At 35.3% G+C, this 71832-nt stretch overlaps 8 protein-coding genes and 1 long non-coding RNA gene across 10 annotated transcripts in view; 3 read left to right on the forward strand and 6 right to left on the reverse strand.

Annotated features, from left to right (window-relative positions):
* Positions 1-1985: 1985 nt before the first annotated feature.
* LOC121259304 lies at positions 1986-3359 on the reverse strand. The gene is made up of 4 exons (XR_005939557.1): positions 3211-3359; positions 2941-3089; positions 2697-2765; positions 1986-2508 (listed from the first exon to the last, which is right to left on the reverse strand). It is a non-coding gene; the product is annotated as an uncharacterized LOC121259304 (long non-coding RNA).
* A 1623-nt stretch (positions 3360-4982) lies between these two features.
* On the reverse strand, positions 4983-9552 carry LOC121259302 (zinc finger CCCH domain-containing protein 32). Its single transcript, XM_041160839.1, has 7 exons — positions 9226-9552; positions 8920-9062; positions 8129-8191; positions 7837-7956; positions 7437-7727; positions 7039-7350; positions 4983-5629 (listed from the first exon to the last, which is right to left on the reverse strand). Exons 1-7 carry the CDS (start codon positions 9308-9310, stop codon positions 5231-5233), a joined length of 1413 nt encoding a protein of 470 aa, XP_041016773.1. The 5' UTR covers positions 9311-9552; the 3' UTR covers positions 4983-5230.
* Positions 9553-16333: 6781 nt separating this feature from the next.
* Positions 16334-23627, forward strand: LOC121259303 (peptide chain release factor APG3, chloroplastic). The gene is made up of 15 exons (XM_041160840.1): positions 16334-16645; positions 16813-16869; positions 18204-18284; positions 18393-18450; positions 18546-18649; positions 19111-19162; positions 19702-19751; positions 20133-20198; positions 20306-20473; positions 20967-21039; positions 21167-21299; positions 21723-21780; positions 22672-22719; positions 23040-23123; positions 23260-23627. The coding sequence occupies exons 1-15, from the start codon at positions 16493-16495 to the stop codon at positions 23329-23331; spliced, it is 1257 nt and encodes a 418-aa protein (XP_041016774.1). The 5' UTR covers positions 16334-16492; the 3' UTR covers positions 23332-23627.
* Positions 23628-24571: 944 nt separating this feature from the next.
* LOC121259300 (spermatogenesis-associated protein 20) lies at positions 24572-34037 on the forward strand. The gene is given in 16 exon segments (XM_041160838.1): positions 24572-24980; positions 25316-25388; positions 25515-25536; positions 25637-25715; positions 25894-25926; positions 26255-26403; positions 26605-26761; positions 27657-27828; positions 27831-27896; positions 28132-28373; positions 31428-31691; positions 31807-31917; positions 32698-32922; positions 33027-33230; positions 33320-33496; positions 33595-34037. Coding segments are annotated over 16 exon segments (2523 nt in total). The 5' UTR covers positions 24572-24653; the 3' UTR covers positions 33817-34037.
* A 662-nt stretch (positions 34038-34699) lies between these two features.
* LOC121259305 (transcription termination factor MTERF15, mitochondrial-like) lies at positions 34700-35931 on the reverse strand. The gene has a single exon (XM_041160843.1). The coding sequence runs from the start codon at positions 35888-35890 to the stop codon at positions 34715-34717; it is 1176 nt and encodes a 391-aa protein (XP_041016777.1). The 5' UTR covers positions 35891-35931; the 3' UTR covers positions 34700-34714.
* Positions 35932-40241: 4310 nt separating this feature from the next.
* On the reverse strand, positions 40242-41113 carry LOC121260218. The gene is made up of 2 exons (XM_041162055.1): positions 40332-41113; positions 40242-40245 (listed from the first exon to the last, which is right to left on the reverse strand). Exons 1-2 carry the CDS (start codon positions 41111-41113, stop codon positions 40242-40244), a joined length of 786 nt encoding a protein of 261 aa, XP_041017989.1.
* A 3205-nt stretch (positions 41114-44318) lies between these two features.
* On the reverse strand, positions 44319-45991 carry LOC121259306 (transcription termination factor MTERF15, mitochondrial-like). The gene has a single exon (XM_041160844.1). The coding sequence runs from the start codon at positions 45836-45838 to the stop codon at positions 44663-44665; it is 1176 nt and encodes a 391-aa protein (XP_041016778.1). The 5' UTR covers positions 45839-45991; the 3' UTR covers positions 44319-44662.
* A 9348-nt stretch (positions 45992-55339) lies between these two features.
* Positions 55340-56515, reverse strand: LOC121260219 (transcription termination factor MTERF15, mitochondrial-like). The gene has a single exon (XM_041162056.1). It carries the CDS (start codon positions 56513-56515, stop codon positions 55340-55342), a length of 1176 nt encoding a protein of 391 aa, XP_041017990.1.
* A 12350-nt stretch (positions 56516-68865) lies between these two features.
* LOC121259307 (cysteine-tryptophan domain-containing zinc finger protein 7-like) overlaps positions 68866-71832 on the forward strand; it is a 9688-nt gene continuing 6721 nt past the window's right edge. The window contains exons 1-5 of one of the 2 annotated variants that reach the window (XM_041160846.1): positions 68866-69517; positions 70280-70352; positions 70445-70575; positions 70895-71278; positions 71375-71832. The exon at positions 71375-71832 is cut by the window's right edge and continues 894 nt beyond it. In XM_041160846.1, the coding sequence (XP_041016780.1) occupies positions 69416-69517; positions 70280-70352; positions 70445-70575; positions 70895-71278; positions 71375-71832 (1148 nt within the window). In that variant the 5' untranslated portion in view covers positions 68866-69415. The remainder of the gene's footprint in view (positions 69518-70279; positions 70353-70444; positions 70576-70894; positions 71279-71374) is intronic. The other variant, XM_041160845.1, reaches the window with a different exon arrangement.

A 71832-nucleotide genomic window follows, 5' to 3' on the forward strand; every position in this document is an offset into this window, starting at 1 on the left:
CCATGTCCAATGATGGCAGGGAGGGAGGGCATATTGCAGGCTTCTTAGAACACAATTTGAAAATTCATTTCAAAGTTAAAGCTGCTTTTGAACAAGGTAAAAGTTTTAAACCCCACTTTTTTCCCCGACTTTTACGTTAAGATCAATGTTAAAGTGGAAGCAAGATTTTGGTTTTGGTTTTTTCCGACCTCAAGGATCGACCTGGTGGTCACGTGTGTCGAACCAAGGCCCCATGCAGCTCTGTAAAATACTATAACTGTTGGCTAATTTGCAATGGGAGATTTGTCTTTAAAAAACAAATATTATGCGACAAGCAATTCTATATACAATCGTGAAGTATATAAACGTCGCGTAATCACTTTAAAAAAACATAACATTTAATATTAAAAAATTAATTTTTTGCATATAAATCCTATGTTTTATTTACTTTTTTTTTAAATAATTATGCAATAATTACATAATTCATAATTATAAATATATTTTCTCTTATGCGACTACGTACTATATATGGACATCCCACATAACTTAGTGGCGTGGAGGAGCCAGGGCGCTGACGGCAACACATGTGGCCCACTCGGTGAGAAATACTCCAAGAGACTCCCGGTGGAGTGCGTGCGTATTTGGCGGTGGTCGGTAATTAGGCGTGCATGCATCTAAGGGTCGAAGTCTAACATGTTAAAAAAAAAACATGACATGATTGCAGGAAAGCTAAACGATAGCGAATGTAAAATAGGTAAGACTTTTTGAATAAGCAGTACTAATTAAATATTTTACTAGAGTCTTGTCCACGTACACTCATGCCCGATTTATATTCGCAATTCATTTCAACTCATTTTATTACTATTTATTATTATTCATCAACTTTAACTCGCAAATCTCACTACTATTCATAACTCATCTCACTACTATTCACAATTTATCTTAACTCATCTCAACTCATTTTTGAATCCAAACGACACCTCAGTTTAAAATTTTAAAACAAATAAAAATTTAAGTTGAGTTCGAATTAGTCTAGTGGTGCATTAGAGAAAGAGGAAAGATAGGGAGGGGGTTTGAGGTTTGCGGGGGAAGGGGGTTAGGGAAGAGCAGTACTAGTAAGGTAGGCTGGCGATACCTTAATATCCTTAAAAATTTATTTTATAAAACTACAACTTATAATTCATATTAATCTTTCCCACTTGAACATTTGAGGGCTAGCTAGTCACATTTGTGTTATAATTTTGAAATACATGTTTAATTGACGGGAAATCTACAAGAAGGTGTGGGAAAATTCGATCTGAAATTCTGGCAATTCTAGATTTATTTCTTTTCCCTAAACCTGATATATAGTGGCAGTTTATCTAGCTAGTTTAATTTAAAGATAATGCTACGTACGTTAACTCAAGAGGGTGACCGAAGCATGCATGTATTTAACTGTTTCATGCATCGGCCACTCAAGCATTTTCCTTAATTTAATTCATGTTACAAGGAGTATATGATAACCAGAAGAAGCCTCCACGTGGACCTCTCATTGATTTTACAGCCCTTTTAGCCTTTTGTCTCCCGGCCTTTTTGGTATCATGCATGCATCTAGCTGATGGGGCGACATTGGCCTTCTTAGGAAGACATTTTTCGACGTTAGAGAGATGTTGTGTAATGCATTTTGAATAAGGAGTGGTTTGATTCAAAAATGAATTGAGATGGTTTGTAAATAGTAGAATAAAAGTTGAATTGTTTATTATTTTTTGTGTGAAAATTTGATAAAGTTGTTTGGAGATTTGAAAAAATTGAATTGTTTATTATATTTTATATGAGAATTTGATAAAGTTGTAATGATGAGATGAGATAAGTTAAGATGAGTTAAAGTAGATTTTGAATTCAAACGAGGCAGAGTGACAAATACAGTACCGCCTTAAGAGAATATATATATATATATATAGAAATTACAGCTTTTGATGAATCTGGAACACAAAATTGCGGTACTCCAATTGGTGTTCAGGACAGTGTTGTATTGCAATATTTCAGACTGAATTTATTAATTTAAACATAGGTATAACTACATTCCACTGCTAGGACATAGAGATGAGAAGCCATTGGAATTCAAAGAAACACATGACCACATGCATATATAATTAACAGGAGAAAGAGTACAATATCCTTGGAGGTACGTACGTAGCTATAACATATATAATATCTATCCTTAATTAATAACTAGTGATCACACAATCAAAACAGCAGGAGTAGACGCAGGGGTAGGTGATCAAACGCTTCATTCATTGACAAATTTATTCATAATAAGAAAACAGTAGTACTCCAAATATATATATATATATATAGAGAGAGAGAGAGAGAGAGAGAGAGAGAGTACAGGGTCGACCAAGAGTAGAGCAGTACGCAGCAGCAGCTAGCGGATGATGATCACTTGATTCCTCCAAGTACGTACTTTTCATCCCCAAATAGTTGTTTCACTTCTAAGTACTGATCTTCAGACTGACCATAATTGTTCCTTTGTCACAACCAAATACAACCCTGAAGGGAGTAGGGATCATGATATTAGCAAGGAAGTATATATAGTACTAAGATTATTCATATATTCTCTCAAAAAAGAAGAGATATGTTCATATGTTTGGATGTAACAGTGACTTAAAGTACATCTTCCTACGACTGATCATCAGAAGCTACAGCGCACACAAAAAGCTAGAAGGATAGAATCTTACCGATCTGATCCTTTTTTGTATCCAACTACCCAAACTCTTCCGAGATCATAGTTCAATGTGTTCTCGAGCCTGTAAATTATTGATCATGAGCATTACTTTAAAACTTCCAAAACCAAAATATATAGCAGAACCAATTAAAGTCTGACGACAGTAGTTCTAATGCGCGCATGTATTTCAATTTTCAATTGGTCTCCTCATGCATGGTTTCAGAATATGGAAAATTTGAATCATGAAGAGTAGTTACCTATAGGTGGTGGCATCCCATATGCGAATAGTTCCGGCCTCTGAACCAGTAATAATTATGGGAAGCTCTGGATGAGCACATATCAATGTAACATTGTGTTGGTGGCCTTCTAGGGTTTGCAGGCAACTTTTGCTTTGATAATCCCACACCTGTTCTCATAAAATTATAGCTAGTCTCAATGAGTAGATTCAAATTAATGATAACCACAAGTGCATATGAAAAATCTGATCTACACAGCCGAAGAAGAAGGAGATAGGGTTGCAAATTAACCTTAGCAGTAAAATCATCAGAACCGGTTAAAAGCTTTGTTTCATCGTTGCCAGTGAAGTAATCAACGCAGTTCACACCCTTCGAATGGCCATCCAACGTAAAGATTGGAGCAGGAGAGCTCAGACTCCATACCTAGAAGAGGAGCCATTAACAGACTTAAAAAGAAAATTATTGCAGTTTACAATTATGCCAGAAGTGAAAAGATAAGGCCTATATATAATTTGGGATTTTAACTAATATTTTTCAACTATTATTTGGGATTTTATGTATTTTGAGCTAAGTATCCGGTGCATAATTCAACCGACAGAAATGATATTTGTAGTCATAGAATGTAGTATCGTATATTTTTTTTTAAAAAAAATTAAATAAATATAAGATCTACATAAAAAAATTTAAATTTTTAATAATAGACCTCACTTTTTTCGACGCTTACAAAACTATCTAGCATTACTCTTTAAAAAATTGTTATGTGTGATTGTGTCCCTTGAGCATATGAGTTTTGCTATGTACAATCATTTTTTGTATATTTCTTGTGGATTTCATTAATGTAATTGGTTAAAACAGTTATTTTATATTAAAAAAAGTAACGCGGTCAATCACATTAATGGAGTACATAAAGAATATACAAAAGTAACTGTACATAAAATTTTTGATATATATATATACACACGCGCGCGCGTTGCTTGAAGGAAAGTTTCTCCAATTGAGGTTAGAAAAGAACTTTATCCCAATAACCCTACGACCGTATAATCTCCTTGTTGGCATAACATTGTGGCAGGATTGGGGCCATAAGGCCATTACGAATTAAGGCTATTAAGCCATGTAAAACAAGTGCATGTATATATTGCGGCAATATCTCACTCGTCGCTAGAGCTGTGTACAACCTTCCATAACTACTATTTTGGAAAAGAGTGTCAACTGTCAACACAGATATTTTGAGGCTTCAAACCCTTGTTAAATAGCCTTGACAACTAACAATACATTTTTTAGAGCAGAGATTTGAAGACTCTAATTTTTTAGGTAACAACTTCAGAAGCCACTATTGTTTTCTAGATTTAATATTTGAAAAAGAATTATTCTATTTGAAAACTTTTATACCAGGTATCATTGTCTGACATAATTTAAGTTTAAAAATAAATTTTAAATTTAAATCTTATAAATCAAATTATATTATATAAATAGTGTGTAGTGTTAGGGTACGTTTGGTTATTAAATTTAACTCAATTTATCATTATAATTTTTTTAAATTTTAATACAAAATATAATAAATAATTTAACTTTTTCAAATTTTAAAATAATAATAATATTAAAAGATAATATTTTAACAATATTTTATCATCCCAACTCAATTTAATATTTAAATACAGTATCTGTGTAAACAACTTCGAACTACTCTTTGGGAGAAAAAAAAAATCACAGCTACGATATATATCGTATTCTGAGTGGTTTGGGTACAAACTGTGTACTTTCTTCTGTTGTTACAAATCAGTGGCTGTCGATGTTGCTTTTTGGGGCTTTAAATGCTATGTGATGGGAGTACAAAAATTCTGCAGGCAGTGTCTACTGGTTAGCCATGTGGCCCATGTACTTTAGACGGCGTGAAGCGCCATAGAGGGCAGCAGTGCGGCATGTCTGAGGCCTGCATGGAAATTAAGCCGCAAGGTTCTTATCCGATCCTCATCCAAATAGCAACCCCTTACAAATCAACGTGCATGCATGTAAACAATATCATCATGAACCATATATAGACCTTTTTGACAACGTACAGCAAATGTAAAAACGCTTCCTTACTTTAATATTTTAAATGTATAAATATTACAACGTATAGATATTCATGACTGTACATAAATGGCATGAGAACCAGAGATGATGAGTCCAAGTGTGTGAGGTAAACCAAATTGGTTTATATGGTTGATAATCCACAGTGCAAAGTGGGGACTCTGCACAATTGACCACTAAACACTTGCTGAGCTCTAACCAAGTTCAGAAGACAATGAAGAATGGCTTCTAAGGTTTTGCATTAGCTTGAACGACGAATCTCACCCCCTTGTCTGGTGCTTCTGACGCCGCTTAAAGTGGAAGAAATCTGGCTTGAAAGCTGCACTTCAGAGAGTGAAACTGACCCAGGTTGAGAAAAAATTAAACCAACTGAATTACTGGTATTCCCTGAAGAAGGCATTCTGGATGAAAATGATTCCCTTTTGGATCCTGGTATCAGTTCAGGCCGAAGCTCTGAAGAAGTGGATGAAGGAGCCAGAGTAGCTAGTAAAGAGCCAACTGGGTATGGGGCAACTGGCATATCAATGAGAGATGATGCAGATGGACTGTATCTCATTGTCCCCATCGGATGATCAAATTTACATGTTGGCCCAAATTTGCAATGCCCATTTTGCAAGTAGAAAGCACACGGTTGCACCCCCTGTTTTTGGAAAATAAAAAAAACTCATAAAAATAGGTTCAAAAACTTTTTATTGATCTGCAAAGCCTCTGCATGCACTGTGAGAATATGTTCAAAAGCAAGTGATGTACTTACCGATCAAGACATCACTGTCAACATTGGAAAGGGGAAATAGTGCAGAAATAAAATACTGCAGATAATTGAAGGCGACATAAATTATTATGCTTCAACAATTGACATATCTGTTCATAGAAAATTTTAGATATAATAGATTACTAGATGGCAATATGATGCACAAAAGAGATGTAGAACTTGATAAGAGTTTAGTTCACTTTATCACCAAACAGATCAGAAGGGGGAGTGAGGTACGTGGTTAGCAGCAAGGTAAAATTATGACAAGGTTAGTAACTAAACTCTTCTACAATCTCTCTTCCCTATTGCAAGTAATGCCCGCAATGATAGAAAGAATGAACTACAATGCAAGTCAAGAACATTATAATCAGGACCAATACTTGGTAATCCTGTTCTATACTCACAAGTCACAAGGTGGAGGGCATCATTGGGGATTGATATTTACATCTTCATCAGAATATTAGAGACTTGACAAACAGTTCAAGGTCCTTAAAGTGCAAATTGATGTTTACTATTTATGATCTACCAAGAATAAGAAGAATGTTATGAAGCACTAACCCAATACTTAGTGAAAAGAAGCCTGTTCTCGAACTAGGAAAATCAATACAGCCATTGTACTGTGGAATACAGGTATGACAGGCACACAAATTGAACCAAGAGACATAACCAGACAGAAAGGACACATCCCTTGGGAATAATTGTTCATGGCTTTGATGCAACCACAGCTGTCAAACATTTTTCTGAACATATGATATTTGCCACCATATTTGAATTTTCTATGAAAAAGTAATAAGTTTTCAGACAAACGAAAAAAGTGTTAGAAAGTGTAATATGTTATAACAATTATAAACTTTCCATTTTCTACATACATTTATCATGTCAATAACCTAGTTATTCATATCATGCACTAATTATTTAATTACAAAATACCTCTAAGGCAGAGGATCAATTCTCTTAAGCAGACCAAAGTAAATCATCGAGCGTCACTATAGAAAACGGCTTAAATGGTAAATGGCCAAAATATAATTGCACGACTAAATTCACTAAAAAAGCATATAACACCAAATCTTAGGTTTAGAGTCACTGCTAATATCAATAAGGTTGGGAAAAAGGTTTTTTGTAAGTAATTAAAGATTTTATTAAAAATAAGATGTGCAGAACCCAATAACAAACTAAAACCTACTGCTCATAATACTAAGATCTAATAAAACCATTGTCTCAACATAAGAATAAAGATGAATTAAATAAGTTAAAGAGCAAAACCGTTTGATCTAATCCAGATAAGGACTATGCCATACCGGACGCAAGGGAAGACCGATATGACTGAGGACAGTCCCGGAAGAAACCCGATCGCGAGGATGATGATATCGACAAGATGACCCAAATTTACAGTCCCCTGTTCTAATATAGTACTGGCATTCAAGTTCACCAGGTCTCTCAGGAAAGGCTTGCTCCTTTTGGCTACTGCTTGAAGGGTTAGCAGAGGAGGGTAACGAGAGATAAGGTCTTGCAAGTGCAGGTGTCGATGAAGATAATGGTGTTACTCCATACAGAGAAGTTGCTCCAACAGCAGGTTGAGCACCAGGAGATAGCGCAGGGCTGACAGGAGCCTGCAGCAAGTAAGCCAACGATATTAAAAGAAATGCACGTACTTTCTGGCATATCTCAATCCTGAGGTGTGATGCTTATAGCATACCGAATAAGGACTCCAACCCGGAATAGAAACAACCCCTGGGGAAAGCAGAACAGGAGCATAAGTCCCTGGCATGTAAGAACCGGGTAATAGCGGATGCCTAGGCACACTCAAGCTGGTGGATGCACTGCCATACGGTTCAGGAGTAGGAAGCGAAGGAGACTGCACCGGTTGATAAAACTGAGGTGCAGATGCCGGCATTGAGGTGCCAACTGGTTGAGGATGATGGAATTTACAAGTTACACCAAATTTGCACTGCCCCGTTTTCAAATAATAGGAGCAATCTATCTCACCCTGTTAAAACAACAAGTGTGCATCAATTTTAGTGCACTCACGATTTCATGACTTACTGTTATTAGATTTGTGTGCATGCACGTGGGAATGAGAAGAAGGGAAGACAAACCGGTCGTAATGGGTATCCATAAATATTTAATGGAGCTTGGCTCAAGGATCCAACTCCATGTTTTGGATGGTGAAATTTGCAAGATGCACCAAATTTGCATGTCCCAGTTTTCAAATAATACTGCACATTGAGTTATGAACATAATAAATACAAAAGGAACAAAACCACTTCACATTATACAGGCCAGATTATGACAATTATAAGCAAATCTGCCAGGAAACCGCAATGTCAAGTCATCAACAATCAGAAGCCCATTTGAGGTGTTACAATCAATCACTACGCAACTGTGTACCTGACATAGAGGTTCCCCAACTCGCTCTGGGTACTCCCCTGTAGCCCTTACAGCTTCCACAACCTAAGCAGCATGAATCCAAATTAGCATTGAGAACACCCAATTCACGCTCTCTAATCTGGGCCACTAGACTATCCAGAGGAATGAAAAAGATCAATCTTTGAATCTCAAAATTTGGCTGTTTGCCACTGAATAAAACAAAAAACCATCACCCCAACGTTACAATTACACAAAAACATGCCCAAGCGCAGCCCAGGTGAATTATCATTATATCAAAACCACAATAATGAAAAAAAAAAACAGTGCAATCATAAAATTCCAATTTCTGTTTCCTTTCCTTATCCTCTGATTTCGCAACTAATAAACAAATACCAAGTTCATTCAAAAGTTCATAAAAGAGTTGGAGCACCACACTGCCAAAACACTTCAATTGTGCAAGTTAAACCAAATTACAAAACCCATTTCAACAATAGCACCAACTACTTCAAATTATGTTGATAAAACACACACAACATTGAAAACCTCACATCAAAACAACACAAAACCAATTGAAATGCATATAATTTTCGAAGACAAAGAGAGATCTGGGGCGGAGCTGAAAATGTTATTTTTTAGGACTCTTTGTACTTGGGCCATTGCTGTGAACTTTAATGGCATGGATTTTCATGACTTCTTAGTTTCTAATGCTCTACATAAATAGGGCATATTCTACTTTGTAATTGACAGTTGAATGGATGAATAATACTTATTTTACTTATCAAAAAAAAAAAATCGAAGATACAGTAGTTTACCGCCGCACGATCACGAGGATGATTGTAACGGCACCTGCCACCGTACGCACAGAAGCCGGTTCGCATGTAGTAAACGCAATTGGGCACGCCAGGTCGCTCCGGGTAGGATTCGCTGCCCCCCAGCCCCAATCGCCACATCGACTCTACCATTGACCGCCAATATCAAGACCAAGATCGTCAAAAGACCTTAACCAAAACCCCACATTGCAAGAACCCTAACCCCCCCCCCCCCCCAAAAAAAAAATTGAAACGCAAAAGATAGATACAGACGAGTCGAAATACGAATACAAAACAAATTGGCAGTACCTTCGAGCCCGGTATCTCCGCCTGAGGAGGTCCACTCCGGTTGGGACCCATTATTCCTCCCCTGGTTGCGACCATACAATTCCATGGGAAACGGGTTTCTATACTTCTGTGTTTTTTTTTGTTTGTTCTCTATTTAATTTTTGGTTCTGTACAGGAGGCAGGTTCCAGGAATGAAACAGAAACGTTTGTACAAGAACTATACCCAGCTCCTGGAAGGATCGGACAGCTCCATCCTCCGAGCGAGCAGCGAAGAAGCAGAGAGACCAAAAAGTTTTGGGTTTCAGTACGATAATGTCACTCCGTCTCTCTCCAAAATCTCTATTAAAACCGTACGCTCTTTTTATTTATTTTTTCCTACCTTGCGCATTCGGGTGCCTGACTTCTGTGTGTTTAATCAATTTTTTAGGAGGATGTTGAACATCCAATTTTTTTTTAATTTTTTATATAATTATATTTTAAATAAGGAATTTTTTTATAAAATAATTTATAAAAATAAAATATAATGAATTTTTTTATAAAATAATTTATAAAAATAATATTACTTTATATAAATACTCTTATTTTAAAATATGATTATATAAAAAATTATAAAAAGAAGTGTACATATATTTTTACTCATTCAATTTTTTTAAATGTATTTGTAACATCCCTTGGAACCTATTCTGCCGGCTTGTTAAGAGAGAATTTTAGAACATTTTTAAAATATATTATTAAAAGTATATAAAATAAAATTAAATAAAATTTATTGAGACTAATAAAAATGAATACATAGAGTTAAAAAGTTATAGACTATATTATATATTTTTTATAAATTTTTATTTTTTATTTTTATTTTTATAAAAAAAATTAGTTTTTTAGTTTTTGAATTTTACTGAAATTTAGATAAATGATGGGATGAAAAATCCTTTTTCATCGAAAATTTTTTAACTGATTTTATAAGCTAATTATTTTATTTTAAAAATATATATATATTAAAATAATTAAGTTAAAAAAATAAAAGTGATGAATTTAAGAGAGTACTAAAGTTGACGACCGAGGAATGGAGTAACCGACATATGGGAGAGCTCCCGCGAAACTACGCATATGTCCTTGGATTTAAAATTGAGCCTTCTCAGGTATTGCTGGTCCGACGCTGGGGACAAATGTGTCATTTGGTGTACTGGTAGTGGTGGTTTGCAAGTCTGCAAAGGCGAAGGCAAAATGCCGTTTGTCATTGGTCGGTCGGTCTGTCTGTGTTTGTTTCAGGCGGGTTCATGTTGAGGGTAGCCTGTAGCCATACAAGATTGGGCATGCATTGCATATAAATTTCGAGTGCGACTATACATCAATCGTACTTTTTGTATAACTCATATGATATATATATATATATTTTTTTTTAACTCAATATATGATGTATTGCGATTATAAACTGATATAAATAATTACACATAATTTTTATACATTTATAGTCGGTTACTCCAAGTCTCCGAGGCTACATAGCTTTAGCTTAAGCTTCGACCCTCTTTTAGTCTTTTTTTTCTTTGTTTTCCCTTTTTCTTTTTAAGGAAAAGTCTATTATGCCATCCAAATTTTACCATTCGGTTTTTTTTTTTTTACCGAATGATGAAGAAAGTAATTTTAAATATATTGATGTATTTTTTTATTTTTTAAAAATATTTAAAAATATTAAATAAATATAAATAGAAAAATTAAAAAAAAAACTAATTTTACAACTAACAATAATACCGAGTAACCCGAGTAGCACCATTCTTTTTTTTAATTTCTTGTGGTGGGGCCAGAACTTTGTGCACTAAATTGTGCTTTGTTTTGTCTGATGTTGGCTTCTTTCATTTGCATACATAGTGGTTTTAATAAAAAAAAAAATGTGTTCAAAGACAATGATAAAGTACATGATTTTAACATGTTTTAAAAAATAATTTCGAATAGACAAGACTCAAGACTCGTATAAATTTTTTTAAAAAAAAAAAATGAATTCTATTAATAAATAATGGCGTAACATGTTATTGTCACGTACATATGATATTATTAACGTCAAATGTTAATGACTGTCACATCAATCATAATAAAAAAAATATTATACCTGATTATTTGCTAAATAAGCATTGTTAGGTAAATATTACACTAAGTAATAGGTGTATAATTTCCTTTTTATTATATAGTCAGTATAGTGTTATTTTGTCTCTAACAAAAATAAAGGCTCCATTGCCCTGAACGGTCCAAAGGGTATCTGTTGCCAGTATTATACTCCTAAATAGGGGTGACGAATCGTGTTTTTAGATCGTATTCGTGTCGTGTCATGTCAAGTCATAAACATTTTACTATATAGGTTAATCTAACCCCGATCCGTTAAGCTAAACATGTTAAACTTTCAAACTCTAACTTAAGTCATTTAGATAACGGATCAAGTCGTGTTGTGTCACCATTTTTAACTCTTTTAATAATTAATTAGAAATAAATTAATACAACACGACCCATTTAAACACGTTTCATGTAAATTCAAATTTTAATATGTAATGAAACAAATATTACATGTCAAAACAGGTCAAAAACAAATATATAATAATAAAAAATATTAAAAAATATCAATATTACAATTTAAGAATAATAAAATTTTAATTTTAAAATAAATTCTAAACAGATCAAAACAGGTTAATTTTTTATTAAGCAAGTTGACCCGTTATTGACACGTTAATAAATCATATCTTAACATGTCAAATTTTATTAATCCGAACCCGTTAAAAACAAACTAAAATTTACTAATTTCTTTGGTGTTCGTATTAAATTCTCAAATCTTGTCACGTATTGTCCCATACCTAAATCAAGGATTACTGTGTGTCATGCATGACACCTTTTACACATTTTCCTAAAAAATACAATGCTTAGCTAAAGCAATGGCCCCTTTTTTTATATTTTGAGAATTTTGTGGAGCAATTTAAACTTAAAAGACTAATCGAACCAAATATTAAAAAAGTCATGGAAGCTGACGTGTAATCAAAGACTTTTTACACTTTTTTTTTTCTTTGTTCTTTTTTCCATATGTGGATAAAGTTGGGGGACAGCCAATAGGAAGGTACCATTTGGATAATCGTGAGTGGGCCCGGCTTCGGTAATTGGTCTGGGGGGGTTTCGGGGGGATGGTCTCTGTGCCATATACGGCGTCAATCACTTTCTTGGTGATATAATTTTGGCAACATGGACGGCTCTTATGCTTTGTCTAAGAACCTAATTTAATTTAAATTTAATATAAAATTATATGCTTTGATTAGATTACATTAAATAATCTTGATGAATAGTCAAACGCACCACCTTCAAAGCCACCAACCTCATACCTCCTCATGCTATTCCACTAATATGGTGTTTGAAAATAAGAAAACAACATAAAGTCTCAGTTTGAGTACTGATGCATTTTGAGAATAGTTTATTATTATTTATTATTTTATTATTATTTTTTACTATTATTTATTATTATTTACAAAATATATCAGAATATCTCACTATCCACTCAGCCTAAAACTAAACCGACTTAATTAGGAGATTACTAATCATAGAATAGTTCTCACTAGGCCATGCAAGTCGCAAAAACTATCAAATCAGGAGACCAATTCTCGATGGATCTGATTAATTTCAATTGATTTTCTCTTGTATCGATTCGGAATTTCATGATTTTAGGAATTTGGTTATTTAAAATTAAATCAACGGTGACAATTAATTAGTTATATTCGCTTCTTTCATATTCTTGTCACCCTATTTCTCATCATTATGTCTATGTGCCTTCTCTTCTCCTCTTTGATTCTTCATCTATTCCCTGAAAAGTTGTGTTCTATCTCCACTGATCTTCAACGTGCATGACTGTATTTGATGAGGTACCATACAATCTCTTTGTTAAAAATTCTTTACTTTTTCTTGTACAGAAAATTAAGAGGATTTGAAGGATTCACCAATATATTTGAAAAACAATTCCGTTGCGTCTTTTGAGAGTGGTTTGGATTCAAAGATAAGTTGAGATAGATTGAGATGATTTGTGAATAGTAGAATAAAAACTAAATTATTTATTATATTTTGTGTGAAAATTTGATAAAATTATTTTAGAATTTGAAAAAGTTGAATTGTTTATTATATTTTATGTGAAAATTTGAAAAAAATTATAATGATAAAATAAGATGAATTGAGATGAATTTTAAATGCAAACGAATGGTATTTCAAAAATATGTGTATTTAAAAACTTTTTACTTTGCGTTGGATTGAATTTTTAGGGGACTCGAAAGGTTTGATACCCCTATTCAAACTGCAGCATGGTGGCAACCATCATGCATGAAGCAGTACTTGCTGAAACCATCATTGAGTAGTTGCTGAATGTTATTGTAAAAATAATGTGTCGGCATGTTCTTAAGGCAAAACATAGTCTAATTGAGTTGTAAATATATTGGATAGACCTTAGGTTGCAATTGGAATAAAAAGTACAAAGATTGCAAATCCGCAAGCATGATTAGATTGACCTAATCAGAGTAAGTCAGATATAACTTTTGATCCCCACGTTGGATTGAGATGATATTGGTGGCTTTGGAAATTTAACTTGTTTATCTATAAATTAATGTTTCAAAATTTTCAAATTCCAACGTTTATAGGGTCAAGACATCTTAACAATGTTACAATCAGAAAACTGGATAAAAAGCTCACTCGACAGTTGGCTAAAGCGAAATTCTTGAGAAACATTTTTTTTTTTACTAGGGATTGTACTTTCTAATGGGTCTACTTAAACCCTAAGTATATAAAATAATATATACTAAGTTCTAGGGTGTGGAGAGAGGCTAGAACCATTGTATTCATTATATTATGGAGTGAAAACTCAAAAAAGACTCATCAAGCATTTATGATCGATTCTCTCCTGACAAACAGACCTTCATCATATTGTGCTTGTGTTCGAGTAATGTGGAGTCTATTGAAGAGATTAAGTTAGTGCTCGAAGTGAAACTATAAAAAACTATAAAAAGGCCAGTAATCCAAATCTAACAAGTTGCAAAGATCGAATGAGATATACGTAGTGTTGCAAGCTAGATTTAATTATTTGAAGAGTATAGTAAGTGTTTTTAAATTAGTCATTAAGAACTAAATTTCTATAGTGAGTCATAGATGGTTTACTTAGGCCCCATTTTTTTAGCCAGATCAGATACTCTGTATCTCATCTCAACTGTACGGATGAGATTATCTAACTAACCAAACGATCATAACGCAAAACTCATCTCATCTATGAGTTTTTAACTTTTCAACCAATGCCTCTGACCTATCAATAATAAATACTGAAAAGCATGAAAAGCACTGCCTTTTGGCGTCAACCATCGACCTCCTTCTTATTTCAATCCCATTTCGAATTTATCTCATTACTGCAGTCCGCCCCTTGAAACATATGTCGATCTCATCTGCTGAAACCAACTCCATCCCCACTGCAATAAAAAATTCTGAATTTCCTATATATAGAAAAATAAATAGGTAATAATTAGAATAATATTATAATTTATAATTAGAATAATAAATTCTGAATTTCCTATATATAGATAAATAAATAGGTCATAATTAGAATAATATTCTAATATATAATTAGAATAAAAGATTTTGAATTTCCTATATATATAGAAAAATAAATAGGTCATAATTAGAATAATATATTTTAAAAGAGAAATTTTATTTTTTGAGATTATAGAGTAAATTTGGCCAACAACTTCAAAATATATTTTGAGATTTAAATTTATTTATACGTGATTTTTTAATTAGTCATAAATATTATTTTTTATTAATATATTCATAATTATTACTCAATAATTATTAAATAATTTACAATCATTAATGGGACTCACTCTTTATCAAATATCAAAAAGTCAAGATTATCTCATCTCATCTCACTATCCAAATATACATTTTTTTTAAAAACTATATCATCTCACCTTAACTCAAAAATCTTATTATTATTTAAAATATTTCATCTCATCTGAACTGTATAACTAAACAAGACCTAAAGTCGTGGTATTATATTTTGAAGGCATTTGTCAAATGAGTTTCACTTTGTTACCAAAATTGATGTATTGATTATCTCTTATTATTTGATTAATTGATTGTTAATTTAAGTAGTCCAATAAAATTTGAAAAGCACCTCTTCACCACATCTAAATTTAAATGTATTTGGGATATGAACCATTGACTTTTAATGATTTTTTTTATTTTATTTTGGAGAATGGAATGAGAAGAGAATTTTTGGTTTTAGATGAAAGTTTAAAATATTATTTTAAAATATTATTATTGTTTTGTGATTTGAAAAAGTTAAATTGAGATTTAAAAAAAGTTAAATTGTTTATTATATTTTGTGTAAAAATTTGAGAAAGTTGTAATGATGAGATGAGAATTTTGTATCTCATCCCATGTCCCAAACATATAAATGTTTTTATGTTTAATTTTTTTTTCTTTTTTTCCTTTTAAATCATTTGCTAAATTGTACCTATCTTAGAGCATCCTCATTTGTTTGACCAAAATCCAATAATAGCTAAACTTTAGTTAATATGTGCCAAAAAACCATCAAATTAGATTAGACATTGTTATAAAATTTTAGACTTCAACGTCAGTGATTCTTCAAATTTATAGGTGAACTGTAGGTTAGCTAAATATTAAAACATTTAATTCTCACTTCTCTCATAAAATATGTAGGTATTTTTTGTAATTAAGAAAGTTGGTTCGATTTATTATTATTAAATATAAAATGTGATAAAAATAAATTAATTAGTTAATATTAATTAGAATATTAATTATTACGTTAATTATAATGATAAGTTAATTATATAATTATTATTAATATTAATATTTAATATTAATTTAATTAGATTATAATTATTATTAATATTTAATAAATGTGATAAATATTAAATTAATTTAATTAGAATATAATTATCATTAACTTAGAATTACAAAATATGATAATATAATTAGAATTTAAATAAAATAGATAATATAAATTTATGTAATATTAACTAAATTTTAAAAATATATTTGATCAAGCTAACGAGAATGCTCTAAATAACAAAGAGACTTTCGTGAGGTGAAAAAAATAGAAAGGGAAAACTTGCAAAGAAGAGTTAGCCGGACATTTTCCTTCCAAGGCAGCCGTAAACCTTATCCAACTGAGGGGTTTAGAATCAAATTTAGATTCGAAACTTTACTATTCGACTCGAACCGCTCGCATTCGCTCTACTCCTCACAAAATATTCTACTAAAAAACGCAGCTATGAATAGCTTAACAACGAGCTCAACAAGTCGAGTTCTAGCAACTTTGAATCGATTCCCAGAACGGATTCGCTTGTGTGAGAAATCCTGGGGAGTTAATCCCAGCCTTCGACCTATGCATATACATAGAGCTCGAAGATTCGTTTGCATGGCGGTCTGTGCAATTCCTTACCCGAAAACGTTTTGATTTTGATTTTTGATTTTTTTTCTTCTCTCTCTGAGAATGAATTTCCTTGAAATGTATTTTTCGGGAGAAACATTCTGTGTGAGGGTTCTGTGAATGTCATGCTTATGTCGCGTTGTTGATTTGGTGAAATGCAGGAGCCCTATCTGATAACGAAACTGAAATCTGCAGAGAATACTTGGAAAGAGTTATCGGTATGTTTGACGGATTCCATGATAACTTTTGAATAAATTGTTTCGCTCACTGTGTGTTCGTGTGTTTACGAGGAAAACTGTACTTATTGAGTGAGTCCGTTGTTATTGTGTAAGGCATGAAAATGTGGTGACGTGCCTTTTCAAATCGAATTATTTAGAATAGCATTTTAAGTGGTTCGCAAATATTGGGGTTATGGACATATGAATATTTGATTGAACCTTAGATTACTTATAAAAAAAAATATTTGATTGAACCTTAGAAAAGTAAGTGTTTGGCAATTTGAACAGAGAATGTTGTAGGAAAATGTGATAATTTAGCTGAGAAGCTGGTAGGGTTGTCTTATTGTTGTGACCGATCCATAAATAATGGTATGTGTTATTTCCCTATGGAAGGAAATTCCTTCTACACATCGTTTATGGTTAATTGAAGTAATGGATAACATCCTAATGGTGAGTTGTTGGTGAAATGCTGGGATATTTGAGAGAAATATGTGGTCGTTCCATGGTGGCAGCCTTGGCCAGCTGGCCAAGTATTGGAGGGGTACATCAAATAGCAGCGGTTTGGAAGATGATTCCAATGTGCATTATGTGGTGTCTATGGAAGGAAACATAATGAGCGCACGTTTGAGGACAAGGAGAGATCGCTAGAGGAACTCATAGCTTTATTTTATAGTACGCTATGTACTTGGTCCAATGCTGTTGATTTCAATGGCATGGCCCTTCATGATTTCCTTGTTTCCATTGCACCCTCCTAGTCAGGGTTGTTTATTGTATATACTGGGCTAGGCCTATTATTGGAGTAATATATTCGTTTTTTACTTATAAAAAAAAAAAAGAAATATGTGGTCGTTTGGAAGTGCTCCCACATTGGAGATTGGATTGACATCCATCCTAAGGTTGAACATTGGGCTTGAATTCACAGGAAAATACAATTCAAGAGAATTTTGTTCAATTTTGGTGGTGGGTTGACCAGTTAACCCGGTTATTGTATCCTGTACTAGCATATTCCTATAAAACTCTTTCAGCAATTTGTCTGTGCAGACCATTGGGATATTTGAGGCTTTTGGTGATTGAGCTATGAAAACTTAGGCCTCGTTGGGTTACACATATGAGATGAGATGAGAAATTTGTGAATAGTAGAGAGATAATTTGTGTTTGAATGACGTTTGGATATTGAGATGGGATGAGATGGGATGAGATGGTTTGAAAGGTTTGTGAAACCGAACTAGGCCTTAGTTTCTTATATCCACTATGTATATTCTCATATTAGGGCACCATCTTGGTAGTTATTAAGTTTTTCACGCTACATTTAAAATACCCAATAAATATTTCAGGTTAAGTTGGCTGATCCTGATGTTGTCTCAAATCCCAGTGAATACCAAAAGCTGGCACAATCTATGGCTGAGCTGGACGAGGTACTTCATTTCATTTTGCTCTTTCTCATGCTGAGTTTTACTTGGTAAACTCTGTAGCAGCCAGTGCTGTTTTCACTGATATAATTATTCGTTTGTCTGGACGTATAGGTTGTGTCAACCTTTAAGAGATTCAAGGACTGTGAGAAGCAATTAGAAGAGACGAAAGGTTTACTCCCCATTCTTTCTTTTGCAATTTTTTAATAAAAGTTTAAGGTTTTTGTTGACAGTCATTTACTTTCCTCCCCATATCTATCATTTCAGCTTTAGCAAAAGATGATGGCAGTGATCAGGATATGGCAGAGATGATTGCTTCTGAAATTGACTCTTTATCTAATCAACTCAGAGAGCTTGAGGAGAAACTTAAGGTCTTCCACTTTTTTTTATCAGAAATTCGTATTTTCCATATTCACATTCTGTTTTATTTTTATTCTTGTACGTCTTTCATCTGTTGTTTCAACATCTTCTACTTTTAAATATTATTCGTGTAATAATCCTTTAGCTTAATTTGTTGTTTTACCTGATGATTGACCTATTATGAATTCAAGCAGCTTCATCAAATTGGCATTGATAAACTTGATCTGAAATGTGATCTCTTATTAAATTGTTAATTTGGCAAGCATTCTGACATTTGACTTCAGAGGATATACCACATGCCTTTTCTTGCTTTCTCTTTTTTTTTTTTTTTTTTTTTTTTTTTTTTTTTTTATGATGGTATTCTTTTTCTCATCTGACTTTGGTATGTCCTATATTTTTTCTTTGTTTCTTTTAGTTTCATTTTCTGGTAATTAAGAATCTCAAATCATTGAATTGCACTTTATATTGATAGGTGCTTCTGCTACCCACTGATCCTCTGGATGCAAGAAATATAATGCTTGAAGGTAAACACTCTAGTCTGCCATTGAAAAAATTATTCTCTCATTGAACTTTTTACCAAATATAATTCATGAAGAGGTATGCGTTTAGTAAAAAAATGGACCATCATTTATGGAAGAGTGGACTGAACTATCAAATTCGGTTGAAGATGTTCATTTTGACCAATAAATTTTAACTATTAAACAGAGAGGAACGAAGTGCAGCTTTTGCCTGAACAATCAAATTCGATTGAAGGTGTTCATTTTGACTAATAAATTTTAACTGCTAAGATAAACAGCGACGAACGAAGCGCAGCTTTTTCCATTATTATTATCCTAGTTGAGTTAGCATGTTGCAATTTACATTATGAAATTAATGATATGCTGATCTTGGGTATATTCTCCACTTAGATAACAGCCACGACTTAGGTTATATAATCCATCACCCAAGCATTTGTCGAACTCGCTGTGTTCTGCATATTTCGTGTGCTTAACTATGTTCCTTAATTCTCAAATTTCTTCGGTTTCATTCCAACTCTAAAAATTTGTGTTTCCTTCATTTGCAGTAAGGGCAGGTACTGGTGGTGATGAGGCCGGACTATGGGCTGGTGATCTTGTAGGTACATGCTTCTTTTGTCCTTCCATTTCATGGATTTGTTTTGGTATACAACATTGAAAGACATAAAAAATAATTCTATTGACACAAAGGTTGTTGGCCTTGAAATTAGAGTTTTTTTTTGTGTAGAACCATTGACACCAGATTAATGGTCTATCTTACAGAATACGAGGAATATACTTGTTTCTTGAAACATTTACTGGGTTCTTATTTGAGTTTGTGAGTTAGTTGCTTCTGGACTGCGTTTCATTCTTATGTTTGCTTTCTCAAATGAAAGGCCTAGGATATCCAAAAACATCATTGCAGCAAGTGTGGTGGATTCTTCTGAAAGTGCTTCTGCATGCACCCTAATTAATGCTCCTATAATTTTTTTTCCTGAAGGTCCGTATGTATCAGAGGTACAGTGAGCGAAATTCTTGGAAGTACACTCCCTTATCAAGCTCTGAGGTATTACTAACGTTCCATCAGAACTATGCTTCCTATCGTTTTGATGTGATTCACAGTATTTTTATTTGTGCATATTTTTATTTGTGCATTTTTTTCTTATTATTAAGACTGAAAAGAAGGGAGGATTTAAAACATATGTGATGGAGATCAAAGGGAATCGTGTCTACAGCAAATTGAAGTATGAGTCTGGTGTTCATCGGGTTCAACGTGTTCCTCAGACAGAAGCACAGGGTCGTGTGCATACTTCTACTGCAACAGTAGCCATAATGCCAGAGGTAGAGTGGATTTAGCAGATAAACGACACATGCCTCAGTTACATCCGGTGCCTAAAAGCTATTTACGTCAAAAATGTTTCTAGCTGTAAATACTTATCCGAAAAAAGACATTTTTAGCCGTAACTAGGATATCATGTATTAGGAAGCAGTGAGAGATAATCAAGTTCCACGAGGTTTCTATACTCAAGTCTGGGGGATGCAGATGTTTTCTGCTTGGAAGTATGCTTGGAGATCCATTTAGCATGCAATTGCTTATTTCATAGAATGACCGTCAACTTCTTACAATGCCTCCTGATGTTGATATCTAAATACATATTTACTGACTAGGCTTTTGAAAAGTTTAGTCTAAGGCTGCTATAGAATTGCTTGTTCTTGTAGATGTGATGTTAATACTGCTTGTCTCTTCTTTGATTTTCTTTCATCGATGGCGTTGTTTATTTTTTATGGCATTATTTAACTATATTCTTTGTATTTATGCTATATCTGGATTTAGGCAGATGAAGTTGAGGTTGTAATCGACCCCAAAGATATTGAACTGACAACGGCAAGGTCTGGGGGTGCAGGAGGTATAAAGCTGCAAACCTTGTGAATGTTAATTTTCATCAAGTGATTTGCTTTTTTATGCTTAATTTGATGGAGGGAAAAAATGAGAAATCCTCATTAGGTTACTTCCAATGCATGATCATCACTCAGGTCAGAATGTCAACAAGGTGGAGACAGCTGTTGATCTTGTCCACAAACCAACTGGAATCCGCATCTTTTGTACTGAAGAAAGGACTCAACTCCGGAACAAGGATCGAGCTTTTCAGCTATTGCGAGCTAAACTGTGAGTATCAATTTCACCATGCGTCATCGTTGCTTGTTCTATCATGACCATATATACTGACAGACTAACAAACATATTACTTTGGAAGATCAACCTGTGGTGTTTTCATTTTTGTCAGAGCATTTCAATTAAAAAAGGAAAAATCTGAATCCTTTATGAGGTGTTTTTATTCAATGGAAAAGAAGTTAAACAAGACCAGTATTTTTAGTTCAATGTTGTTTGTGTTTTTTAGTAGGTAGGATGATCCTCTATAGTATTTTCTTATTTATTAATTATATGTTAGTAGTCTGGTCTGTTATATGCAATTCAGAACTTATAATTTCATTCCACTTTAAAATTGCATGTTTGGCCCTCTGCGCCCCACCCCCTTCTCTGTTTAAATTATCTTGCTACATTTTATGATCATCCTTGAACTTACTACAGGTATGAGATAAAAGTAAGAGAGCAGCAAGAGATGATAAGCAGTCAACGAAAATCACAGGTATATCTTAGCTTAGAGGATATTTGAGATACAAAATTGATTACAACACACTTCCTTGGGCATCTCATATTTCTAGTTACTTTCTTTAGGGGGTTGTTTGGGTGTGTTATCAACACGTCAGTCACTCTTTGAAGTTCAGTATGACAATCAGCAGTACAGCTAGTTTAGCATATTTTCAATCTTCACATTTTGAGAGCACTAGTGTCATTTTCGATCATTTTAACTTGAGATTACATGCAGTCTATGCAGAATGGTTTATACTCTATGCGAACCACTTGAAGAAACACTTAGATAACTGGAGATCTAATCTAATTGGGTAACGTTTCATATGTTTAGATTTGTTTGGATATCAGTGAGCTCAAGTTTGAGAGTCATTGGTCTATTTTTAAGGTGGTTGTTGCCTGCCACTTTTGGAACAATACATGTCTAGAATACTTACAAAAACTGCAAATTGTTGAGCAAATAAAACTCTTTAAGATTCAGTTTTGCTCCTCCTAGAGAAGACGAGTCATGATCTGTATGCATCTAGCGGTTCCAATTTTATATTGTGCTTTATGTGATTAAATCTTAATCAGAAAATTTATTTATACAAATTAAGCATGATAGCAAGAGGATCAGCAGTGTTCTTGCTAATCCCTACCCACTTGCCATTGCATACATACTATCAAACTTTTGATGTCAAGGTTATGGAATTTTTTTTTTGTTTTTTTTTAATATTTTTGGGTAGTAAAGGTTATGGATTGATCAGTGTTAACTTGTATGCCCATAAATTATTGATGGTGCTTTTGCATAATTCTGATTTTTGCGGGATCATTTCTAGCTTACACGTTTTAAGATTCTGCTTTTAGGCACTGGATTAAAGTATGTTTCATGTTTATTTTGAAACTGCAGGTTGGTACAGGTGCTCGTGCAGAAAAGATTCGGACATACAACTACAAGGTATTTAACATTGCATATATCATCTTTCCTTGACCTTAGTTCTAAGACATAGGGTTTCATGAGATTTTGGAGACATACGATTCCATAAGGCTATAGTATATCCCGGCTACAGTGCAAAAATAAAACAACTTTTTTTTTAAAATGAAAAATATATATATATATATATATATATATATATCAGTGCTTAGTTTGTTTGGCTGTCTTAAGGAAGTACAAGTTTGTTACTGAGAAAAGTTATAAAGTTCTTCCATCTTGGTGTTGATACGCTTGGAAGGTTTTGAGGAAGTTCCTGATTCTTCATTCTTCTAACTACTAACTAGGACAATAGGGTTACCGATCATCGCTTAAAGATGAACTTTGAGCTCACCTCTTTCCTTGATGGTGATATCGAAACTGCAGTCCAGGTACTTTTTTTCACAGACATAATGCTTCTCTTTTTTTATATATATATATATTTATTTTAATTATATATATATAAAAAAAAAAAAAAAAAAAACCCTTAATAATTTCCTTTGCAACTGAAATGCTTGTTTCTTGCAGGCTTGTGCTACTACGGAGCAAAAGGAACTGCTAGAGGGACTTGTGGAGTCCGCAGTCGCTCCAACTGGCTGATCTCTAGCATTTTCCAGCAATTTGGTTAGAGAATTCAGGTGATTGGACAAGATCAAGATACGCAAGGAAAACCTTAAAATGAGTTGCTCTTGAGCAATTGAAAGGAAACAATATCTGCCCCAAAGAAGCTGTTGTACTTCTTGATATATTCTTTTCACGAGGACATTCGCACTTAATTGGCTGATGTTGTCCCAATGATAAGACCTTTTTTTTCTCTCTTTATATATGTAATGTACATAATGAATTACAAGGTAAATGGTTTTTTGACGCTTTTATAGGGCTCACCCTTTAAAACATATCATTTTTTTTTTGGTCCATTATATAAAGGTTACGTGCAATCTTTGTATTAATTTCTCATCCCAAAAAGAGCAAAAACGGAATCTTCTTCTTCATCCAGTAAATTTAGGTTTTGTTTGGATGTTGAGTTGAGATGAATTGAGTTTTTTATGAATAATAGTGAGTTGAGATGGTGTAATGAGTTTTGTGAGATCCACCTAAGATAAGTTTGGATGTTAATATGAGTTTAGATGTATTTATGAAAAGTTGAAAAAAGTTATGAGTCTCGTGTATAAAGAGGTATTGAGTTGAAAAATGTTATGAATCTCATGTGTAAAAAAGTCTTGAGTTGAATGATCTTTAATGATTTGGAAGTATGTTTAGATGTTGGATTAGACTTAAATTTGAATTCAATTCAAATGAGCTCAGTTGTTGTTCCAAACATAACTTCGTTTTACCAATTTTGAACTTGGATTACGAATTTGTTCAGTTTTCTCTTGTGACAAGTGAAACAGTAGACTCTTGCGATGAATTTTGTATTCTCAAGAGATTTAGAATAATCCCAATATTAATAAAATTCTATGATCATGTTGGATGGCACCGTAAATTCAGGGCCTATTATTTTTGTCTTCTTAAGGGTCCATACTTCGGCATTTTATGCTCTCACTCTCAGATTGCAAAACAATTAGATGGACCCCAGTAATCTGTCATGAAACACGTGGTGCTTGCCCATTTGTGGGCCTAGTGATCTGGCCCTACTGCCTATTGTATCATCCATATATAGTTATTTGTTTTTTCTTTTTTTTTCCGAAAGAAAAAACAAAGATATCTGCCATTTTGTCATATGTTATTCAGTGTAAAAATACTCTCGTAGGACGTACTGAAAAGAGACCAATCAATTCTTGACGAAGGAGAGGCCACTTGTCAGCAAGCAAGCCTCTCCAAGAGTCGAGCAAAACCATGCCCCAGATGGCTCTTCTGAAATCATCGTTAACCTTCTCACCCTATGGCAAATTCGCAATTCCTCCTAAACCGACAACAACCGCATGGTCCCTACTAAAAAAGCCTCGTCTTTCTTCTTCCTTCCTTCTTCACAGTTCTATGCTCAGAAGACTGCTTCTCTCTTCCTCCATCCATCGCTTTCTTTCCCCCCAACTAAATTACTATCATTTCCTACCCCATATCCTTTTGCTTTTACGTACTTTTCCCCACTTACTTGGCCTTTCCCGTACATTTTCGCTCGACCCATTTCCTCCCTCAAGTTGCTGGCCATGGCTGAACGACCCTCGACACCAGAATCGCATTCTCACAAGTACACGAATCGTCTGGCTGCGGAGCACAGTCCCTATCTTCTTCAGCATGCCCATAACCCTGTATGTGGGATTTATTTTTTTTTTTATTTTTATTTTTTTATGATTTGATTAATTAATTTTGCTTTGTGCTCAGAGGTAGGAAAAGGAAAAAGGATTTATTACATAAGAACTGTGCTCAATTGAGCCTAATGATGTTCTTTTTTGGCTTGGTTGAGATTGGCTTTCCATAATTTCGAATTCGTTAGCGTTTGAGATAAGATAATTGTTTTTGCATCTCTTTTCCTTTGTTTTATCAGCACCCAAACGGGGATAAGTGGATTGCATTGTTTTGAATTTTTTGAATTTCGTAGAAGCTGTGGTTTTGTTCTGTAACACGATCTAACTATGATGTGAAGGTTGATTGGTACCCGTGGGGTGAGGAAGCTTTTGCTGAAGCGCGAAAGAGAGACGTTCCCATCTTCTTGTCAAGTAAATTATCTTCTTTATTAGTGATAACCGTGCTCTATTCACTTATGATATCGGATGGATTGGACTAAAGTTTGATTCATTGTATTAATTGATCGTTGATGACGACTGACGCTCTTTCATTCGAAGTTGGATATAGCACTTGTCATTGGTTAGAATCTCAGCCCACTTTTGGAGTTTTATATACCTACTAACTAATATTGTCGAATGATTGCCGTGGACTAATTATTTCTTGCGAAAAAATCCAAAAGGTGTCATGTTATGGAGGTGGAATCTTTTGAAGATGAAGGGGTTGCCAAATTGTTGAATGATTGGTTTGTCAGTATTAAGGTGTGATGAGATTTAATTTCGCAGCAATTGCATGTTTCTTTTCTTACTTGCTTTGATCCCAAGGATTCCATTTCTGAATTGATCAATTTTGTAAGTTCGAATATTTCATTACAATATCACTTTTGAAGTATTGTCATGTTTTTCTTCCTCCTGCGAGTCTTACATTTCAGTGCAACAGGTAGATCGGGAAGAGCGACCTGATGTTGATAAGGTGAATGAGTGATCTTATCACTGCATTTTTCGGTGAAGATATCTTCATTATTGTCCATTAGTCATTCTTTACTATTTTTCGTTCTCTACCTGATATTCTTTCTTGTTCAATAATTTTTCGCTAGTCTGGCATACCCAAGGCCAGGGTAAGATTGGGTTGGGATTATATTCAAGTGTCATAAGTATAGAAAAGACAGCAGCTGAATTACATTCTCATGCAGTTTTTACTTTCACTGTTGCTCTTGGATTTTTGGGTGGATGTATCTTATTGAGGTCTTTTATGAATTTTATTTATAGTTTTGGGCTGAAAGAATTGTTTCGCTTTCCAGGTATACATGACTTACGTTCAGGCTCTGTACGGTGGTGGAGGTTGGCCACTTAGTGTCTTTCTTTCACCTGATTTGAAACCGTTAATGGGCGGAACTTACTTTCCACCAAATGACAAGTACGGGAGACCGGGATTTAAGACCATACTTAGGTGAGAATACAACAGCCCTCGAGATTTGTCATCTTCTCACTCCCCATGCCTTTCGCGGTGCTGGTGACCGATAATTTATTATTTTGAGTTCCATTTAGTAACATTCTTTATCGCAACAACGAGAAAATTTTGCTTTTTTAAAAGTAAATTTGTGTTTTTTTCTTTTGCACTTCACTTTATCATTTTAATGTGCTGTTTCAGAAAGGTGAAAGATGCTTGGGATGTCAAGAGGGATATTCTTGTTAAGAGTGGAGCCTTTGCTATTGAGCAGCTGGCAGAAGCATTATCAGCTAATGCAAGTCCTAATAAATTGCCTGATGGGCTACCACAAAATGCGCTCCGTTTGTGTGCAGATCAAGTATGATTTACTCAGAATGAGATCTTGTTTTTGCTTATTCTATGACTGAGGTGTTAATTAATTGGGTTGGTAGAGCTGGGCTTTTATTTTACTGTGAGTTTGTTGTCTGTCTTAAGGTGTTGATTACAGGCGCAGGCGCACTATAAATTATGAGTTTTCAAAGTTGGTAAAAAATGTCTTCTGCATCCAACCATCCTGCTAGTGCTGGGAAAAAAAAAAAAAAAAGCGGCGATGAAGAATAAGCCTGCTCGTTACTCTCTCTCTAAAACATATGCTCAAAAGGGAATGTTTTGTAAACATATTGATGATTTTTTTTGGAAGAATTACACTTTACCCCCTTCAAGTTACCACTCTTTTTGCAATTTGACCATCAAACTAACAAAGTTTTTCTCTCCCCCCCCCCCCCCCCCCCCCCCCCCTCCCCAAAAAAAAAAAAAATTTGAAATATAAGTGACCATATACTCCCTCGTTACTAGATGGATGAGAAATAGGTGACGTGAGACAGTCTTAATAGTTGGATTTTTAAAGAAAGGGGCAAATTGCCTCCAATTTGAAGCATAGGTTGCAATTTAACCCATCATTAAAATCTAACTGTTAGATGGACAAAAAATATGCGATGTGACACGATTGCAGCACTTCCATCTTGAAGGAGGAGAAAAATTGCAAAGTGGGTGATAAAATTACAACTTTGATAGTTTGGTGGTCATATTGCAAAAGGTGTAGTAGATTGAGGGTAAAGTGCAACTTTTCCTTTTTTTTACTCAGAAAACATATTTATGAGATTTTACCTTCTCAGATTATTTGACCTTAGCATTTGTGTTGCTTTTATGTTTTTTCGTTCCTGGATTGATACTTATTTCGTTGAAACATGCCTCTTATTTCATTTCTATAATAGCTTTCCACAAGCTATGATTCGAAGTTTGGTGGTTTTGGATCTGCCCCAAAGTTTCCCAGACCGGTTGAAATCCAGTTGATGCTTTATTGGTCCAAAAAATTGGAGGAAACTGGGAAGTTGCATGAAGCAAGTGAAGCTTTAAAAAAAGTTTTCTTCAGCTTGCAATGCATGGCAAGGGGGGCATCCATGATCATGTTGGAGGTGGCTTTCACAGATATAGCGTGGATGAGTGCTGGCATGGTCAGTTTTTCTTTAGAGCTATTTTTTACCACAAACTAAGTTGGACCCTAATTGATAGGCCATATACTGTATTGTCTGCTAGAAAGATTGTGTTGTCTGTTTATTTCTGTCAACTCATTTTTTGTTGGATAAATTGATAATAAATTGGTTTTTGTTGTAATGAAAGACCCCTGTATTCTCTCCTCTTTCTGGGTTGTTGTGATGGAGTTGTTGAGACATAAGTGTTTTCTTGCAGTTCCCCACTTCGAAAAAATGCTGTACGACCAAGGACAGCTTGCTAATGTTTATTCAGATGCGTTTTCTATCACCAAAGACTACTACTTTTCATTTGTGGCTCGGGATATTCTTGATTATTTGAGGAGAGACATGATCGGGCAAGAAGGTGAGATTTTTTCAGCAGAGGATGCTGACAGTTCCGAATATGAAGGTGATGCTAGAAAAAAGGAAGGAGCCTTCTACATATGGACCAGCCAAGAGGTTTGTTTTGCACCCTCATTTTTTTTATAAGTAAACAATTTTATTGAATAATGATAGGAATAGCCGGAGTACAAGATGATATACAAAGGTATGCCCTATCTATGTTGAAGCAATAGAGACAAGAAAGTCATGAAAGTCGAGGCCATTAAAGTCTACAATTGTGGCCCATGTACATAGAGTTCTAGTAAACAAAGCTCTTAATTCCTCTATTGTGCGCTCCTTGTCTTCGAACATCCGTTCATTGCGCTCCTGCCATAGACACCACATAATACATATCGGGATCATCTTCCACACAAGTTTGATTTGTTGAATGCCTCTCAAATTTGTCCAACTTGCCAATAGTGTAGCCACTGTAGCGGGCATAACCCAAGCTACCTATAATCTGCGGAACACTTCATTCCATAACACTCTAGTAGTCTCATAGTGTAGTAATAGATCCACCGTCTCCTTGGCTTTCTTACACATGCAGCACCAATCCACTATAATCACCCTGCTTTTTCCCAAGTTATTTGTTGTCAGGATCTTACCCAAGGAAGTTATCCACATGAAAAATGCCGCTTTAAGAGACGCCTTTATGTCGCCAAATTCTTCTTCATGGAAACTGATTATTCGGCGAGTGTGTGAGAGACTTATAGAAAGAGTGAACCGAGAATTTACCTTTGCCTACAGGTGTCCACCACAACACATCAGCTTGTTGGTTGCTCGGTTTTATGGAATACAGTAGGCTGAAAAAATCCTCAAAGCTGCCCACTTCCCAATCTTGGGCCGCCCTACTGAAATTGATGTTCCATTGGACTTGTTCCTCCGATATCTCTATGAGATCAGCCACTGAAGCTTCTTTTCACATGCCACCCAGAACACAGAAGGAAATATTTTCTTTAGAGCACTATTTCCACACCATATGTCGCTCCAGGATTTAATCCTAGTGCCCTCGCCCAGAACGAATCTTGTGTGTCGAGTAAAGACCCCCCATCTTCATCTAATGTGCTTCCAAACTCCATGGACCATGAGCCCCACACACCTCCTAGTACACCAACCCCCCTCCCAAAAAAAAAAAAAACCTCTGTATTTGTACTCAATCACCGACTTTGATAGTGCTTCTGGTTCCATATTATATGTCCACAACCATTTTCCAAGTAACGTCTGATTAAAAACTCATATTTCTAATACCCAACCCACTAGAGGAGATTGAGGAGCATACATTGTCCCAACTGAATAGATGGAATTTGAATTCATCTCCCACTCCACTCCACAAGAAATCATGCTGAAGTTTTTCAATCCGAAACACTACATTTGCAGGAATAGGCAATAGAGACAGGAAGTAAGTAGGTAAATTAGACAACGTACTCTTAATTAAGGTAATTCTGCCACCCTTCGAGAGATACCGTCTCTTCCAACCTGCCAATCTCTACTTTTTCTTCTCGATCATCGTGTCCCATATTGGAATAGCTCTTGAGGCAGCCCCCAACGGGAGGCCAAGGTATTCCATGGGGAGAGAGAATCTTACATCCCAACGTGCTAGCCAACTGCCTTATGTTGTTAACACTTCTAACTGGCACCATTTCTGCTTTGTCAAAATTCACTTTCAAACCGGATACTGCTTCAAAACAGAGTAGGAGGGCCTTCAGTGCCTGAACCTGGTTTTGGTCTGCCTCACAAAAGATTAATGTATCATCTACGAACAACAAATGAGAAATATCAATAGTACCCCTATTGGGGCCACCAATCAGGAAACCCGCCATAAAGCCATTAATAACCAGTGCCGAAATCATTTTGCTAATCGCCTCCATGACAAGGACAAAGAAGAGGAGACAACGAGTACTCTTGTCGTAAGCCTCGGGTGCTGCTAAAAAAACCAACTGGACTGCCGTTTATCAAAACTGAAAAATTTTGCCGTTGATATACACCATCTGATCCATGACCACCATCTCTCTCCAAATCTGCACCTCCCAAGTAGGTATAGTAAGAAGTTCCAGTTAACATGGTCATAGGCCTTCTCCATATCCAACTTGCAAAGGATCCCTGAAGTGCTAGGTTTTAGTCTACTTTCCAGATATCATTGGTGGTAAGAACTGCATCTAGGATTTGTCTACCCCTTACAAATGCATTTTGAGGTTTTGTAACAATCTCCCCAATACCTCCCCTTGGCAATTTGCAAGCACCTTGGAGATTATTTTGTATACCCCATTCACCAGGCCAATGGGTCGAAACTCCTTTACCTTTGATGCCCCAACCTTCTTAGGTATCAATGCAATAAAAGTAGTATTAAGGTTTTTCTCAAATTTTCCAGCCGAGAACAATTCTTGGAACACCTTCATTAGATCCTCCTTCACTATTTCCCAGCATGTTTGAAAGAAGCCCATAGAAAAACCCTCATTTCCTCATTATCTTGGTATAAAGCATGTTGCAACTTTATCTCAAATGCTGAGATATGGATATATAAATTCTTGTGCATGACATATACTGCGCTTTATAACTCTTTCCAAGACTGCCTTCTAGACTGCTATCATTTCCTTGATTACATCTATCATGTATTTAATGAGAATATGGACTCCATCTAATACATCTTTTGTCTGTCCTCTGTTCTCCCCGCTTAAAAGGCTGAAAATGAAATAACTGCTTTCCAATGTAGCATTTAGGTGCATTACTGATCTTCTTTTTTTTCTTTTTTTTTTTTTGTGTGTTTTATTCGTTTGTAATTTTTCTTGGTTGTATATCTCTATATAGCAGCATGACAGTAGAAAAATTAATGGATGCCCAAACTTCTATTCTAATATTTTGGTGGTTGCTTAAATTATGAAAAAAAAAACGTATGTTGGTGGTTGCTTATGCACCTTCCTGAGTCTATATATCTTATGTTCAATATAGATGCAATATGGAGTCAATGGTATTTTAGAAAAGAATGTCAAGCTCTATTTGAATTTTTGCCAAATTTTGTCTGAAATTTCTAAATCTCAAGGTTATATACATCTGTGAATTTATTTTATTTTATTTTTGTTAAGAGATTAGTGGTTATTCTCTCAGTTTTGATACTATTTTTTTGGCTGTGTTTAGGTTGATGACATACTTGGAGAGCATGCAACTGTTTTCAAGAACCATTACTATGTAAAGCCTTCGGGTAACTGTGACCTTTCTAGAATGAGTGATCCTCATCATGAATTCAAGGGAAAGAATGTGCTCATTGAGAGACAAAACTCAGCTGAAATGGCATCAAAAGTTGGCATGCCCGTTGATAAATATCTTGATATTTTGGGTGAATGTAGGCGAAAGCTTTTTGAAGTAAGATCAAGTCGACCAAGACCACATTTGGATGATAAGGTATTATCTGTTAAAACAATGACTTATTTTGTCAAGGAAATGATCCACTGCTTTTAGATATCTTTTTAATTTAATTATTATTATGCACTCTTTTAACAACTCAGGTACTTGCTAGGTAATCGTATCATGGAATGGACTGGCAATATCATCATTTGCAAGGGCTTCTAAAATTCTGAAGGGTGAGGAGGAGGGGACCAAATTCTACTTCCCTGTTGTTGGCTGTGATGTAAGATTTTACTACTTTTGGCTTAACTTTAGGGACACTTCCTTATAAAATACTTTAATTATTTGGAGGAACGTGCTCTAGTTGTAGTACTTATGCCTGTTGATAAATTTTGCTCATTAGGTTTGAATAGTTTCCACTTTATATCAGGTGCTTTTAGAGTTTCTGAGCGTTGGAATTTAATAGTATGATTGAATTAACCTTGAAATTTTAGCATAATATTGGCTGTGAATGAAGAGTTTCTTTTTCTGTTGAACTTTGTCTCATTTTAGCCACTGGGGCCAGACTCTTGAACTCGGCCAACAAAGGGCAGTTTTCTGGGAGCTTTTTGTATCTAATCATTATGTTTTCTGGAAAGTACATTAAACGTTTAATATGGGTTTTCTTTTTGTGATCGTTAGGACTTATATGAGATATGTACTTGCTATGCCTTGCATTGTGCATTAAGACTACAAAAGCCCCTTCATGGTTAGGCTCAGGCCTTCTTAAACATTCCCAATAACTTGGTGACTGCTACTCATGGCGGCATCTAGTACATAGAAGTAAGATTTACCGGTTCAGATTTATTTACATGGGAGGAAAGTCTCATAAGTTGTATAATTTAGAACTCCAGAGGGTGGCATCATGATTTGTGGTATTATCCTATTTTGTCTAGTGTTATTTCTATTTTCTTGATTCTGTTGTTTACTATTGATAAGTTATGTTACTCCAAACTTGCTATTGTCTTGATTGGTATAGTCATCTCTTTTAGATTATTATGCCAATCCAGTTCTGTAATTCCAGCTCCAGGAGTACATGGATGTTGCTGAGAAGGCAGCATCTTTTATCAGGAGGCAACTCTACAATGAGCAAACGCACAGGCTACAACACAGCTTTAGGAATGGCCCATCTAAAGCGCCTGGATTCTTGGATGATTATGCTTTTCTAATTTCGGGTTTGCTGGATCTTTTTGAATTTGGTGGTGGGATTGAATGGCTACTTTGGGCAATTGAACTGCAAGACACCCAGGCAAGAACTGATTTCCAACAAAGTTCTTTTTCGGGTTCTAGTAGCCACCATTTCCATTCCGTGGGCTTGACTCGGGTTTATTTTTATTTTTATTTTTTGGCCAGGATAAATTATTTCTTGATAGAGAGGGAGGAGGCTATTTCAATACCCCAGGGGAAGACCCTTCTATTCTCCTCCGTGTGAAGGAAGATAATGATGGGGCTGAGCCCTCTGGGAACTCGGTTTCTGCAATTAATCTTGTAAGATTGTGCTCCTTGGTTGCAGGTACTAGGACTGATTGTTACAGGCAGAACGCTGAACATCTTCTGGTAAGCTGTTGCCTTTATCGGCAAGATCAAGTTTAGCCTTAAAATTGTTCTTTCCCTTTGGTTATTGACTTATTGTTTGTCTGATACAGGCAGTCTTTGAGGCGAGACTGAAAGATATGGCTATGGCAGTCCCTCTGATGTGTTGTGCAGCGGACATGGTCACTGTTCCCTCTCGAAAGCAAGTTGTCTTGGTTGGCCATAAGCATTCTGTCGAGTTTGAAAACATGCTAGTTGCAGCTCACGCATCATATGATCCCAATAAAACCGTGAGCGATAAAATGCTATTTTCTCAAGCCTACATCTCCATTTTATCTCCTAATTTACCAAGCAACGTCATGATTCTAATGGTGCAATTTCATAACAGGTTATTCACATAGACCCCTCCAACAAGAAGGAGAAGGAATTTTGGGAGGAACACAACAGCAATATTGCCCTCATGGCAAAGAATAATTTTGTTGCCGATAAAGTGGTTGCTCTCGTGTGCCAAGACTTTACTTGCAGTGCCCCAGTAGCAGATCCTGAATCTCTCAAGGCGCTGTTGTACCAAAAATCATCATCTTCTGCTTCAATTGGCACCAGTAAATAACTTCAGTTAAATACTTAGTGATATGTTTATTAACATGGAATCATCTTTGGCTGGAAACTCAGTGGCAGCATGGCAAGTCAAATTGATGGTCGTTTTGTACGTAAACTAATATAAGATAGATGGCAAATAAGTTTACAGCTATGCCCCAGTGGAGAGGTTGAATATGTATCTTGCTTTTGTTAAAATGGTACATGAACCATATGCACAAAGTTTTGAATTCAGTATCGCTACCTATTCTCTCATCTGCTTCAAGGATGAGCTCGTTAAGAGAATTCCAAGTTCTCCAACAAAGATTCCACTTAAATAAAATGTAATAATAGACCTAACATATGTCAACAAGATAACAAATTCACTGGGTACAGCGTCTTGTTCCTTGAATGCACAGAACCAACAACATAATAGTTACATTTGGATGTCGAGATGATCTGATAATCTGTGAATAGTAGTGAAAAAGTAATGAATAGTAGTGAAGTAGTATGAGGGATCTGAGATCACAAATCACCTCACTAACCAAATAATGACTTGAGAAATAGTGATTTTTATAATACAATCATGCTGGGGTTAAGTTAAGATACTCCATGACACTTGCAAAAAAAAAAACAAGGCTCTATGCAAAAACAAATGCCATAAAAATTAGTCGGTGCTTTTATTTCAAGCATATAACGGGCGGCAAGAAAAAGGGAACTTCATTTGGAATCGACAAACTATGTCACAGCACAACACTGAGAGTTTTTGTCATAAGATATCGCATCCCTATCTAACTAGTGCAAAATGCATACCCGGTAACTTTCTTCATGGCCAGACAACACCTACTAAATTGGAAACACAAAAGCGGGCAACCATGACATGCATCAAATTTGAAGTCAAGATTTTACAAGTTTCCCACCCCACATACCTTCTAAGACTGAATTATAACATCCAAAAGATCCGTCTTTTCCCAATACACATTTCGCAGTTCAGGAACACCATCTTGAAATTTGATCACAAACTTATCCAGGAAGCACTTCTCGCCAGGTAGTATGAAAGTCGACAGGGACATATCATTCTTAACCAAACCCTTGGCTATCAAAATCTGAATAACTGAACATCTAGGTATAATCCTCTTCTCCAAGCTGAAAAATAGAACTGTAGGATTTCTAGCAATGTCTGTTAATGAACTCCCCATTTTGTTCACAAGGAAGTCCATTGCTTTTGTGATCTTCTTATCAGATAAAAGCATACAATTTGGATGCCTTTTAAAGGCTAAGAGAGCAACGTCTTTTGACCAACCCCATCTCTTATAAAGCTCCAACTTCGATTCCAACTTTGGTCTACTCATCCTCAATAACACTTGGATTGCATGAACGAAAACCGTTTTGGAGGGATCATATCCCATTTCCTTCACCTCGTGGATAGCCTCAGCAAACCTAGTATCCTTAACAAACGCTGTAGAAGGATAATTAGTTACCAAGAAAGAGATTGTGGATTGAGGCATTCCAACTTGTCTCAAAAGTGCTATATTGGGAACCATATTATGTATACAAACAACCCACCGTGAGCGCTTGAAAACGGTAACAACTTTCTCGTCAAGAATAAGTACACTCTTGAGGAAATCATAACAGGGTATAAGATGTCTCTCCAAGCTCCTTCTTAACAGAGCAGGGTTTAGAGAGAGGATCCTAGAGAGGTCCGACCTTGAAGCCCCCATAGAACGGAAAAACTCAATCTTGGGCAAAAGGGTCTTCTCGGGATTAGATAAAAGCAGCTGCGGTTCTATCCTGACAAGCCGGGAGATTTGGGTATTGGTGAACCCATTCTCTTTGAGGAGATTAAGCACTGAGTCTGGTTTCTCCGGAGTTCGAAATCGTACCCTCTGGGATGCTAAAATAGCAGATTTTGTGGACAACCCACAACAGTTTATGAAGTAAGACACCGCAAAAGAATGCTCTTTTTCTTCTAGTTTTTCATTAGATTCAGATAAACCGACTGAAGCAAATGATTTGCCAATAAAGAAACCATTTTTCAGAAGAAACCCCAAATTGGTCCTCCTGTGTTTGCCTAGTAATAGATGTCTTGAACAGAGATAACCAAACATTATCGACTCACCAAGTTTTCATCAATCACCTTCAATCGGGTTTCCTCAATAGTTTGATTAATCCTTCAGAGAAGCCAGGCCTCTAAACTATTCTCCATGCGCTTCGAATCTGCGGGGCACTAGAGCTCCATACAGAAATAAAAATTAAAAAAAAAAAAAAAATACTATTTATTGGCAACTGAAATACGTTTCTTGAGCATGCCAATGGAGATAAAAATTAGAGTCAGTCTGTGAGGGACTGCTTTGATTATCGTACAATTGGAGGGGGAGCGCCTTTGATAAACATAAACCTAGTGTGCCACTGTGCCGTTTAGGTTGTCACGAACGAAAAGCATAACAGGATGGTTTCTATGAAAATTAAATAGAATATTATTATTATTTTAAATTTAAAAATAAAAATTAAATTATTTATTATATTTTATATAAAAATTTAAAAAATTATAATGACTCTTCTAACTCTTTGACTAATGACATTCCCGAACGTGTACCGTTTTTTGTTTTAATTTTTTACACGAATTACGGATTTGATAGAAGCTTCAGCTTGTAGTTGTACCCAATAAAAGGTCAGGCATATTTAATATCTAGGTCAAATGAATTTATCCTTAATCTATTTAATTTCATATCAAATTATAAGAATGATGGTATAAAAGATTAAAAATATTAATTGTACACGTTATGTGTATATTTTCTTTTTTTTTGTTATGATTTTCTTTTCTTTTTTTATATTAAACAGAGTGTATTGTATCGGATCAATTCATCCAATCCGAATAGTGAAATAGGTCAAACAAAACACGTCGAGTCAAGTAGGGAAATAATTAAAAAGATCTATAACATTTCTTACCATATACTATTCTTGTTTAGAAAATTCGTGATTCCAAATATAGTTAGTGAGAAGTTCTTCTTGAATAAATTCATAGTGCTGGTGACTTGAAACTTTCTTGTAAAGAAAATGGCTCGATTTGCATTGATTGTTAAATCTCAATCAATCTCGTATCATCTCATTATTATATTTTTTTTTAAATTTTCACACAAAATACAATAAATAATTCAATTTTTTCAAATTTTAAAACAATAATAATATTTTATTCAATTTTTAATTTTTATCTCATCTCAACTCACTATTCAAACCTAACCTTAGCATGCTAATCTTAGGGCTGTATAGAAACTGATGCCACCGACCAAATCGACACGAACCGACCGGCTGCGTTAGGAACCAGCCGGATCTGGTGGAGAACCGGTCTGCGTGCGGTGGCAATTTGAAGAAACCGACGTTCAACAATTCGTTCTGGTTTGAAGCTGAACCGAACCATTGAACCAACCAATATGATAAGACCTTTTTTTTCTTTTTAATATACCCTTATCGAAACGATGTCGTTCCTAAGTTTAAGTAGAACAGCGTCGTTTTGGTGAATAAGTATTACAACAAATATGTGTACGATGATGTTTGGCATTAAATTAAATGGTGTCGTTTTATTAAGAACGTAAGAAAAAAAAAAGTCTGAAACAACGTCGTTCCACTTAAACTTAAGTAGAACGACGTTGTTTTGAGAAGAGTCTTGGTCTTCCCCATCCTCATCTTCTCGAATCCAATCTCTACAACTCTCTCTCTCTCTCTCTCTCCTCTGTAACTCTCTCTCTCTCTCAATCTCTCTATTATTCTCTCAATAGATAATTGCGGAAATCGATGCCGATCGAGAACCGCCTCGATCGGTTTCCTCCTCCCCATCAACCGGTTACGGTCAGTGCCTCCCCCATTTTTTCAGACATCGGTCAGTATCGGTTTTGCTCGAAAACCATGCCGACAACATTGGTTTTCACCCCTAGCTAATCTCATGCAATTCCTTAAAAAAGAAAAAGGCAGACCTTAAAGATTGAGATTCAAGCCTTGTTTGATTATATAGATGAGATGAGATGAGATGAGAGATGAAAGTTAAAAGTTTCATAAAATATTATTTTTATTTTAAAATTTGAAAAAGTTAAATTATTTTTTGTTTGAGAGTTTGAAAAAATTGTAATAATTAAATAAAATGAGATAGTTTGTAAAAACAAATCAAACTTCAATCTGAAGCTAGCGAAACTTTTTTGCCTCAACTGTAAGAAAATATACTAAACTGTTTCTATTTACCAGGAAAAAGAAAATAAAAAAAAAAACACAATACTATCATGGAAATAAATCTTCTTGTGAAGGAAGTTAAATGGGATTAAAATCTTCATTTCAAATTTATTTGTAATTTATCAAAACTAATTTGTCATATTTTACTATTTTAAATATGATGTCATGTATTCCTAAATTGATATAAAACAATAATTATTTTCATAACCTTTTTGTATTATAAAAAACATTCATGACTGTATTACTATCATGAAGTTCTCACAAATTTTAGGATTAGTCCCCTCAAATTCATGTCCTAAGCAATTGCAAACGAATAATGATACACACAATACATTTTATAACACATACTTTAAAGTGAAGATATTTTTATAAACTGATGCTACTTTTATAAGGTATTTTACAAAAAATATCATTCATTTTAGAAAAAAGCTAAACTCAGTCACCTCGTGTAAGCACAAGGGAAATGCACCTGATGTGGTAAAATGAAAAAAAAATGGAAATGCACCATTTGACTCCCAAACATTTCTCCCCCCTCCATTCAAGCTCTCCTTGGCCTACATCAGTTTCGTCTTCCCTCTCTGCATTTCTTTCCACTAAAGCCAGCTGCCTTGAGTCCTCCCTCCATCGAAGCCTCCCTCCCTCCCTCCATCATAATACGTTACAGTAACAACCCCACAAGAAAAAGTTGCAAGATTTTGAAATTTTGCTTCTCTCTCTTGAACGGTTTATAAAGGGAGCAACTTTAGATTTAAGAAAAAGAACCAAAAAAAAATTGCAACTTGCTGTTGCATCCATCCAAGTTAAGCTTGTATTTGTAGAACAATCCCATAGCTAGATATATGGATACAAATATTTCATGAATATCAATATGGATCATACGAAAAAAACCTTGCCAATGATTCTCCCATTTCTTTGATTCCTGCATTCAAATGAAAAGAGAAATAGCTTGTGAATGAACCTGGTCGGACGAAGAAGATTTGGGCGAGACGACGAAGAGACAGGTTTCAAAACAGAGGATTCATCTTGATCATTTACAGCTTGAGTCTTCTTTTGTGCAACCAGGACCAACGAGAAAACCGGGTCGTAATCCGATAACCCATCTTGATCACTTGTCTTGGAAGATATTTTCGTGCATTGGTCTCTTGGCTTTGAAGAAGAGATTTTCTTGGTCTTTTGGTTTTGGAACTGGTGGTAAGGTTTGGGATTGATAGGGCTTGGGATGCGCAGAAGATATCTCCTTTTCACTTTTGGATAACGATTTCACACAGTACTCAGTAGTTCTTTTTTTAATATTGACTGATGTGGCATTACAAGAATCAGTCGACTCCCCACCGCTTGCATCTCTCGACTGTGCGTAGAATAATTGTTCATTTTAAAACATGATTGTGTAATGTTTTGTGAAAACTAATGTGTGTATCATTTTAATCTCAAAAAACTGAATACTTGTGTTATTCTTGTGAGGATTCAAAGCACACCAATTTAAATAAATAAAACAAAAAAGATCAATTACGATCAAATATGTAGAATTTTGATAAGTTAAAAAAAAGAAAAAAAGAAAAAGAGTGGAAGTACAATTGAGATCACAGATCACCTCACCAACCAAACAATGACTTGAGAAATAGAGATTTTTATAATATAATCATGCTGGGGTTAAGCTAAGATACTCCATGACAGTTCAAAAAAAAAAGGCTCTATGCCATAAAAATCAGTCGGGAACTTCATTTGGAATCGACAAACTATGTCACAGCACAATACTCTTGAGTTTTTGTCATAAGAAATCGCATCCCTATCCAACTAGTGTAAAATGCATACCCAATAACTTATCTTTCTGATCAGACAACACCCAACTAAATTGGAAACACAAAAGCTGGCAACTCTGACATGCATCAAATTTGAAGTCAAGATTTTACAAGTTTCCCACCCCACATACCCTTCTAAGATTGAATTTTAACATCCAAAAGATCCTTCTTTTCCGTATACACATTTCGCAGTTCAGGAACACCATCTTGAAATTTGATCACAAACTTATCCAGGAAGCACCTCTCGCCAGGTAGTATGAAAGTCCCCAAGGACATATCATTCTTAACCAAACCCTTGGCTATCAAAATCTGAATAACTGAACATCTAGGCATAATCCTCTTCTCCAAGCTGAAAAATAGAACTTGAGGATTTCTAGCAATGTCTGCTGATGAACCCCCCATTTTGTTCACAAGGAAGTCCATTGCTTTTGTGATCTTCTTATCTGATAAAAGCATACAATTTGGATGCCTTTTAAAGGCTAAGAGAGCAACGTCTTTTGACCAACCCCATCTCTTATAAAGCTCCAACTTCGATTCCAACTTTGGTCCACTCATCCTCAATAACACTTGGATTGCATTAGCGAAAACCGTTTTGGAGGGATCATATCCCATTTCCTTCACCTCGTGGGTAGCCTCAGCAAACCTAGTATGCTTAACAATCGCTGTAGAAGGAAAATTAGTTACCAAGAAAGAGATTGTGGATTGAGGCACTCCAACTTGTCTCAAAAGTGCTATATTGGGAACGATATTATGCATACAAACAACCCATGGTGAGCGCTTGAAAACGGTAACAACTTTCTCGTCAAGAATAAGTACACTCTTCAGGAAATCATAACAGGGTATAAGATGTTTCTCCAAGCTCCTTCTTAACAGAGCAGGGTTTGAAGAGAGGATCCTAGAGAGGTCGGAGGTTGAAGCCCCCATAGAACGGAAAAACTCAATCTTGGGCAAAAGGGTCTTCTCAGGATTAGATAAAAGCAGCTGCGGTAATATACTGACAAGCCGGGAGATTTGGGTATTGGTGAACCCATTCTCTTTGAGGAGATTAAGCACTGAGTCTGGTTTCTCCGGAGTTCGAAATCGTACCCTCTGGGATGCTAAAATAGCAGATTTTGTGGACAATCCACAATAGTTTATGAAGTAAGACACCGCGAAAGAATGTTTTTTTTCTTCTAGTTTTTCATTAGATTCAGATAAACCGACTGAAGCAAATGATTTGCCAATAAAGAAACCATTTTTCAGAAGAAAACCCAAATTGGTCCTCCTGTGTTTGCCTAGTAATAGATGTCTCGAACAAAGATAACCAGACATTATCGACTCACCAAGTTTTCATCAATCACCTTCAATCGGGTTCCCTCGATAGTTTGATTAATCCTTCAGAGAAGCCAGGCCTCTGAACAATTCTCCATGCGCTTCGAATCTGCCGGGGGCGCTAGAGCTCCATACAGAAATAAAATTAAAAAAAAAAAAATCTATTTATTGGCAACTGAAATATGTTTCTTGACGGCACCAGACTGCTTTGATTATTCATTATCGTACAATTGGAGGGAGCGCCTTTGATAAACATAAACCTAGTGTGCCACTGTGCCGTTTAGGTTGTCACAAACGGAAAGGATACAAGGATGGTTTCTATGAAAATTAAATAGAATATTACTATTATTTTAAAGTTAAAAATAAAAATTAAATTATTTATTATAATTTATATAAAAATTTAAAAAAATTATAATAATTAAGTTGGATCTTAAATCAATCTCAATTCATTTCAACTCATCATTACAAGTTTTTCAAATTTTAATATAAAGTATAATAAATAATTCAACTTTTTTAAATCTTAAAATAATAATAATATTAAAAAATAATATTCTAACAATATTTTATTATCTCAACTCAACTCAATTTAATTTAATTCAACGTCCAAACGCAGGTTAACTGAGACGTTTCTAACTCTTTGACTAATGAAATTCATGAACATGTATAGTTTTTTGTTTGAGCAATGCTACGCCCAAATGGGGACTGCATTGTAAACATAGTTAATTTTGTCTTTAATTTTTTTAAAAATTACAATAATATCTTTATCAAAATGATACTTTTTTCCATTTAATGAAAAGCTTACACATGCAGTCTCCTAATGAGAAATGTAAATTAAAAACAAAATTAACTAGACTTGCAATATAATCTCCATTTAGAAACTGTACATAGCATTGCTCATTTTTATTTTAATTTTTTACACGAATTACGGATTTGATAGAAGCTTCAGCTTGTAGTTGTACCCAATAAAACGTCAAGCATATTTAATATCTAGGTCAAATGAATTTATCCTTATTCTATTTAATTTCATATCAAATTATAAGAATGATAGTATAAAAGATTAAAAATATTAATTGTACACGTTATGTATATTTTCCTATTTTTGTTATGATTTTTTTTTATATTAAACAGACTGTGTTGTATCGGATCAATCCATCCAATCCGAATAATGAAATGGGTCAAACAAAACACGTCGAGTGAAGTAGGAAAATAATTAAAAAGATCTATAACATTTCTTACCATATACCATTCTTGTTTACAAAATTCGTGATTCCAAATATAGTTAGTGACATATAGAAAATGGAAACGAATCACTGAGAAATTATTCTGCTTTTAGAATAAATTCGTAGTACTGGTAACTTGAAGCTTTCTTGTAAAGAAAATGGCTCGATTTGGATTAAGAGTTAAATCTCAATCAATTCCATCTCATCTCACTATTATTATTTTTTATAAATTTTCACACAAAATATAATAAATAATTTAATTTTTTCAAATTTTAAAACAATAATAATATTAAAAAATAATATTATAATAATATTTTATTCAATTTTTAACTTTCATCTTATCTTAACTCACTATCCAAACCTAACCTTAGCATGCTAATCTTAGGGATGTACAAAAACCGGCGCCACCGGCCGCCATCGACGAGAACCAATCGGTCGCCTCAGGAACCAGCCGGAACCGGTGGAAAACCGATCAACGTGCAGTGGCAATTTGAAGAAACCGACGTTCAACGGTTCGGTCCCAATTTGAAACTGAACCGAAAGATATAATAAAGCTTTTTTTTTTAATATACCCTTATCAAAACGACGCCGTTCTACTTAAACTAACGACGCCGTTCCACTTAAGTTTAAGTAGAACAACGTAGTTTTGGTTAATAAGTATTACAACAGACATGTGTACGACGTCGTTTGGCATTACACCAAATGACATCGTTTTATTAAGAACATAAGGAAAAAAAAAATCTGAAACGACATCATTCCACTTAAACTTAAACTTAAGTGGAATGGCGTCGTTTCGAGATGAGTCTTCGACTTCCCCAGCCTTTTCTTCCCGAATCCGATCTCTGCAACTCTCTCTCTCTCTCTCTCTCTCTCTCTCTTATTATTCTCTCAGTAGATAATCGCGGAAATCGACGCCTACCGAGAACTGCTTCTATCAGTTTTCTTCTCCCCATCGACCGGTTACGGTCAGTGCCTCCTCCATTTTTCAGACATCGGTCAGCATCGGTTTTGCCCAAAAACCATGTCAACAACATCGGTTTTCATCCCTAGCTAATCTCATGCAATTCCTTAAAAAAGAAAAAGGTAGACCTTAAAGATTGAGACTCAAGTCTTGTTTGATTACATAGATGAGATAAGATGAGAGATGAAAGTTAAAAGTTAAAAGTTTCATAAAATATTATTTTTTAATATTATTTTTATTTTAAAATTTGAAAAAGTTAAATTATTTTTTGTTTGTGAGTTTAAAAAAGTTGTAATAATTAAATAAGATGAGATAGTTTGTAAAAATAAATCAGACCTCGATCTGAAGCTAGTGAAACTTTTTAGCCGCAACTTTAAGAAAATATACTAAACTGTTTCTATTTACCAGGAAAAAGAAAAGAAAAAAAAAAAAACAATACTATCAGGGAAATAAATCTTCTTGTGAAGGAAGCAAAATGGGATTAAAATCTTCATTTCAAATTTATTTGTAATTTATCAAAACTAATTCGTCATATTTTACTATTTTAAATATGATGTCATGTATTCCTAAATTGATATAAAACTTATTTTCATAACCGTTTTGTATTATAAAAAACATTCATGACTGTATTACTGACAAATTGACGATCATGAAGTTCTCACAAATTTTAGGATCAGTCTCCTCAAATTCATGTCCTAAGCAATTGCAAACCAATAATTATACACACACAATATATTTTATAATATATTTCACAACATAATATAAAGTGATGTTACTTTTATAAGATATTTTATAAAAAATATCATTCATTTTAAAACATGATTGTGTAATGTTTTGTGAAAACTAACGTGTATCATTTTAATCTCAAAAAACTGAATACTTATGTTATTCTTGTGAGGATTCAAAGCATCACCAATTTAAATAAATAAAACAAAGAAGATCAATTACCATAAAATATGTAGAATTTTGATAAGTTAAAAAGAAAAAAAGAAAAAGAGTGGAAGTAGAATTGAGATCACAGATCACCTCACTAACCAAACAATGACTTGAGAAATAGAGATTTTTTAATATAATCATGCTGGGGTTAAGCTAAGATACTCCATGACACTTCAAAAAAAAAAGGCTCTATGCCATAAAAATCAGTCGGGAACTTCATTTGGAATCGACAAACTATGTCACAGCACAATACTCTTGAGTTTTTGTCATAAGAAATCGCATCCCTATCCATCTAGTGTAAAATGCATACCCAATAACTTATCTTTCTGATCAGACAACACCCAACTAAATTGGAAACACAAAAGCTGGCAACTATGACATGCATCAAATTTGAAGTCAAGATTTTACAAGTTTCCCACCCCACATACCCTTCTAAGATTGAATTTTAACATCCAAAAGATCCTTCTTTTCCGTATACACATTTCGCAGTTCAGGAACACCATCTCGAAATTTGATCACAAACTTATCCAGGAAGCACCTCTCGCCAGGTTGTATGAAAGTCGCCAGGGACATATCATTCTTAACCAAACCCTTGGCTATCAAAATCTGAATAACTGAACATCTAGGCATAATCCTCTTCTCCAAGCTGAAAAATAGAACTTGAGGATTTCTAGCAATGTCTGTTGATGAACCCCCCATTTTGTTCACAAGGAAATCCATTGCTTTTGTGATCTTCTTATCTGATAAAAGCATACAATTTGGATGCCTTTTAAAGGCTAAGAGAGCAACGTCTTTTGACCAACCCCATCTCTTATAAAGCTCCAACTTCGATTCCAACTTTGGTCCACTCATCCTCAATAACACTTGGATTGCATTAACGAAAACCGTTTTGGAGGGATCATATCCCATTTCCTTCACCTCGTGGATCGCCTCAGCAAACCTAGTATGCTTAACAAACGCTGTAGAAGGAAAATTAGTTACCAATAAAGAGATTGTGGATTGAAGCACTCCAACTTGTCTCAAAAGTGCTATGTTGGGAACCATATTATGCATACAAACAACCCATGGTGAGCGCTTGAAAACGGTAACAACTTTCTCGTCAAGAATAAGTACACTCTTCAGGAAATCATAACAGGGTATAAGATGTTTCTCCAAGCTCCTTCTTAACAGAGTAGGGTTTGAAGAGAGGATCCTAGAGAGGTCAGAGCTTGAAGCCCCCATAGAACGGAAAAACTCAATCTTGGGCAAAAGGGTCTTCTCGGGATTAGATAAAAGCAGCTGCGGTGCTATCCTGACAAGCCGGGAGATTTGGGTATTGGTGAACCCATTCTCTTTGAGGAGATTAAGCACTGAGTCTGGTTTCTCCGGAGTTCGAAATCGTACCCTCTGGGATGCTAAAATAGCAGATTTTGTGGACAACCCACAATAGTTTATGAAGTAAGACACCGCAAAAGAATGTTTTTTTTCTTCTAGTTTTTCATTAGATTCAGATAAACCGACGGAAGCAAATGATTTGCCAATAAAGAAACCATTTTTCAGAAGAAAACCCAAATTGGTCCTCCTGTGTTTGCCTAGTAATAGATGTCTTGAACAGAGATAACCAGACATTATCGACTCACCAAGTTTTCATCAATCACCTTCAATCGGGTTCCCTTTATAGTTTGATTAATCCTTCAGAGAAGCCAGGCCTCTGAACTATTCTCCATGCGCTTCGAACCTGCGGGGGGCGCTAGAGCTCCATATAAGAAATAAAATTAAAAAAAAAAAAAAAAATCCATTTATTGGCAACTGAAATATGTTTCTTGACGGCACCAGACTGCTTTGATTATTCATTATCGTACAATTGGAGGGAGCGCCCTTGATAAACATAAACCTAGTGTGCCACCGTGCCGTTTAGGTTGTCACAAACGGAAAGGATATGGTTTCTATGAAAATTAAATAGAATAATACTATTATTTTAAATTTGAAAATAAAAATTAAATTATTTATTATATTTTATATAAAATTTTAAAAAAATTATAATGTATTAGTTTGGATCTCAAACCCATCTCAATTCATCCCAACTGATCATTACAATTTTTTTTAAATTTCAATGCAAAATATAATAAAAATTCAACTTTTTTAAATCTTAAAATAATAATGATATTAAAAAATAATATTCTAATAATATTTTATCATTTCTACTCACTTCAACATCCAAATGCAGCTTAACTGAGATGTTTCTAACTCTTTTGACTAATGAAATTTCTGAACATGTATCGTTTTTTGTTTGAGCGATACTACGCCTAAATGGGAACTGCATTATAAGTATAGTTAATTTTGTTTTTAATTTTTTTCAAAATTACAATAATATCTTTATCAAAATGGTACTTTTTTTCCATTTAATGAAAAGTTTGCACATGCAGCCCCCTAATGAGAAATGTAAATTAAAAACAAAATTAACTAGACTTACAATATAATCTTCATTTAAAGACTGTACATAGCATTGCTCATTTTTGTTTTAATTTTTTACACGAATTACGGATTTGATAGAAGCATCAGCTTGTAGTTGTACCCAATAAAAGGTCAAGCATATTTAATATCTAGGTCAAATGAATTTATCCTTAACCTATTTAATTTCATATCAAATTATAAGAATGATAGTACAAAAGATTAAAAATATTAATTGTACACGTTATGTGTATATTTTCCTATTTTTGTTATGATTTTTTTTTATATTAAACAGACTGTGTTGTATCGGATCAATCCATCCAATCCGAATAATGAAATGGGTCAAACAAAACACGTCGAGTGAAGTAGGAAAATAATTAAAAAGATCTATAACATTTCTTACCATATACCATTCTTGTTTACAAAATTCGTGATTCCAAATATAGTTAGTGACATGTAGAAAATGGAAACGAATCACTGAGAAGTTATTCTGCTTTTAGAATAAATTCATGGTACTGGTGACTTGAAATTTTCTTGTAATGAAAATGGCTCGATTTGGATTAAGTGTTAAATCTCAATCAATTCCATCTCATCTCAGTATTGTTATTTTTTATAAATTTTCACACAAAATAATAAATAATTTAATTTTTTTTAATTTTAAAATAATAATATTATTAAAAAATAATTTTATAATAATTTTTATTTAATTTTTAACTTTCATCTCATCTCAACTCATTATCCAAATCTAACCTTAGCATGCTAATCTTAGGGATGTACAGAAACCGGCGCCATCAGCCGCCATCGAAGCGAACCAACCGGTCGCGTCAGGAACCAGCTGGAACCGGTGGAAAACCGGTCAACGTGCAGTGGCATTTGAAGAAACCGACGTTCAACGGTTCAGTCCTGGTTTGAAACTAAACCGAAAGATATAATAGAACTTTTTTTTTAATATACCATTATCGAAACGACGTCATTCCACTTAAGTTTAAGTAGAATGTCTTTTTGGTTAATAAGTATTACAACAGATATGTGTACGACGTCGTTTGGCATTAAACTAAACGGCATCGTTTTATTAAGAACGTAAGGGGAAAAAAAAAAGTCTGAAACGATATCGTTTCACTTAAACTTAAGTAGAATGGCATCGTTTCGAGATAAGTCTTCGTCTTCCCTAGCCTCTTCTTCCCGAATCCGATCTCTGCAACTATATATATATATATATATATATATATATATATATCTCTCTCTCAATCTCTCTCATTATTCTCTCAGTAGATAATCGCGGGAACAGATGCCGATCGAGAACCGCTTCTATCGATTTCCTCTTTCCCGATTACGGTCGGTTCCTTCCCCATTTTTTCAGAAGTCGGTCGGCATCGATTTTGCCCAAAAATCGCGCCGACAACGTCGGTTTTCACCCCTAGCTAATCTCATGCAATCCCTTAAAAAAAGAAAAAAAGCAAACCTTAAGGATTGAGATTCAAGTCTTGTTTGATTACATAAATGAGATGAGATGAAAGTTAAAAATTTCATAAAATATTATTTTTATTTTTAAATTTGAAAAAGTTAAATTATTTTTTATTTAAGATTTTGAAAAAATCTTAATAATTAAATGAGATGAGATTGTTTGTAAAAATAAAGAGAAACTCTACTTACAACTACCCTTACGGAATCCTGTGCAACCGGTGCTACTTTTCATGAAAAAATTATTTTTTTAAGTCATTATCATTTCGTTCGCTCTCTCTTTCTTTATCAAATTTTTTTTTTTTTTACCTTCTTCTTCCTCCCTCTGCATTTCTCTCCTCTGCACATGTTTATGTTTCGTGTACAACTTGTTCATGTCAGACGCTCTTTGTCTCCCCTTTTGCAATAGCACTGAAGAAGAAGAAGATACAGAGGATCTTCCAAAGCACACTATCTCAAATAAATTTCTAGCTGCAGCGGCCTCGCTACCTCAGTGCCCATAACCATACCCAAAACACACACTATCTCAAGAAGATGATTTTCTCGTGCCCAAAATACCCCATTTTGACTACATTCCTCCCCCTTACATTGGCCCATCTGCATCTGAGATCTTGGAGAAGCGCAAAGAGTACCTCAGCCCTTCTATATTGCACTTATACAAGAACCCAGCAAGTTTTTTTATAAAGACAAATATCTCGACACCTCATTCATTTATTTCTATATTCTTTTTATCTTTATCGGATATGTAGAAACCAATGCAAAATCTTACATTTTTTCGAGTCTTGAACAAATGGGTGATCTTGAGTGCGAATGATATTTGGTAGTGAAAAAGTTTGTAACTTGTTTTACAGTTAAATTATCTGGTAGATGGGAAAATGCAGTATTTGTATGACGAAAATGGTCGTAGATATTTGGATGCCTTTGTTGGGATAACCACTATCTATTGCGGGCACTGTTACCCAAATGTGGTGGAAGCAAGTTTTTTGGATGCCTTCGGAGATCTCAAGCCATTGCAGACTTTGGAGTTTGGATGACCATTCAGGTTGTTGTCTTCTTCGTTGGGAGGAAGAAGAAGGTAAAAAAAAAAAAAATTGATAAAGAAAGAGAGATGGAACGAAATGATAATGACTTAAAAAAAAAAATTTATGAAAAGTAGTGCCGGTTGCACGGAGTTCTGGAAGGACGATTGTAAGTAGAGTTTCTCAAAAACAAATCAGGCCTCAATCTAATGCTAGTGAAACTTTTTTGCCGCAACTTTAGAAAATATACTAAACTGTTTCTATTTACCAGGAAAAAGAAAAAAAAAAAAAAGCAATACTCTTATGGAAATAGATCTTCTTGTGAAGGAAGTTAAATGGGATTAAAATCTTCATTTCAAATTTATTTGTAATTTATCAAAACTAATTTGTCATATTTTACTATTTTAAATGTGATGTCATGTATTCCTAAATTGATATAAAACAATAATTATTTTCATAACCTTTTTGTATCATAAAAAACATTCATGATTGTATTACTAACAAATTGACAATCATGAAGTTCTCACAAATCTTAGGATTAGTCCCCTCAAATTCTTGTCCGAAGCAATTGCAAGCGAATAATGATATACACAATATATTTTATAATATATTTCACAACAAATACTTTAAAGTGATGATATTTTTATAAAGTAATGTTACTTGTATAAGGTATTTTACAAAAATATATTTCATTTCAAAACATGATTGTGTAATGTTTTGTGAATACTAATGTGTGTATCATTTTAATCTAAAAAAAAGGAATACTTATATGTAATGCTCGTCCTTATGGTGAGACGTTTTACAGAATGATTTTAGAAATGACGATGGGAATTACCGTTCGATTTAAAATTTTTTGCCTCCATACCCAAGGTGCAAGACTTTACATTATAAAATAAAATGTGTTTTGAGAATAAAAGATGTTTATAACAGAAAACATAAATCTTAAGATAAAAATACCTCTCATACAGTTAAAACTCTAATGCCTAGATTTTCATGCTCTTCCCTTGGGCCGTGTTTGTCCTGACGCGTACTACTCATTCAGTCATTGTGGGGGGAGGGACATACATAAAAACTAAAATGAGTCGATGACTCGTAAGCATTACTTCATACAGTTAAAATATAATAACATAGGTTTTCATTCATGCATTTATCATAACATACATACTATACATACATGTATCTGTTCGTTCGTTTCAAAACATCACTGGACGAAATTTTTCTTTAAAAAGGGACTTTCCCTTCGTAAAACATTTCTCCCGTCAGTGCCTTCATTTCTTAAAGAATGCGACACATTCATATACATTCTTTCTTATCACTTTCATTGGCCGGTACACACTGTTACGCCCTGTGTGTTGGGGTTAGCGGTCTTCCTTTGGACCCGGACTTCGCTCGTGGCCACGAGTTGGAAATCCCTTTTCAGTCAGGGGCACCACTGGGTGTACTACCAGTACTACTTACTCGGTATTGCAATCTGCTCATTCATTCGGTAACATTTTCTTTCATTCATTCATGTGGACGTTACGTGTTTTCATACATTAAACGTTCAATCATTTCTTTCAGTCCTTTATTTTCAATTCATTTCATCTCTATCTTTCATTTAACAGTTCATTTATGGAAAACGTCATTTTAAAATATGGGCTTAAACATCGTCTTTCATGGCATCATTTAAAGTATCGGTTCATGGCATCTTTAAAACATCAGTTCATAGGGACCTTTTAAAACACCATACTTTTTTCGCATCATTCAAAGCATCAGTTAAAGCATCAGGCATCAGCCTCAACATTTCTTTTCGTGAAAAATACATACAATATATACAGCGTATAGCCATCCATTCATATGCGTACAATTAATATTTTGGTTGCGTAAAAAAGGACTACTAAGGAAAGCCGTACATACGTATACATTTGAACACTTATACTTAGCATGTTTTCGTAAACATCTTTCGTGCTATTTCGTAAGGCATCATAAAGGAAAAACATTTCATTTTCATTTCATGTATTTTAGAAAACTCTAGAAGAGTATGAACGTAATACTTACCTGAACTCCATGCTACTTTCATATCATGCAGTCCATTCATGTGCTTGTCAGATGGCAACCAATATGCATACACATAATATTGACATCATTCTTTATCTAATGCATAAGCAACTAAACTTAGAAGACACAAACTACAATTCACTTGGAACACTCTCCTTCTATCATGTGCTCTTACGTACCTTTTACTATGTTAAAATCTTCGGGATCCACTTACGGTCACTATATCTTCCAAACTCAAGGTCTTACCTCGAGTGTCCATTCACTAAAGTGAACCCATAATTCACCTTAGGATTAAGACACTAAGACATTTATCTTACTCTTCCTATTGACCACATTCCGACGCATGATTCTGACCGACGGAGTTACGCATCCCAATCCTAGACAATACACCTGTCACTCAATGTTTTGAATACCATACCGGACGCCGTACCGGTCAAGGCACTGGAACGAAATATTTCGGTACTGGTACCGTTTCGAGATAGCGTTTCGGGATAACGTTTCGGGATAGTCGATCTATAAATAAATTATATATATAAAAATTATATTATAAAATAATAGTCTATATATAAATAAATTATATACAAATACATATATATATAAATTATAAATAGTCTAGTCTGAATTAGGGGTTAAAAAATAAGCTTGTAGTTTAAAAAAAAAAAACACAGACCGAAATATCGGCCGATACAGGCCGAAATTGAGGTACCGGCCGGTATTTTGGCCGGTACGGAACAGGTATAATACGGCCGGACGGTCGAAACGAAAAATTTCGACCGTACCGGCCGGTACGGTACGAAATTTAAAACACTGCCGTCACTAACTTCATGCATCTAAGCTCACACTTAATCTTCATTCACATCCATACATGCCACACGGCTCTAAGCCGACTCTGAAGCTTAAGCACCGTGTGCCTGTGCTTAGGACAGGATTACCCATGATATATGGTGAATCCGTCCGACACATGTGTCTCACCAAATTACGCATGTATCTTATCCCTTCATCACCTAAGACCAACATATAACATGTTGATCACATGCTCATGAGGACAAGCGCCATACTCCGATACCAACATTCTCTTAACTCGACTAGCATGACTCTTCATGCTACCCGATCCTTTTGACAGTTCATCCCAACACTAAACACGACAAGACTCTGTTCACAACTATGCCTTACTGGACGTCATATAGCTCGAGACTACTCACAAGTTACACTGTGACCTTGTCAAGTCATCTGACATCCTGCTACGTTATTTCTACGCCACTCCTAACTCATCGTGAGTACGGTCTCTAACATACTTCTGTCACATCATGACATCTCGTCACGTTCCTACTACGTCATTCCCACACTAACTCCTCACAAGCACGACTGCCAGTAACCATGTCACTTCATGACATTCCCCAGTCATGCTCCCGCTGCGTATTCTTATACTTGTTCTGTCATTTCACACATATTCCCAACCATAAATCAATCACGGTGACACTTGTCACCTCAAACTATAGGCCACATCATAGCTACTTCGGGACACTGTTCCACAGTTCTCGACACTACTTACCACGCTCTACGCCCATCAACCACACAACCATCATTATCTTTGCGACACGCCACGCAGTGAATCGTTGCGCCTCATGGAGTACGCTCCACGTGTACTCCCTCCATACACTCTACGACCCATCACCACTATGACATACCTACTATATGCTGCATCACTCCACCACATGAAGTACACTCCATGTGTACTCCCTTCACACAGGCTACGCCTCACAGAATACACACCACGTGTACTCTTCTCATTCCACCTTACGCCAGGAGGGTATATTTTACGTATGCTCTCCTTATCCTGCACTAAGCCACAAGAGTACACTTTATGTGTACTTTCTTTTCAATCCACACGACGCACATCATCACTACAACACATACTTCACAACCACACTTTACAGCACAGTCCACAACACTACACATCATACAACACAGATATGTCCAACACTTCACTACATGGCACATCACAATTACTAACAGCACAGTCTACAACCTAACCAATCAACTAACATAAATAACGAGGAATAGAGGGTTATACCATCGTCGGGGTTAACCAATGCGTTGTTTGCTGAACGTCACGGTTGATGACGTTGGAAGGGTCGTACGTGGCAACTAACCAATGTACAGTGGCTGTTTGGATCCTTAAAGATGGCTACGGGTGTGGATATATGCGTAAGAGGGTTGGGTTGTGGGAATAGCTAGGTGTGGTCTTTGAAGGGCTCGTGGTGGCGGTGAGGGGCGAAACACGGTGGATCTGGCCCCGTACAGTGCACCCTGGAGGGTGAGGGTTCGTGTGAAGCTAGGAGCGCCTGGGGACTACGGCTAGCCATGGAAGGGCTTAGGAGATGCCATGGAGGGGCATGGTGGTGAGGGAGTGGCAGCACGGTAGCTGGAGGCGGCGGATCTAGCCGTGAGGTGGAGGAACACCCGTGAAAGAGCGAGAGAGCGTGCGGGAGGAGGGAGGCTCGGTTGGGCATGGGGGTGGCTAGGGGAGGTCACCGGTGAGGGAAGAGGCTTCTGGTGGTAGTGCGGTGGCCGTGGGATGTGGAGCTCGACTGTGGGTATGGTGAACCCATGCGTTGAGGCTGCGTGCGTGCGGTCTAGGGAGGAGCTAAGGCGGCTAGGTCAAGGGAGGAGGAAGGGGTGGTAAAGGGAGACCCGTGGTGGTGCTCGATGGAGTTGGAGGCTAACGAAGGCGGCGCTACGGCAGTGCGAAGTGAGGAACCCGAGAGGAGAGAGGGGCTCGCGTGGGGGAAGAGAAAGCTGCCGTGCGGGACTTCAATGGTGGGGGATGCTCGCCAACATGAGGGGAGGCCGGTGAGGTGGTCGGTGTCACCGCATGATGGCACATGACGACGCTAGGGGCTGAAGAAGGAGATCGGGTGAGGGGAGAGGGGTTTCCGTCGAGCTCAAAGGGAGAGGGAGGAGAGAGAGAGAGAGGGAAGGGAAAAGTGAGGGAGAAAGAGAGAGAATCTGAGTTTTAATCCTAACTCTTTATCTTGAGATCTTCAAAACGATATAACGGTAGAGGATTAAAATACTGATTTAAAAATACATAAACATTAACTTAATTAAAAGTACTAAGATGAATTATTTAATATCTTTAAAAGAATAAAACTATTTAATTAATTAGAGTTTTCAACATAATTCAAATCTCATAGTATTTTAAATAACTAAAATCATTTTAATAAAGATGATAATTAAAATGTTTTCCAACAATTATAATATTTTTGAGTTTTGCTATATACAAGCAAGTTTGCGTACCATTCTGCGTACTAATGTTGTTGCCTTTATATTCTAAATTCAAATTAGCACTGTTTTCAATAAAATCTACTTTCTGACTAATCATATTAAATGGGTGCACGTATTAGTGCACAAAATCGTTTACAATTAGATTTTTTCAATATTTTTTGGAACTCTTCAAAAATATTATAATTGTCTTATTTAAAATCAAGCTCAATTTAATAACACTGAAAATACCTCATATAAATATTTCTAGTGCATGTAAAATACTGAGCTTAATTTAGAAGTCACATAATATCTTTAGAAACACGTCACCGAGATTCGACACGCATAACGAGGCTTATAGTCCAATTTGCTTACATCAGAAAGAAAGAGCAAGGTGTTACATTATGTTATTCCTGTGAGGATTCAAAGCATCACCAATTTAACTAAATAAAACAAAAATGATCAATTACGATAAAATATGTAGAATTTTGATAAGTTAGAAAAGAAAAAAGAAAAAGAAAAACAGTGGAAGTAGAATTGAGATCACAGATCACCTCACTAACCAAACAATGACTTGAGAAATAGAGATTTTTATAATATAATCATGCTGGGGCTAAGCTAAGATACTCCACGACACCTCAAAAAAAAAAAAGGCTCTATGCCATAAAAATCAGTCGGGAACTTCATTTGGAATCGACAAACTATGTCACAGCACAATACTCTTGAGTTTTTGTCATAAGATATCGCATCCCTATCCAACTAGTGCAAAATGCATACCCAATAACTTATCTTTATGGTCAGACAACACCCTACTAAATTGGAAACACAAAAGCTGGCAACTATGACATGCATCAAATTTGAAGTCAAGATTTTACAAGTTTCCCACCCCACATACCTTCTAAGACTGAATTTTAACATCCAAAAGATCCGACTTTTCCGTATACACATTCCGCAGTTCAGGAACACCATCTTGAAATTTGATCACAAACTTATCCAGGAAGCACCTCTCGCCAGGTAGTATGAAAGTCCCCAGGGACATATCATTCTTAACCAAACCCTTGGCTATCAAAATCTGAATAACTGAACATCTAGGTATAATCCTCTTCTCCAAGCTGAAAAATAGAACTGTAGGATTTTTAGCAATGTCTGTTGATGAACCCCCCATTTTGTTCACAAGGAAGTCCATTGCTTTTGTGATCTTCTTATCTGATAAAAGCATACAATTTGGATGCCGTTTAAAGGCTAAGAGAGCAACGTCTTTTGACCAACCCCATCTCTTATAAAGCTCCAACTTCGATTCCAACTTTGGTCTACTCATCCTCAATAACACTTGGATTGCATGAACGAAAACCGTTTTGGAGGGATCATATCCCATTTCCTTCACCTCGTGGATAGCCTCAACAAACCTACTATGCTTAACAAACGCTGTAGAAGGAAAATTAGTTACCAAGAAAGAGATTGTGGATTGAGGCACTCCAACTTGTCTCAAAAGTGCTATATTGGGAACCAAATTATGCATACAAACAACCCATGGTGAGCGCTTGAAAACGGTAACAACTTTCTCGTCAAGAATAAGTACACTCTTCAGGAAATCATAACAGGGTATAAGATATTTCTCCAAGCTCCTTGTTAACAGAGCAGGGTTTGAAGAGAGGATCCTAGAGAGGTCGGAGCTTGAAGCCCCCATAGAACGGAAAAACTCAATCTTGGGCAAAAGGGTCTTCTCAGGATTAGATAAAACCAGCTGCGGTTCTATCCTGACAAGCCGGGTGATTTGAGTATTGGTGAACCCATTCTCTTTGAGGAGATTAAGCACTGAGTCTGGTTTCTCTGGAGTTCGAAATCGTACCCTCTGGGATGCTAAAATAGCAGATTTTGTGGACAACCCACAACAGTTTATGAAGTAAGACACCGCAAAAGAATGTTTTTTTTCTTCTAGTTTTTCATTAGATTCAGCTAAACCGACTGAAGCAAATGATTTGCCAATAAAGAAACCATTTTTCAGAAGAAACCCCAAATTGGTCCTCCTGTGTTTGCCTAGTAATAGATGTCTTGAAAAGAGATAACCAAACATTATCGACTCACCAAGTTTTCATCAATCACCTTCAATCGGGTTCCCTTGATAGTTTGATTAATCCTTCAGAGAAGCCAGGCCTCTGAACTATTCTCCATGCGCTTCGAATCTGCGGGGCGCTAGAGCTCCATACAGAAATAAAATTAAAAACAAAAAAACTATTTATTGGCAACTGAAATAAGTTTCTTGACGGCACCTGGCATAAGCATGCCAACGGAGATAAAAAGTAGTCAGTCTGTAAGGTGCTGCTTTGATTTTCGTACAATTGGAGGGAACGCCTTTGATAAACATAAACCTAGTGTGCAACTGTGCCGTTTAGGTTGTCACAAACGAAAATGATAAAGAATAATATTATTTTCTTTTATAATTACAAAATTTTCTAAATAATAATAATATTATTATTATTTTATAATTACAAAATTTGAATTATTTATTATATGAGTTGAATACAAGTGATACTAACTCTTTGACTAATGAAATGCCTGAACCTGTACCCTTTTTTGCTTTAATTTTTTACTCAAATTACGGATTTGATAATTTGATAGAAGCTTCAGCTTCTACATAATAAAAGGTCAAGCATATTTAATATCTAGGTCAAATGAATTTATCCTTAATCTATTTAATTTCATATCAAATTATAAGAATGATAGTACAAAAGATTAAAAATATTAATTGTACACGTTATGTGTATATTTTCCTATTTTTGTTATGATTTTCTTTTTATATTAAACAGACTGTATTGTATCGGATCAATCCATCCAATCCAAATAATGAAATGGGTCAAACGAAACTTATAGCTATTGACATATAGAAAATGGAAAAGAATGGCTGAGAAGTTATTCATAGTACTGGTGACTAGAGATTTTCTTGTAAAGAACATGACTTGCGTAGAGATGCTAATCTTATGCAATCCCTTTAAAAAGAAAAAGATAGACCTTAAGATTGAGATTCTGACCTCATTTGGTTATATAGATGAGATGGGATAAAAATTAAAAATTATATAAAATATTATTTGAATATTATTTTTTAATATTATTTTTATTTTACAATTTAAAAATATTGAATTATTTTTTATTTTAGAATTTGAAAAAATTGTAATAATTAAATTAGATGAGATGGTTTTCAAACCAGACCTCAATCTTATACTAGTAGAAGAATTCTATGCATCAATCGCTATTCAATTTTACACTGCATACCTGTAGTTTTTTTTTTTCATAAGGTGTGTGGGTGTTTTTCATATGGTGTGTGAGTAGTTTTCATAGAGTAGAGTAATAAATAGTAGTTGATTAGATGAATTTTTCATACTAGTGAAACCTTTTTGCCGCAACTTTAAGAAAATATACTAAATTGTTTCTGTTTATCAGGAAAAATTAAAAAAAAAAATTAAAAAAGCAATACTGTTATAGAAAATGGAAATAGATCTTCTTGTGAAGGAAACCAGGTTAGCGGCCTGGCTTGGGAAACGTACACCAAATTTAAGGAAGTAAAATGGGATTAAAATCTTTAATTAAAATTTTCATTCAAATTTATTTGAAATTTATCAAAATTAATTTGTCATATTTTAATATTTAAAATATGATGTCATGTATTCCTAAATTGATATAAAACAATAATTATTTTCATAACCTTTTTGCACTATAAAAAGCATTGAAGTTCTCACGTGCTAAATCTTAGGATTGAAGTCTCCTCAAATTCGTGTCCGAGCAATTCCAATATAAAGTATGCCAATTTGTTCATAGAGAAAAGCTTTCTACCGGTTGGTCTGATATCCCTCAAATAACAGTTCTCTAATGGGTATTTGCCACTTAGCTTTTCCATTTCACATATAATATCCATGCATACAGCTGATAACCACCAGTAACTCCAGTAACCCTTACCCTTCCCCTCTTCCACCAAAGCCCCCTACCCTCCACCTCTCTGTGTGACCCCCTCCTCTCTCAAAACCAAATGTTGGCGAACACCATTGACCACGAGTCGCATTGAGCACCGATAGGTTGCATTTCACACTCCTGTTTTAAAATTGAGGAAATTTTCAAGGTCTGGCAGCAACATTTAAAAAAAAAATATGCACCCACAAATCCTACACCTTAATGTGGATATAATCTCATTGGTCTGGGAGTAGAATGAAAGAGAAGGCTCATGGATTGGTGCAAGACAATGAATTAAGAAGTATCAAGCAAGCAACACTATATTTCACAAAAATTCGAGCACATTGGTGAAGATCCTGAAACTTTTAGTAGCATGAAAGAGTAGTTATGTTCAAGTTTTCGACCTCATATTATGGCTATGATTCATGGTCACAGTCCGACAGTTCCAAAGAGCGGCGCCGCCATGTTCATAATATGTTGATTGACAATGGCTTCAATCAACTATCAAATCTCAAAAACTGAATACCTCCTATTATTCTTGTGAGGATTCAAAGCATCACCAATTTAAATAAATAAGAGGATCAATTACGATAAAATACGTAGAATTTTGATAATTAAAAAAAATAAAAAGTGGAAGTAGAATTGAGAAGCGGGCCTTCTTCCATAGGTGGGCCGCCCACCTTATCAAAAAGGAATCGCAGCAGTAACAGATCGCTGCTCTGATGAAGCCAGCGACAGAGGGGGGGAGTACAAGGGTATTCCTCCCGTCAGGCCCCTCACCCTTATTTACCGACCTGTTCCTTTCACCGACGTGTACTCCGCGGGCCCGAAGTGCGTGCACCCTACTTCCGATACTTCCGAGCCTAGGCCCGTAAAAGCTCCACCATTCAATTCTCCCAAAACCACTATCGTTTCCCTAAACTGGGTCACCGCTGAAATTAGTTTAACTATCACTATATGAAGAGCAATATATTTTAATTTCTTTCCGATGTGGGACTCGTTTGCAATGTCTGCGAGCCGAGAGAAGGAAGCCTCTGGTGCTCTCTTTCACCAAATTCCTTATCCATTCCGTACGTTCGGCGCGACTCGACGAAGGAGACTGGGGCTTGAGCCAGCCACTGAGGATGACGGAACTAATTCTAAAGAAAAACCTAATGGTGATTTTGTAAGATTGAACTATTTTTAGTGCCATTTTCATCGGGTTTTGGCATTAGGACGATCAAAGAAAATGAATGCATCGGCACGGGGCACTCCAGTTTTCGTTCCATTAATGTGGGGGGATCTATTCTTAGGGAATTTTGCTTCTAATCGTGGAATTTATTTTTTAATACCTTCTTTTCAACATAGGTTCAGAATGTGAAGTGGGAATATGTCGGTGGGGTTCTACCGGAGAATAGTGATATGCAACTACCGGAAAAGAAGAAGGTAGGAGCTTCTGGTATGTTTGCCCATTCAGCAATTGAAACTGAGTCAAACTTTCATAACATATTTGAAACTGATATATTGGATCATGTTAGTTTGTGGGGAACATTCGCAAGCAGATGATGAGCACTTTCTTTTGCTCCCTCAATTAGGTTTGTAAGTCCTCATACTTGAGTGAAAAAGGTTACTCGGTAGTAGAAATATCTACAATACTGACCCATATAGCCAAGTGGTACCTTTCCCTTTGCAGCCTACCACAACAATTGATTAAAAGAAATTAATACAGGTTATTGAATGTCTAATAAATTTATGAGCTCTGGCTCATATGGAACTTTCTGCACCCATAAGAGTACCCTTAAGGTCATGAATTCAACACCCATTGGGCATATGTGTAATTTACGGGGAAAAAAAAAAGAAACAAAAAGAGAATATTTGATCAGAAGAGGATTATGGATTAGTCTATTGATTGGAATGATGATGACTAAGTTCCGAACAACTTTTTGGGAAAAAGGTTTAGAAAACTTTCGGAGAAGCCTTTTTTTTTACCTTTTCATTAAGTTTTCTTGACTGAAAATATCTCTCCTATTTATGAGAATAGCGACTCTACAGATTGTTCGCTCGAGCGGTATCTCTGACGCTCGAGCAAAGCCTCAACCAGTAGTTCGCTCATCAGTTGCTCGATAGTCAGCTCGAGCTGAACACAACCCATAAGTTCGCTCGACACCCGCTTGACAGTCAGCTCAAGCGGGATGCCAACTCTAACGTTCGCTTGAGCGAATGTTCTTTTTAAGAGCTTCACGCCGTTTCAGTTTAAATACAAATTGTTTTAATTGTATTTTTACTTTTTGACATTCGAGGCAGCCGTATATTTACAGTAGAGAGAGTTGTCCTCTTGTGAGAATCTCAAAGTTCATTGAGTGTACTAGAGCTTTGGAATTAAGAACTTTGTGATTGATCTTTTGTACTCCACTTGTGTTGATAGTGAATTCATTGAGACCGACTCCGCCAGTGAACGTAGGCTTATATTGAGCCGAACCACTTCAATCTTAGTATTCTGTATGTGATTGTCATATTTTCTTTTGTTTGCTTCCGCTATTTCACTTTAACTTAACTTTGATAGCGAATTAATCCCAACAAATTATACATAAGTACATGATTTATCAAAGAAAGTCATGCGTTTGCATGAGACTGACATGTTTCAAGATTTTGATTAGCATGTAAATGTTTTAGCATCTGCTGCTTGGTTTTCCATCTAAACCATAAAAAAAGGTTGTAAAACCAGTTTCTGGAATTCAAGGTTTGAATGCTTTTGCCATAACTTATCAGGTTTTAGAAGAGCGTTCCCCTTCCATCTCCATAGCTGAGCTTAAGAGTTTGAAGGTGCCTCGAAGTGAATTCCTTATAAAGCGATATTGTAAGAGGTTTGTATTGCATGCATATGTATGACCACGGTGAAAGGGCTACCTCAATTTTCTCTTCATTTGCTTATGTTTTTGCAATAATATATTGTGCTTGTGCTTGTTTGTCTCTTGGATTTGTCTCTTGATTTTAATTGTATCTTAATTTTATTTTTTTAAATATTTAAAAATAAAGAGAATGAAGTAGCCGTGGCCCGTGACAATAGCATATCATCCTTTCGTACAATATATGCACGCTTGTGTACTCGCGTCTTTTGTGATCCATTAAAGATGCGGCCCAAGTAAGACTTACTATATATATATATATACACTAGTTGTGGAGTGACGTTCAATGTACTTTTTTTTAGTGATTAATATCTACAAAATAAAAAAAATTATATTTTTTTAAAAATAAAATTAATTAGTCAATAATTTAATATACATGAGCAGAAAAATAAATTTTAACAAGTATTATAATGATAACAAAATGTTACAGTAATCTGAGCAATATGAATTGTAAAATTCAACCATATTACTCAATGACCTAGGGAGTACTAAAAAAATACAATCTTTTATTTCTATATTGCTCTCATATTTTTTTATCATTAAAGTAAGTCTCTTCTATTTTGAAAACTCCAAAAATATTATAATGGTAGAAAATCATTTTATCTAAATGATTTTAGTTAATTAAGAATATTATGAGATTTAAATTATATTAAAAATTTTAATTATTTATATGATTTTACTCTCTTAAAAATATTTAACAAAACTCTATCATTTGTTTAATGATGAAATATTAGTATTTTATAAATTAAAGTTGAATTTATATTTTAATTATCTATTTTAAGTTAGTTTATTTTTAATATTTTAACCTCCACTGTTCTTATAAAAAAAAAAAAAAACTCTTCTGTTGGATCAATTCTGGAGATTCAAGATGAAAGGTTGAGATTTAAAGTCTCAAACCCTAACTTTTCCTTTCATTTTTCCCTCTTCCCTCTCTCTCCTCCCTCCCTCCCTCCCTCCAGCCGCACGCCCCTCTCCCTCTCGATCTCTTATCCTCGGCTCCGCCTAGCACCACTGGCCGCCGCTACTGCACCATTATCAATGACCTTCCCCACGTTGATCTCGTCCCCACGGATCTCTCTCTCTCTCTCTCTCTCTCCCCCCACAACAGGCTGAAGCCTGTAGCCCTCTCTCTTCCCCTACATGCATGGGTTTCTCCCCGTAGCGTCGCCTTTAGCCACCCCTACAGGTCTGCACCACCACCACCAGCCCGCCGATCTCGTCCTCACAGACCTCTCTCTCTCTCTCTCTCCCCCCGCAACAGGCCAAAGCCCGTAGCCCTCTCTCTTCCTCTACACGCATGGGTTTCTCCCCGTAACGCCGCCATTAGCCACCCCTATGGCATCGCACCACCACCAGCCTCGTCCTTCGCTGACGACCCCTCCACTTCCCCCTTTCCTCCAGCCGACGACTCCTGATTTGTGATTTGTGTAGAAAATTGTGCGGTGATTTGATGATTTGTGTGATGATTTTGTGATGATCTTGTTGTGATTTTATGGTGATTTTGCTGTTAGGATGTAGAGAAAGACGCGGATGCAGAGAGGCACGTAAGGGGGAAGAAAAAAAGCGTAGAACACATAATACTATTTATTATTGTTCACGTTTATAGCGACTTTTAAGTATAAGAGGATATAAATATATAAATATATATATATATATATTCGTGTGAGTTATATACCTTATCCAAGCATATTCTCTCTTTTAGTTTGGAGGATATTCTTCAAGCCCATCTCAAAAGATTAGGCTTGGGGGAACATCTTCAAAATGGGCTCCACCCATTACTTTTTCATTGATGAAGATTTTGTTAGTGAATAATAATCATGAATTTCAAGGATCATGCGACAATAAAACATTAATTAGACCTCAATTACCTCCCTAAATGAGTAATTATATCAATTCAATCTTTGATATCTTGAAAATATTACAATGCACGTGGCACACTAGCTGAATTGCTTTAAATAGATTGCCACTTAAATGCATTGCCACATTGGAATCCACTATTTAATAAGTCTTAATTAAATACATCCTTTTGCCCTTTTTGTCTTTTTTTTTTCTTTTGCTACAATATTTAAATAATAGGAATGTGGACTATCCATCCATGATACAAAAGTTCTAATCAATAGCTCCCCCAAAAATGCATTATTGTTCTCCGCTGTAAGGTGGAAACCAACCAATCTCTACTTTAGAGCTAATAAATTTGGTGTTTCGGTCTAACGCATATGACGTTACAACGAATATATATTTACTCATAATAAAAGAGAGTTTAAGGTGCAGTTTGGTTTCAGAGTTGAGATGAACTCACTTTGTATGAAGAGATACTCTCCTATCCAAACACTTTGTTTCACTATATGAGATTGAAAACCATCTCACTTCACTGACGACAAATGACCTGTCATCTTGAAGCTTTTGCAAATGAAAGGACAACGGGAGTGAGGCCACACAGCTCCAACCTCTGGGTTTTTCGAACCCCTTCCCCTCACTGCAACCATTAATGCACCTCGCATCCCTCCGTCTTGGTACAGTGCCATGGATTGGACCACTGCGCATAGATGTGATGGAGTCCACTGAGCGAGCAAGAAGCTTGCTTGTTGTGGTGAGGTCAGAAAATAGTCATGGTAGTAAGTAAGCATGTTGTGAACAAGGGAGTGTGGTGAGATGGTGTGACGAGGGCCTTCCGTGGCCAAGGAGCACCTCGGCCACTTCGTGGGTGAAAAGCTCATTGTCGAGGGAGGGTGGCGAGATCCTCCATCCTTGGGCGAGAAGCTCGTGGCCAAGCGACTATCGTTGTCCATCACAGAACTGGGCGAGGACCTACTGGGTTAAGGAGGCTTCCTGTCACACCGAGGAGCTTGTGGCGAGGTCCATGGCCAAGCAATTCATTCCGTTGTTGGGATCCGAAGTTCGTTTCTGTGTGACTAGTGGGGAAGGTCCCACCGGCACTTTCTGTTGTCGGGAACATCATGTCTGCGATAGAAAATGCCGACATGTCTAGTTATGGCCCCTGGCAGCCTCAGCAGGCCGTGGGAAGCTGGTGGTGACTGCGTGGCTTGAGAAGCCTAGGTGGTCGAAGGACACCTTGCTGATGACAAAAATAGCCGGTCATCTTAGTGTTGGCCAGTGGTGGCCCAGCCCGCCCACAAACGCCACAAGGAGGGCCCTTTTGGGTGCATGAAAATGTGCACCTGCTGCAAGCGTGAGCCTCACAGATGCACTCTATGTTCATGGCCACCGTGGCTTGGGGCCACAGCGAGCACGACCTCCGTGGGTCAGTGACCATTCCTGCTGTGACAGAAGACACTGAGCTCACGGGCTGCTGGCAGCCACACTGGGCTCACTGTTGAAGGCCGTGAGCCACATAGGTTGAACCACATGGGTGCACGTTACGTGCACCTGTATTCCATTGTGCATGCCATGCACAGTGGGTGCATGTGTTACGTGCACAATGCAAAAGTTAATTTATAACTTACTATTACTTATTTGTGGGACCCACATCTATCAAATTATTTATTACAAATATTATGCAATAATTGGTAAGACCCATATCTATCAAATTTCTAAAAAGTTAAAATCATCTCATCTCACTTCTTAATCCAAACATACAAAAGTTTTCAAAACCATCTCATCTCATGTCAACTTAACAATCTTATTACTATTTACAAACCATCTTAACTCATCTAATTTTATTTCACTATCCAAACATGGGCCTAAATATTATATTGTACTGAAACACCTTTAATATAAACACTGATTAGACCAAGTTGGTGCCATCAAAGACCCAAATTATACCAAAATGCCCCTATCACAAAGCCCCCTAAAAGGATTTGGTCCTCGGTTTGGGAAAACAAGAATATAAGACAGCAGTCCGAAACAAAGCCGAGTTGTTGTGAAGGACCAACACAGGCTGTGATGGTGTGTGCAGGTCAAGCGCCATCGTAGGAATGGAATGGAGGGTCAAATCTGGAGGATCCAACACCTTTGATGTTGAGGGGGCCGCGCGTGTCATCAAAAGTAGCTCTAGGAAGCGGTGATGCATGGATGTTGCACACAGCATAAGTCACACGTGCGAGGAACCCACCAAGCAAATGAGCGGAATCCTTCTGCGAACTTGAAAATTGGCGACTGGAGATGCATAAAAGGCACCGCATGTTGGTTGGAGGATGCCGAAAAGGAGGAGATCGACTTATTTTGACACTGTAGATAAAAACCTAATACAGAAAACAGAAAAATTGACAGAAAAACAATAGAGAAAAACAATAAACTATTACGACTCGCTAGGAGGCGGATGGAGCCGAACTCCTCCCAGGCGAAATCGTTTTTTTTCCCTGGGAGAGAGAGGTCACGTCTATTCAATCGTGCGGAGGTACTGTGGTATCTGGTTTATATTAATTGTGAAGGAATTAGAATAATGGGTAAAAATTGACTTACATTTAAAAAACAAATAATAATCATGTGGATCATGTCCCTATCTTTGAAGATAACGAAAAATACTGAAAAACAAATTCAGAATTTACACAACCCTCTACCCCTCGTTTCCAGAACCACACAAACATGAAAGGACATTTTTTGTCCCCCAAAAAGCAAAATTATAACAGAAATGCTAAAGTTACACATGGTGCTCTCCACAGTGGTTTTTTTTTTATTATTTAATGATTAAAAAATATTTTTTTAATGATGTTATATATTTTTTTAAATATTAAAAAATATATGAAAAAAATAAAAAATGAAAATGAAAATGAAAATTACACTGTTGGGCTCCCGTTAGATCCCATGTGTGACTGTAGCACTCAAATTATAAAGAGTAAGGCTTCGTTTGGATCATCAATCTATCTTAACTCATCTCAACTTATCATTATAATTTTTTTAAATTCCAATACGAAATATAATAAACTATTCAACTTTTTCAAATCCTAAAATAATAATAATATTAAAAAATAATATTCTAACAATATTTTATCATCTCAATTTAACTCAACTCAACTCAACTCAATTCACTTCAATATCCAAACACAACTTAAAACTATTGTGCTGCTCCATCGTTACCGTTCAATGTGGTCGCTAGTCTTTTTTTTTACATAATGATTAAGGAAGTGATTTTAAGTGTATTGATGTATTTTTTTTACTTTTAAAAAATGTTTAAATGTATTTAAAAAATATGAAAAAAAAAAGAAAAAAAAACTACTGAATGGTACGCTCAGCGGTAAGAGTGGAGTGGTATAGTAACCCCACTCAATTATAAATAATATTTGGGTCTATAGCCCCTAGGGTTGATTTTTTTTTATAGAAATTATATTTATAATTGTGGAATGTGAAAATATTGTATAATTTATTCTGTATAATTTATTTTAAAAAATAAATAAATATGTTATTTATATTAAAAAATTAATTTTTAATAATTAATCATATTATTTTTCAAAATAATTACGTAATAATTACCCCTTCCCTCTGCGTAGCATTACTCACAAATAGATAATATTTTAGGTTGATTTTTGTTTTTTGTTTTTTCCTAAAAGAATTATCCAAGAAGAATTTTTATAAATAAATGCTGTCGGGTGAGAGATATAACATGATTGCTGAATTCCTCCGCCACTTGACACGTGGGTTTGTTGAGTTGTTGGTTGGTGCACGCGCTCACTATTGGAGTACCTTTTGAATTCCTAGCTGAACATTAAACTCGTGTTCCAACTGTAGTCAGTATGGGGGCCCTCTTAAAAAGACAATCATTTGTTGAACTGGTTGACTTTACAAACATCCTACCCAACATAAGATAAAATTAAAAAAAAAAACATTATTATTTTTAGTGCTGTTTAAGGAAAACTAAAATTATTAATTGAAAAATAATAATTATAAATGTGAGTATATAAATACTATATAATTATTTTAAATAAATAAATAAATATATTATCTACATAAAAAGAAAATTAATTTTTTAATTATAGACTATATTTTTTTTAAATTACTGCACGATACTTACACATTTTATAATTATAAACAATATTATTCTTATTAATTTATTAATATTGTTAAAAAAATAATATTCTGTCAAAATTGGATCCCAAAATCCAGATTCGAAGAGCTAACCAGCAATTTGGGGTTTCTTTTAGCTAACCCATTTTTACTTTAGGAAAATACGAACATTTTTACTTAGCTTATAGTAGATTTAGACCTTTTTTGGATATATAAATGATTTTATCTCGTATTATTTCATAATTATAATTTTTTTAAATTTTTACATAAAATCTAATAAACATTTCAATTTTTTTTAAATTTTAAAATAATAATAATATTAAAAATATTTATTTTATTTAATTTTTAACTTTCGTCTAAAATCATCTCATCTCATCTCACAATTCAAACGGATCCTTATCACTTCAGAGTTCAAAAGAACCTTGAAGCAACGGTTAAAAAAAAATCTCTAATTGAAGAAAACAAATGAAAAAAATCTCATCTACACCTCATGAAACACATTTTAGACTCACCACGAAATATAACCTAAAGGATACACTATTAGGTTAACCTAGTCATTTTTACAAAAAAAAAATGTACATATTTTTGGCAAAGGAATTGGTTTTGCATAGACAAGATTTAAGACAGCATTCCTTTAAAGCATGACATACTCTCAAAGATATTATTTATAGCTAAAAGTTGAGTTAGCTGAGCATTGAAATTGAAAGTACAACCGTTAGAGAACTTGCTAAAGCAGCAAGGAAAGAAAAATATTACAACGACCTGCCATCATCTCCAAGGATCAAACAGTTCATTGTTTAAGCAAAATCAGATAAGGACATTACAGTACTTCCATTGCTCCCTCCGTAGCATTTCCTGTCCTCAGTAGGTGGACCAGATTCACCGTATTAAACTCTAGTTGATCATTAAAGAATTTCATTTTGAAGTTAAAAACTTAGACTTTTTAAAATTTAATTAACCTCCTAATTTCAGGAAGTTTAGGTCTCGTTTAGATACATAAATATTTTTAATCTATCTTATCTCATCTGATTATTACAATTTTTTCAAATTTTCATATAAAATATAATAAGCAATTCAAAATTTTCAAATTCTAAAATAATAATAATATTAAAAAATAATATTTTAATAATATTTTACTCAAATCATCTTACTATAAAAAAGAGCCAAGTTCCCTTAAACATGTATAAATAAATAGATTAGAATAATTATATTAAAAAATCTTTACACCACAAATTATTCGCGTTGTATAATTTAATTTAGAAGATAATTTAATTAATATTTATTGAACTTTTTTAAAATTGTTCTCCAAATTTAAAAATCTCTAAACTCTTGAAGTTGGTAAGAACTCCAAATAACCCGCCAAGAATTACCACCTTCTGGTATTGGAAATCTTGCATTTGTATCAGCATTAACAAATGATAATAGATTAGACCAGAAAAAAACTGAAAAAAGAAGGAAAAAAAAAAAATGTGCGTGGTTAGACGCGCCGTAGAAGGCGATTGATAATATCATGTCCTTGTACCGTCGAGCCAGGCCACTGCAGACATAAAACACTAGAAAGGCAAAAATAAATCTAAAAGAAAAAATAGATTCCCACAGATATGCTTTGGGTTCTTTGTCCTTTCTTTCAATTTCTCCGTTTTGCCTCAGAGAAATAAAAGAGAGGAGAAAATAAATATAGAAAATAAAAAATAAACGCGGCTGCTGTATAGTGTATAGTATACACCAAAAACCAGGGGGAGAGAGAGAGAGTGAGAGAGTACGTGCTAATGCGATTCCAGCTACAGAAATCGCAGCAAAACGATTCGGAAGCTCCAAGCATTCGAGGAAAGAAAGAAGGAAAAACACAAAATCAAAGCGGTCTTTTTTGTTTTTGTTTTTTTATTTAATCAAATAGTTTGATATTGAAGAATTGAATTATTCAAGTTGTCGAATTTAGGGGTGTGATTTGTGATCGGGGTTCACTCTGATGGTTTTAGCTGAAATCCTTGGTAGGTTTTTGGTTCTGTGATATGGGTTGGAGAGAGTTTTGGATTTGGACGTGGGGTTGTGAAGATGAACCTCTGGGTTTGAGGGTTTGATCGAACAAAGTTTTGTATCTTTTTTTTTTTTTTAATGATTTTCGTTGGGGATGCAAGGAAGGGGGGCTAGGGTTAGGTTTTGAGGGTGGGGGTGGCGGGAGAGGGATGGAAGAGACTGAGCTTGAAGAAGGCGAGGCTTGTTCTTACCGGAACGACAACGGCAATTACGATGCCAGTGTCGACCCCGATATCGCTCTATCTTACATTGTAAGGGTTTTTTTACATGCTCTTTTGCTTTCGGACAAGTATGATGACTTCATGTGAGTTTTGTTGTAGAGGTGCTTAATATGGCTTTGTTTGAATTTATTTGGTGAGCTAGATCCGAGATTTGTTCGTGTGTGATCGTTTTACGCGGTTTTTTAGAACACTGTATTTGTTACAATAAATTCTTCCGGTTCTTTAATGACGTTCGATTCAAGAATGTTTGACCAGGAGAAAAATTTAAAAGAAAAAAAGGAAACTCACGACCTTCTTATGAAAACTTAACGTTTGTTTGTTGATTCCAAATATGGGTTTGCCAATTCAGCTTGATCAATTATTAAGAGTGCTATCCCCTCCAATTTAATGACAATGCTGTTCAAGTTGTTAAGTTAATGCAAAGACCTGATTCTGTATAAGTAATTGGTGATGGAAGGATGATGAATAGTTTAGAAGTAATGGTTTTAAAATCTTTCGTTAGGCAGGAATGCAGTGTGTCATCAGAGAACCTATATTTTAAGCTGATTTACCGATGGAAACTTTAAATGCATTATGAGATATTTCTGAAGATGGATTTTGGGTTTGATTGTGATTTAGATAGTTGATGCATTGAAGGGTGTTGAAGTTTAATTCTTTAGGAAAGTAATAGCTGCTAGCTTTGGAAACTATCTAAACACCTTATACTGTATTTTTCCCAGTGTTACTGTCTTTTTTATTCATGTATCTTTTTATGGGTGCTTGTATGATATGGAACTTTTATATCTTCTTAAGGATGAGAAACTTCAAAATGTTTTGGGACACTTTCAGAAAGACTTTGAAGGTGGGGTATCCGCAGAGAATTTGGGTAAGTGAAGAAAAACCATTTAAAAAGTTTGAGGGCCAGATTAATTTGGAGTCTCTTGAATTGATGAATTTGGCATTATTTCATTTTAACAGGGGCAAAATTTGGAGGGTATGGCTCATTTTTGCCTGCCTATCCGCGATCTCCAGTTTGGTCTCATCCAAGGACTTCTCCAAAAGTTCAGAATTTCAGCATAGCCGGATCTCCAAACAGTCGGTTGTTGGAGGTAGACTTTAAAGACTCTGATTCATTTAATTTCCATATACTATTTTTATTATATATTTTTTTATCAGTAAGTAAGAGCTTTATAAATGAGAAAAGTAGGCAACTATTTTCATTCTATTTAAATGAGAATTCCACAACTCACAAGCATAAGGACTCCGGTTTCCCTGATCTCTCATCCTCCCTTGCATACTTGGGTAGTTCCTTTTGCTCATTGATTAAAATATCTTACTTGTCAAAGAAATTATACTTTAAGGAGAGATTTGTGAATGGGTATTGTTGATTGGAGAATTTCTAGTTGAGCATTTTACATTCCTACACAGGGTGGACAGCAAAATTCTTTAGTTTCTTCAAATGCATCTCAGCCAGTGAGAGTTGAACCGACTTCTACTAGTTCCACATCATTGCCTGTATTGAAGGCACCATCCAAGAAGGATTCTTTCAAACTAGATATTGCTGAGGAAGTCACTCCTAGATATGAATCTGAGAACCAGAGACTGACTAATTTATCAGACCAGAAAACACTGAAGGTTCGAATTAAAGTGGGTTCTGATAACTTGTCAACACGAAAAAATGCTGCAATTTACAGTGGTCTTGGTCTTGACGTCTCACCATCATCATCATTGAATGACAGCCCTTCAGGAAGTGAAGGGATGTCCCGAGTGCCCCAAGATATGCCGTTTGAATCTCCCACAACTATTCTCCAGGTGAAATACCTCCTGTAATCTCATCACACTCTACTTTCTTGTCCTTATTATGCATGAAAAAAATTATAATGCGTTTGTTTGGATGTGTTGGAGCAGATTATGACATCCTTTCCGGTGCCTGGGGATACACTCTTATCACCTCTTTCCCATAATCTTATTCACTTGACCAAGAAGGAAAAGCCTATGAAAGTTTATACATCTATGCCTGTGTCCAGGGATGGCTTGGAAAGTACTAACACGATACCTTATGGACCTGATTCCAGAAAGGTTGGTGGGAAAGTGGTAGGGGAGAAGAAAATGAAATCTCTGAAGCGAAGTGATGTGATAGCAGAATTGAAGAGTGGCAATTGTAAGGATGCACAGAAGGGCAATGGGTTAATATCAAGGAAGGAGCCAGATATTGACATATTGGCTTGTGAGGAGCCTGTTTCTAAGAATCTGAAGCTACCGCTTCTATCTAATTCAAATTCTGCTGTTGGGGCCATGGAAAAAGGTAAAGATAAGGCTTCTGATATATCAAGGGAAGCTGATAAGGGTTTACTAAAGGACAAAGA

Source organism: Juglans microcarpa x Juglans regia, chromosome 4D, assembly GCF_004785595.1.
Source record: "Juglans microcarpa x Juglans regia isolate MS1-56 chromosome 4D, Jm3101_v1.0, whole genome shotgun sequence".
NCBI lineage: Eukaryota > Viridiplantae > Streptophyta > Magnoliopsida > Fagales > Juglandaceae > Juglans > Juglans microcarpa x Juglans regia.

Bases quoted from the DNA above. Each gene is read 5' to 3' on its own strand.
- LOC121260218 (XM_041162055.1), bottom strand. From the start codon at position 41,113: ATGTCTGGTTATCTTTGTTCGAGACATCTATTACTAGGCAAACACAGG.
- LOC121259302 (XM_041160839.1), bottom strand. From the start codon at position 9,310: ATGGAATTGTATGGTCGCAACCAGGGGAGGAATAATGGGTCCCAACCG. The intron at 8,192-8,919 runs GTAAACTACTGT...CATGCTGCTTAG, and splicing joins ATCCTCGTGATCGTGCGGCG to GTTGTGGAAGCTGTAAGGGC. The intron at 7,351-7,436 runs GTATGCTATAAG...TACTTGCTGCAG, and splicing joins CGGGTTGGAGTCCTTATTCG to GCTCCTGTCAGCCCTGCGCT.
- LOC121259306 (XM_041160844.1), bottom strand. From the start codon at position 45,838: ATGTCTGGTTATCTCTGTTCAAGACATCTATTACTAGGCAAACACAGG.
- LOC121259305 (XM_041160843.1), bottom strand. From the start codon at position 35,890: ATGTTTGGTTATCTCTGTTCAAGACATCTATTACTAGGCAAACACAGG.
- LOC121259303 (XM_041160840.1), top strand. From the start codon at position 16,493: ATGAATAGCTTAACAACGAGCTCAACAAGTCGAGTTCTAGCAACTTTG. The intron at 16,870-18,203 runs GTATGTTTGACG...TAAATATTTCAG, and splicing joins ATACTTGGAAAGAGTTATCG to GTTAAGTTGGCTGATCCTGA. The intron at 21,781-22,671 runs GTATATCTTAGC...TTGAAACTGCAG, and splicing joins GCAGTCAACGAAAATCACAG to GTTGGTACAGGTGCTCGTGC.
- LOC121260219 (XM_041162056.1), bottom strand. From the start codon at position 56,515: ATGTTTGGTTATCTCTTTTCAAGACATCTATTACTAGGCAAACACAGG.